At 31.0% G+C, this 72,089-nt stretch overlaps 6 protein-coding genes and 1 pseudogene across 10 annotated transcripts in view; 3 read left to right on the top strand and 4 right to left on the bottom strand.

The window, feature by feature from the left end:
* LOC105163723 (GCN5-related N-acetyltransferase 6, chloroplastic) overlaps window positions 1-310 on the bottom strand; it is a 10,137-nt gene extending 9,827 nt beyond the window's left edge. Inside the window, exon 1 of the mRNA XM_011082166.3 lies at window positions 1-310. This exon is cut by the window's left edge and continues 90 nt beyond it. Within this exon, the coding sequence (XP_011080468.2) occupies window positions 1-20 (20 nt within the window). The 5' untranslated portion in view covers window positions 21-310.
* A 5,080-nt stretch (window positions 311-5,390) lies between these two features.
* Window positions 5,391-13,423, bottom strand: LOC105163722 (L-ascorbate oxidase). Its single transcript, XM_011082165.3, has 5 exons — window positions 12,981-13,423; window positions 12,753-12,845; window positions 11,170-11,382; window positions 9,172-9,369; window positions 5,391-6,517 (listed from the first exon to the last, which is right to left on the bottom strand). Exons 1-5 carry the CDS (start codon window positions 13,266-13,268, stop codon window positions 5,558-5,560), a joined length of 1,752 nt encoding a protein of 583 aa, XP_011080467.1. The 5' UTR covers window positions 13,269-13,423; the 3' UTR covers window positions 5,391-5,557.
* A 4,353-nt stretch (window positions 13,424-17,776) lies between these two features.
* On the bottom strand, window positions 17,777-23,545 carry LOC105163721 (COP9 signalosome complex subunit 2-like; annotated as a pseudogene). The gene is made up of 11 exons (XR_016065710.1): window positions 23,462-23,545; window positions 22,956-23,034; window positions 22,190-22,430; window positions 22,037-22,111; window positions 21,819-21,953; window positions 20,669-20,856; window positions 19,312-19,380; window positions 19,135-19,225; window positions 18,900-19,034; window positions 18,354-18,466; window positions 17,777-18,231 (listed from the first exon to the last, which is right to left on the bottom strand). The product of XR_016065710.1 is annotated as a COP9 signalosome complex subunit 2-like (transcript).
* A 6,501-nt stretch (window positions 23,546-30,046) lies between these two features.
* Window positions 30,047-32,171, top strand: LOC105163960 (transcription factor bHLH25). Its single transcript, XM_011082497.3, has 4 exons — window positions 30,047-30,217; window positions 30,385-30,918; window positions 31,440-31,790; window positions 31,875-32,171. The coding sequence occupies exons 1-4, from the start codon at window positions 30,197-30,199 to the stop codon at window positions 31,956-31,958; spliced, it is 990 nt and encodes a 329-aa protein (XP_011080799.1). The 5' UTR covers window positions 30,047-30,196; the 3' UTR covers window positions 31,959-32,171.
* Window positions 32,172-43,217: 11,046 nt separating this feature from the next.
* On the top strand, window positions 43,218-48,854 carry LOC105163959 (uncharacterized). Its single transcript, XM_011082496.3, has 4 exons — window positions 43,218-43,343; window positions 43,554-44,198; window positions 46,036-46,371; window positions 48,185-48,854. The coding sequence occupies exons 2-4, from the start codon at window positions 43,569-43,571 to the stop codon at window positions 48,278-48,280; spliced, it is 1,062 nt and encodes a 353-aa protein (XP_011080798.1). The 5' UTR covers window positions 43,218-43,343; window positions 43,554-43,568; the 3' UTR covers window positions 48,281-48,854.
* Window positions 48,855-53,668: 4,814 nt separating this feature from the next.
* Window positions 53,669-55,059, bottom strand: LOC105163719 (transcription factor bHLH19-like). Its single transcript, XM_011082164.3, has 3 exons — window positions 54,399-55,059; window positions 53,933-54,283; window positions 53,669-53,848 (listed from the first exon to the last, which is right to left on the bottom strand). Exons 1-3 carry the CDS (start codon window positions 54,966-54,968, stop codon window positions 53,765-53,767), a joined length of 1,005 nt encoding a protein of 334 aa, XP_011080466.2. The 5' UTR covers window positions 54,969-55,059; the 3' UTR covers window positions 53,669-53,764.
* Window positions 55,060-66,905: 11,846 nt separating this feature from the next.
* Window positions 66,906-72,089, top strand: part of LOC105163717 (CBL-interacting serine/threonine-protein kinase 3) — a 6,567-nt gene continuing 1,383 nt past the window's right edge. Inside the window, exons 1-10 of one of the 4 annotated variants that reach the window (XM_011082160.3) lie at window positions 66,906-67,251; window positions 68,387-68,621; window positions 68,791-68,853; window positions 69,140-69,211; window positions 69,418-69,525; window positions 69,645-69,725; window positions 70,927-70,980; window positions 71,073-71,198; window positions 71,287-71,376; window positions 71,939-72,061. In XM_011082160.3, coding sequence (XP_011080462.1) covers window positions 68,451-68,621; window positions 68,791-68,853; window positions 69,140-69,211; window positions 69,418-69,525; window positions 69,645-69,725; window positions 70,927-70,980; window positions 71,073-71,198; window positions 71,287-71,376; window positions 71,939-72,061 — 888 coding nt within the window. In that variant the 5' untranslated portion in view covers window positions 66,906-67,251; window positions 68,387-68,450. Of the gene's footprint in view, window positions 67,252-67,307; window positions 67,686-67,737; window positions 67,982-68,180; window positions 68,200-68,386; window positions 68,622-68,790; window positions 68,854-69,139; window positions 69,212-69,417; window positions 69,526-69,644; window positions 69,726-70,926; window positions 70,981-71,072; window positions 71,199-71,286; window positions 71,377-71,938; window positions 72,062-72,089 lie in introns of those variants that run through there. The other 3 variants (XM_011082161.3, XM_011082159.3, XM_088881797.1) reach the window with 3 other exon arrangements.

A 72,089-nucleotide genomic window follows, 5' to 3' on the forward strand; every position in this document is an offset into this window, starting at 1 on the left:
AAATTTCCCTTCAGCTCCATTGCTTCCACCTTATCTTGTTTCTGAACTTCTTCCTTTTCTCTCTCTCCCTCTCTCTCTTCCTTTTTTTCTTTTCCTTTTCCTGTCGCGTTACATGGGTGACAACCAAACCTGAATTCCGATCGACTCAGATTCTTGTACAGATTGTCATGTTGGCACCCAGAAACGAGAAGGAAAACCGAGGAATTGAATGCGAAAAGCGAGATTTGTTGAGTGAATTATAGGAAAATTTGGATTGCACTTGTGAATAAATACTACTCCCACAAATAGGAAAGATTGAAGGTCAACAACCCAACGGCCGGTTCATGATATATATCCACTCTTCGATAATATGGGTCCACGAATTAAACAACGACTTTGCGTCAAAGAGAGAACGCTGTCGCCTGTCGGCATTTCCTGTACCAAAAGTCGCATTTGTTATTCTTCTTTCTTTCTTTCTTTTTTTTCTTTTTCGTATTTTAAGAAGAAAAAGAAAACATGAACTCATGTAAACTTATACTTCATTTTTACAATAATGGTGGTATGTGAAGATAATTAAATTTATAAAATTATTAAATGTTTTTTCTTATATATCATATGAAAGTTAAAATACGATTATAAATTCCAAATTTAAATATTCGTTGAATATAAAAATACAATACTCAGATTAAAATCTGCATAATAAATTAACTAAGCTTAGTTTTGCGTATTGATAACAGACTGGTAAATAATAGAAAAGTCGAAAAAGGTGACAAAGTTAGAGGATTTGTTGATATAGATTTAGAATTCAGGATTGTGAATTTGTATTTGATTCTGAAATAAAATATTGATATCAACTAGTAGAATTTAACGACTTACAACTCATTTAAACACGTATTACTATTAAATAGTATTGAGAGAACATGAGATAAAAGAGTACGCTTGTATCAATAGAAACTCAGGCTATACAATTTTTGAAGTAGATCTGATGATGATATTTTAAACTGAAAAATAATTAAAATAGCTGCAAAAAAGCATGGCAGAATCTCAAGGATGATTTTTTCCCTGATCGCTCGGTTGCAGCATGTGTAGGGATTGCAACGAGGTGGCTGAGGCAGGTTTGCCAAAATACAGGATCGAGAACCTGCTTTATCCTGGACTCAGGACCCGCTCCGTCTTAGACTGGGGATTCATTAGGTTGGACCCAATTATTATTTTTAAAATATAAAAAAATATATTTTTTAAAGCAAATATTGCCACAATTTTTTTAAACACGACACAATAATATTGTTGACAGTTTTTTTTTGTTAATAAATTTATATGTGCATGGTTTAGGCATCTAGATTAAAACAATTTAAAATATGTGTTACTTATATATACATTAAAACACTTATAAACAATTTGTCTTTATAAAAATATTAAATTTATGTATTATATGTAAGTATAAATAAATTATATATTTTTTATATAAAATTTACAAAAAAAAACTGAAAAACTAAAATATAATCGAGGTGGGTCCGAATCCAAACCACTAAGACTCCTAATCTACCCTGGGACTCACTTATCTGCCCCAATTAGGGCAACACTGAGTTCGGATTATTGTCATCCCTAAGCATGAAAAAACTTTAAAAATGCTAGAGATTTTCATAATAATCCTCCGAACGAATCAACAGTCTTGATTGTACTTATTTTACCATTTTAATCAATTTCATTTTAAATATTGATTATTTTTCTAAATTCGAGTCTAGCTAATTAAAGTGCCATCGATATCGATACACAACTTCAAATTACAATAATTGTATGAAAGTGCCATCAATTAACCTTTACCTCCCTAATAGCAAACCATACAAGAATCAAATTGAAATCATTGCTAATAAAAATCGTACGTACTTTTATTGAATCAAGTTGCAAAGGCTACAAACTGAACAAGTACAACACACACATATATACTTCTTATTAGTGCTAGTCAATCCAAGTGTGGGAATCCAAAACCATCAATCACACTTGTCTTTTGGGAGCACTTGTCTGCCAAAGCAAGACACCACACAGGCAATGTTGCCTGCGCCACACCCTTGGTAGCAGGCGACGCCGCCCAGCCCTCCTCGCCCGCTACTTCCGCAATCTAAGGCGCACGAAATCGCCCTCTGACTGCACCCCAGCATGCACTGCCCGGTCGGCGTTTGCCCTTCCGCGCGTTGGACCAGCTCCACACGGCAACACAATGCAATCAAAGCGACGATAGCTAGCCATCGTGCTCTAGAGGAAACGGAAAACATCATGGTTTACGTGAACGTCTTATTTTGAGATCGTATATATATGGGTCGGACGCAATTTGGCCTTTTTATAGAGGGATTATGGGAATCGTGTGTCTCAATATTTTGCCATGCTGATGTTGATTTTTTTGTTTGAGTTAGGAAAAGGGTTTATTTTCTTTTCCGAAGTTCATGAGAATGGTGTGAAGGTTTGTTAATTAATGTCTTCATATGTGTCTTTTTGTGCATAGTATTGTTGTTATCTGCTTGTTTTCTAACTTTTTGCTAGGGAATGCCGGAATGGTAACGTATACGTGTAGATAAACTCTCTCAAACCCATCCATTCCTTTGTAAATTCATTTAATATTTATTGAATTTAACTTTTTGATATAATATAAAAAATATGAAAAAAAAAATACAGTTTTAGTCCTATAGTTATGGGAAGTGGCAATTTTGGTCCCATTGAAATCAAATTTCATAATTTGGTCTTATAATTTAAAATATTTTATAATTTAGGACAACTCCGATCAATTTTATCGGAATGCTTAATTTAATTGGGCCATGAGGCAAGTCACATGTGATTCTCGATGAAGTTGGTTGGAAGTGTCCTAAAATTGCATATTTTTTTAATTACATGACTAAAATTTTCACTCCTCATAGTTATAAGACCAAAATTACATTTTTTTCCTAAGAGTAAAAGTGCGGAGAAAATATAATTTTAAACCTATAACTATGAGGGGTGGCAATTCTGGTCCAATTGAAATCAAAACTCACAATTTGGTCATGTAATTAAGAAAAAGAAAATGAAATTTTAGGACAAGTCCAACCAATTTGCCGAATTCCCAATTTAATTAGATAATGTGCAGGTTACATGCAATTTTTTGATCAAATTGATGGAAAAAGTCCTATAAATTAAAATATTACAGGACTAAATTGTGAAAATCAATTCATGTAGAATAAAAAATGCCACCCCTATAAATTACAGAACTAAATTGTATTTTTCCCTAAGAATTATTTCATATAATAGTTGCACATACATACATTTTTTTTTAAGAAAATGCACAAATAATTCTAAATCAACCAATATATTATTATTATAATATTTAATACATAATATATCAATATTTCTAAATTAATTAATAAATTCAAAATAAACAAATAAATAACATACTACTGTACCTATGTCCAAAAACTCGATTTTGTTGTTTTTGAATTATTATATATTTAAGTTGCGATTGCAAATAAAATGTGGGGTAAGATAATAGAAATAAAATCTATAATCCGCCGGCCAAGAATGTCAGGCTCAAATGATTTGATTTTACAAGAAAATTATATGTTTATAATTTCTTCTTTTGTCTATCTACATATTTTGTGTAGAAATCAAGTAAAATTTGAGGGATAATTAATTTATTTATATAAATTATTCTTATTTTTTATGTAATTATAAAAATTATTTATAACAGAAAAAAATAGAAATAATTTGTGTAATGTTGCCGACGTTTATAGGGAATATATGCATAATTTTTTAAAAGTATAAATGATTTATATCAATAATATTGATATTTCAGATGGATGTACGTGTAACTTTTTAAAATATGGGAATAATCGATAAATAGACCACAAGTTAATTAAATAATATTTTAATTCCTTCATTATCCCACTTTAAACCTATCGTTCTTTACAATCTTGGGCAGTTCTTGCCAAGCCCATGTTTGGGTTTAGGGCCAATCAAGGCCCCATATGGATTTGGGCAAAGAATTTTATTCCCTTCTCAACCCAACAATTAATCAAGAAAATTTCTCTCCATTTTTTACTATCGTATCAAATCAATCACAGAGTAAGTGTGATAAACTTTTCATATGATTGATCACTTTAATTTTCTAGACAGTATAGGGACCAAATCCGATTTTGTATTAAAATTTTTAGTTTCATTTGTACAATTATAAAGAGAAAAAGGTGCTATAAAAGCGAAGTGGCGGTTTTGACACTGCTGCATCGATTTTTTTGTGATCCCCGAAATATACCTCAACGGATAAGATAACTAATTTATTAGTCAACTTTTCAAATTTTATGTTAATAACTTAACTGTTCAATTAATAAATTTTATTTTTATTTATATTTTAAGACGTAAAAGATTACTTTGTATATGTGCACAAGATGCCATGCGGGGGACGATAGTTCAAATAGGTCCAAATTAAAAATACTACCACACAATAAAAATTAAATAATATAATTAATAAATTACAACATTCACAAAATCTTGACAGGGAAAGAAGTGTATGAATAGTCCTTGAGAGGGTGTGTGTGTGTATATATATATAAATACTTTTATTGATGAATTTTGTTTATTTAATATGATGGGTTTACACCTCCAAGAACCCTAGCTAGTATCCATGATGATAAAAAGCAAGGCCTTCAAAGCATATAAACTTAAACCCCATGCATGGCCATTTGGCTGCAGCCATATCATCACTTATATTTTTCCATGCAATCCTTGATACAACATCGTTCGGTTTTCCCACATTTCTTGCAGCACGGAGTTTGGTCTAGATGCACTGAACAAGCGGAAACACACATCTCCCCATGTTTCGAGCAAGTGAGCAGGCAAAGCGCCAAGCCCGTCCCCTCTACCTCCTCTACCATTGCGCTGCACATCACCAGCACAAGCACCACCACGAACGCACTACTACCGCGTTGTCCCATTCGTTTATGTTTATCTGTGTGTTGATTGATGATCAATGTAATAATAATGAGTATTTGGAGTTGTAGTTTCTATAGCATATGTATATATAGAGGGTGCAAAGTTTGGAAGTTGCTTCTCGATTACCTTTTGCTCCCTTGAATGCCAATGGCATGATTGTTTGTTACAGCTAATTAAGTGAACATGGAATTGTCGTTTGTTTCGTTGAATTTAATTGTTTAATGTGTGTTTTTGTTATGTAGCTTCGTGGGCATGTATGTGTGAGAGAGAACTGTAATTTTAGTCCTGTTGTAAGTTTGGGATTAGCAATTTTAGTCATGTCTTGTGTCGTCTGGCGATATGATTATAGGCCAACGATGAATGTAGACCGACGGCCCTATTCATATTATCGCTGATACTACAACTTTAACCCGTCTCACATAATTGTTCAATTTAGTTATGCAAAAACTACATTTGAGGGATTGCATTCATGTACCTGAACTTGAATTAACAAACATGCACAGATCATAAATAGCAGTAGTTCGGTGGATTTTTCCTCTCAATTAACCGAGCCAACTCTGATCAAGAACACAAGAAAACAACCAAAAAAAGAACGTGGAAAATGCTGAGAACTGATAGCTGATTAGTCTCATTTGTGCACATTGTTCATCAGCAACTTCCCTGTTAAGCCACAGGCAAGAGCCTCATTAGGGATCCTCTTCACGCGTCGAACGCCCTCCGCGAAAACGACTCCCATCCCCATATGCAAATGGGGCTCGATGTGGCAGTGGAACGCCCACACGCCTGGATTATCCGCCACGAACCTCAGTGCAGTCCATCCGTAGGGGAAAATGACGGCCGTGTTCCTGTAGGGAGGGTTCTTCAAGTTGAATTTCGAGACGTCGCTCTCTGTAAACTTCCCTTCTCCGTAGCCAAGAATCCAGAAGTCATGGCCATGTAAATGCCAGGGGTGGATTTCACTCACATTCGCCTTGAGGGCATTTGCATTCTGCAGTATGACATCAACTGTTGTGTTGAATTTCAGCACGTAGACTCCGTTTCCGGATGTTGTGTTCTGATTAGGCGCGGGCTTCATTACATCGTAGTCGTGTTTGAAGTTGTCGGGAGGGCGTTTCTTGTCGAAAGCGTTGCTCAGGCCGAACCTGATGGAGCCTAAGTAAGGGGTGGCAGGGAGGACTAATGACACATTGTTGATAGCCCATTTGGTGTGTCCGTCCATGAAATTTTGAGTGTTTAAGAGGACTATTCTCCTGTCGGATGTAGTTGGGGGCTTAGGCGTGCCGGTGAGGGCAAGAATCTTGTTCGAGAAGGCCTTGCTGGAGCCGTAGTCATCCCATCGTGGTGAGACGGGTGGTGGTGAATTGGGGAGCTTTGAGGCCGATGTCGGGCTGTAGTTGAGTATGGTTAGGCCGGGCGGCGTCTTGGGCTCTCGGCCTCGTACGTTGGTCGATATCCAGTAGTTGTTGGAGGGATCTTGATTGGTTGTAAAGAGGACTGAGTAGCTCTCACCGGAGTATATGTCGATGTTGTCCACTGAAAATGGCCGGAGATAGTTGCCATCGGCTTCCACCACCACCAACTTGTGCTTCTGTTAAGACAACGGGAGTCAATCTCCTTAAATTTATTTGGATAATTCTAAATTTAAAAAATTTCAAATCATTCAATTTTAAATTTGATCTATATTTTATTAAATATTAATAAATTTAAGTTCTTCTAGTGTTAGGTAGAGTGATTTAAAATCCTTCAATTCAAATTCTTTCTCTCCAACGTTAAAATTGGGACATTTCAAAGCTCAAAAGCCTTGGTACCTATGAAATAGCCAAATGTTGCAATAGCTATGATACGTCCTTTTGATGAACCAGCAGAGCAAAAATGGCTATCTTATGCACGTCCACCTCACTTTTCTCCACTTGGACAACACGTTTTTCAATTTCCAGTGGAAGAACGACAAAATGTCATCTTTTATGATTTTTTTTTCAAGTTCTGGAGTTTTCGTAACCTACGCGTCTTTATTTTGACAAGACGACATAAAATCTACGAGTAATATCACCAAAATTTTCAAAATTCCCAATTTTATTTCCTCATGTGGTGTACACAGAAATATCTGTCGACTTTTCAATTATCAAATCAATTTTTCACGAAATTAAAATTATAAAACTTGTAATATACAAGGCGAAAATTATAATTATGCTACGATAAAAAGCCTACCCTAGGGACAAAAAGGTCAAAAACAAGAACATGGGTCAATTTCTGTTTGTGAACACGAGGAAGACTGAAATGAGCAAGACTATCTGGTCCCATACTTCCACTAGCAGAAAAGCATGCATTATCTATATCCTTTTGCGAATATTATTCTTGTAATAATTAATCTAGCTCACACAATATCTTATCTTACCCCACTTGTTCCCGAACAATTACACCTTTTTCTTTTTTTTTCATTTGTATAACTTTTATATATATATATATATATGTATATACTCCCTCTAGAGTATCGACATCGTGGAAAAATAATATTTTTTGTTGTATAATTTAGAGTCTTTTATTTTTGGTCTTATATGTTATGAAAGTTTTATTTTTAGTCCCTTAACTTTTAAAAAATCGTATTTTTAATCTTATAATACTTTTTCGTTACATAATTTAACCAAAAAAGAGCATGTGGTTGTAGGGGTTTTACACTTTTTTTTGTCTCGTTGGATTTCATACTTTTGGTCTTATAAATTTTAAAAAATAGTACTTTTGGTTCTATATACTTAACGGCTATGTGGTATTTTTCGTTAAATATGTGATTGAAAGGTGCCATGGGACTAAAAATACTATGTTTTGAAAATTACGGGATTAAAAGTGAGAATCCTATAATAATAGTACCAATGTGGAAAGATCCTAAATTATGGGACTAAAAATGCTAAGATAATTTACATAAAATAGTATGAAAATAGCATTTTCTGTCCCGTAACTTAGGACTTTTCTACTTTTGGTCCCATTAGTTATGAAATTCTCACTTTTGGTCCTATAATTTTAAAAAAGTAGCACATTTTGGTCCTATAACACCTTTTCATTATATATTAAAGAAAAATATTACGTGATCGTTAAGTGCATGGGACCAAAATTGCTACTTTCAGAAAGCTATACGACCAAAAATACCACTTTTTGAAAGTTATGAGATCAAAAAATAATAATTTTAATAATCAATTGGCCTGAAAGTGTAAAGACCCGTACGTGGCATTTATCATTAAAATATCAAATGGAAAGATATTATAAGACCAAAGTTACTACTTATTTTTCAAAATTACAAGACCAAAAATATATAAAATTTTTATAACTAATGCAATTAACAGTAAAAACACACTATATTACACGTGAAAAAGTGATATTTTCCCTAAAAGCAGTGGATGATATGAAAATTCCTAGTGGATGGCTAAGGTACATTGGAATATGAAAGCAGTGGCTGTGGCTAATACACATCTCTCATATATATTCAGAGTGTTGTTTTCTATGAATTGTCGTTACTCTCCAGAAGGAATCTACTGCCCTGTCTTATCAACATACTAATTCCAATTTTCTGCCTAGAGATTCCAAACAATAAGTCACAAAAACTATGTACTTCATCTGCATCTTCATACTTCACAATATAAAAAATTCTTAAATTATTTTTTGTCCTGTAACTTATGCAGATTGGTGGGTGGGGGTGAGAATTGACTATCTTGTAAGATATACCAACTTATAAGATATTTTAAAATAAGTTTAGAGACGTACTTTAATTTCAGGGGATTTTGGGCCCCGACAATCACCTATAGTTAAAATGAACGATTGTGATTGTTCAAAAATAAAAAATTCGACCCATTTAATAATTAATTAGATAGATTATATAAGAATTAAATGAGAAGCACTGTAAATTAGATTGGTCAATGGTGTGTGTGTAATATATATATATAAATAGATGGGATAAATTAGGGAAAAAATGCAAGTAACCCCCTTGTGATATCGCAAATAAACAAATTACCCCCTTATGAAAAAACAAATAGCGATTTACCTCACTATATTTTTTAAAATACAATAATTTACCTTTCTATGTTTTTAAAATGAAGCAATTTACCTTCCTGTGTAAGGAGGTAAATTGCTTCATTTTAAAAAGTATAGGGGGTTAAGTTGCTATTTCTTTTTTCATAAAGGGTAATATACTCATTTTCAATATCACAAGGAGGTAAATTGCTATTCACCCGATAAATTAATATATGTTGTTACCCCAATGGCCAAGTTGAGGGAAGCCAATGCAGTGGAGCTGGCTATTCTGAGCCTGTAGGTCTTGTTTGGCTGAACACGGAGGATTTGGGGTGCATACTGCTCATTTCCTCTTAACCTGCACTCGTTTGCTGTTGAGGAACTGCTAAAACGCGCCGCTAACGAGCAATTGAACTGCCCTCTCCCATTAATCAGCAACGTCTATCATATTCAAATATATCAGAAAATGGAAAAGTTTTCTATTCATAAGACTATACTTTATGGGTCTCCTACCCCTCCCCCAACATGCTAACATACGCGCACACACACACACAATTACTTAAACTTTTAATATAAACAAGACGTGGGATATATATTTTTACGTTCGACTCGTGAGAATTGTATTGATATATAATTTGTAAATACAATACAAACAACTTACGGTCCGTCACAGTCGAAATCATTTAAATTTTGAAAAAATTACACTGACACGTTCTAAAATCAGGTTAAATTACACAAATACCCCATATATTTTACAAAATTACAGTTACACTTTCTGAGGGGTTTTAGTGTAATATTTTTCAAACTTGTATAAATTTTGCATTCGAAGAGGAGGTATAGTTTTAATTACAACTATAATCTCTAAAAGTGTATCCATCATTTTGTAAAAAAGTCCAAAATATTTATATATTTTAACCTAACGTCAAGGGGTATGAATGTAATTTATCCTTAAACTTTTTGTAATAAAACACAAAAATAAAAGCACGACAAAAGGTTCCTAACTTTTCCTTTGTCAAACTATTTGCTAAAAAGGAACCAATCAATGCACATTGCCTGTTAGTATACCAAAGTTTATCAGTGACAACTTTTTCCATTATTCAAATGCAGACACTCCACATTCAAATGCAAACACTCCATAATCGTGTTCCTCATACAGCTAAAAGATTATAAAGGTGTTAAACACGCTTTCACAATTTCCAATGGGGTTTTGCAATTTTTTTTTTTTTTTCTGTTTTCTGGTAAAGAAAGCTGGCCATTGGTCCTTATATGTATACACATAATGTTATATATTTGGCTTGTTAATAAACTAACCAAATTACAAATTTTAGGTCAAAATTTTAAATTATTTGAAACTTTGATATTTAATAGCTATAGTTGATTTCTTAGTGTGTATATATATACTTGCTCACTTATCCACAATTTTGAGAAAAATAATTGAGAAATATTGTATTTTTCCGTCTCATAGCTTAAGTTTGTATACTTTTAGCCCCATTATTTATGAGAATTCTCAAAATAGTCACATAAACTCAAAATTTTTTATGGGATTTTAGAAAATAGCCCATCGATTTTGAAAAAATAACAGCCACATTACTTGCACGTAATTTTTTTTCGTTAAGTTCTTAATCAAGAAGTTGGCAGGAGGATAGGAAATTAGATTTTGCAAGTTATGGGACTGTTTTCGAGAATCTCGTAAGTAATAAGACTGAAAATTTACTAGGTTTAAATTACCAGACAAAAAATACGATTTTTTCAAAAAATAATGAAAAAGATTTTGAAGAAGTAATTAATGACAACCAACTGTAGAAAACCATCGAGTTCTCTAATAAAATAAATCATCTTATATATATATATATATATATATTGTGACGTCAATTAATTTTAGTCCACATATAGTTCAACCGAAAATTCACGTATTTGGGAATTAAGGAACTAAAAATTCTTACTAAAATTAAATATAACTGAATTGAATGACAAGTATAATTTAGTTGTCATTTGATTGACTATTTTCTTTTTTATCACATAACAAGTATATTATATTTATCATATAATCGATTCAAATATGATTAGATCCAATCAGACTGGATTCTCAAATTTGGAATATCTGCAATAAAATCTTTTGAATAATTATAAATGACATGCACAAACATAGATGCATACATATGTATAAAGAAATCAAGTAAAACAATAGTGTATTTTTTTTTAAAATAAAATTTTAAAAAAAAAGGAAAAGGAAAATATTACCTGTGGCTCACCAATCCAGCGCATGGGGTTAGAGGAGAGATCAACCTCTTGTTCATGGGAGCTCTTATGCCACCAATCACTGAGCAGAATGTTGAACTCCCCATCATAGTGGAACGGCTCCTTCTCTCCTTCCGCCACGTCAACGATTAGGGACCCATACAACCCTGCTGATCTTTGCATCCCGTAGTGCCCATGGTAAAAGTATGTGCCCGCCTACACCATATTACATACACACAGAATCAAAAAACCCTTGCTCTGTAAAGTAGCATATGTTCACCAGCTCAGACAGAGTGCTTTTCTTGATGTGAGTGAACAGTTATAATCAACACCAGGACTACATACACCAGACAACATGTGTCCAATAAAAAAAATCTATCTGTCTTTACTGTGCGTTTCTTTTTGAGAAATGTCTTTTTTTTTTCTAGGATTTCGTGGAAAGGGTAAATATAAACTTCATTTGAATTAATAGATTTTAATTTGAACGAAAAAGAATAATTTGAAAGAAAAATTATATAATTTTTTTTTAAATACTCCATCTAAAACATTTTTAAAATTTAGATCCACAAATTTAAAATTATCCAAATAAATTTAAAAAAATTATTACTAAGAATTCGAAATTTATGAATTCAACTCTATCGATTATCCAAATGTAACATTAAAATTTTAAATTCAAAGTTATCAGCATTACTAATATATTCAATAAAAGGGGTTCTAATAATAAAATTTGATCTAAATTTAGAGTTGTAAAACAAAAAAAACTCTAACCCGACTAGATTTGATCAAATCTGAATAATTTTATACATAAATTTTTCATGTAATTGATGTACAGTTAAAAAAAAATGACAAATTACATAGTTAAATTTAAATTACATTTGCCATGTAATTAATTTAATTTTAGCCAAATTCGACGAAAATTCCCTACGGTCTTGTACACTAAAGTTGAATAAAAATTGCTTCACTAATCGTTCTTCCATTTTTATACTTTATGAAAAATATAAAAAGATAGAAATCGAGAATATTATCTAGAATTAGGTATTCAGTAATGCTTATCAAAATTAAGTTTGGCTGAACAGAACAAGTGTGATATATTTATCATATGATTAGTCACTTTTTTGAACTACACACCAATTAAGTATAATATATTTGTCATATAATCGGTTAGGTCCACTTAAAACTTTATTTTCATTAAAAATTTTCTCTCTCTATATATAGTATATATATATATTACTATATAGGATTAAAGGTAATTTTCATTCACTAATTATAGTTAAATTTTATTTTAATCCTTTAACTTTCTAGAGTTTCAATAAGGTCCTCTAACTTTTGAAATTGTTCAATTTTGGGACACTAGTCTGCAGTTTTTGTCCAAAGTCTTTGGATTTTGAAATGCCCCGTCACGTTCAGGTGTCATTTTTTGGTGACTTTGGACAAAATTTGGTCACTAGTGTTTTAAAATTGAGCAATTTCAAAGGGTAGAAGCCTTTTTAAAATTCTAAAAAGTTAAAGGACTAAATTTTTTTTGACTATAGTCGGTGGACTGAAATTACATTTAATCCTACTATATATATATATATTATACCTACCCTGTCAACTTTAAACCTGTAGACAAACGTTTCTCCAGGATTAGTAGCACACTGTGAGATAGACGCTGTCCCATCTGCCCACGGCGTCCCTTTCTGAAAATTCCATCACCCAAAAATCAAGAAATCAGCTAAAATTATCAAATTGTAATTATAGAAAATCATGAACCCTTCATGCAATAATCATGCAAAAATATTTAAGAAAGAAAAAGAAAAAAATTAGAAAGAAACCTGTCGGATTCCGTGCCAGTGGATGACAACTCCTTCAGTGTGGAGCTTGTTGGTGAGCTCGACGTGCACGGTATCGCCGGCCCGAGCGCGGATGGTCGGGCCTGGAAACTGGCCGTTGATGCCCATAACCACGCTTTCCGGGCCGTCTGGAGACCAGTGCATGTACTCCACCTCCCATTTGAAATGCCTGGTTTTGGCTGCTGCTAATGATGAGGTAGCGAAAATTATTGACAGCATGTAGAAAGAGAAAAGGGCCCGAATCAAGCATGGATCAATCAAGAACCCCATGCTTGATGGTTTGGTTGGTTGCAGACTTGCACTATTTTTTCATATATATATATATATAGAGAGAGAGAGAGACAGAGAGAGAGAAAGGGGTAGAGAGAGAAGGAAATTCTCTCTCTCAGTGTGTGTGTGTGTGTTATATTTTTTATGGGTTTGGTTGAGGGTGTATATATAGTACTTTGATTCAGTCATATATAGTGCGTGGGCGCTTGCTAGTATGCATTCTTCTGAAGTTTATCATGTTCTTTCTGGCCACAAAAACAATTATTACTATGTACTGTCGGTGAATATTTCCTTTTCTTTGTTTTTGTCAAAAATAAGAAATGAATTATTCTCTGTGTGCTGTAAATGATTAAAATCATAAAATTATCACAAATTAATCTATTATTGTAGAACAAACCAAATTGCAATAATCAAAACATTTGTCTAGGTTTAGTTTTATATGGTCAAAACCTTTGTCATTGTCTTTTTTTATGATTAACGTGTTGTCCTTACGAAATACAACAGCCAGCTGTCATTGCATAGCTATAATTAGTTAAGTTTCATAATGATTTTTTATTTTTATTTGTTTTCTCATTATTCAAGTTACCATTTCCAATAGACGAATCATATATTAAATATTATTAATTTTGAAGTATTATTTTTCATGTAGCTTTCAAAAAAGAATCTTTACCTAAAAACTCATTATGTTATCTTTTTTAAAATTTAATATAACTACAAATATACTTTTGTTGTTTAAAAAATTATCAATATTAGTGTTAATGCTCCTAAAATACAATAACTCGATCCAAGAGCCAGAGAAGCTGGTCGTTAAAGCGGTCCCAAGACTCAAGACCTTAGCTAGGGGGAAGGCCCTAGCCCCCCGTTTCGCTTAGGCAGGAGTTAGTTCAATCTCCACATGGTGACAATCCTCACAAGCTAGCTCAGCAAGGGACAATTAGGACATGACCAAGGAAGTTGGGAGACTCTTGTGGAATCTAAAAACCCAACCAACCTGCTAGAAAAGTGGGATGTCTATATGTGCAAGAGAATTATTCTTATCGTTGGAGAGGACATTCACCCTTAAGTAACTACATTATGAAAGAGGGGGATTCGGTCGAGGAGGGAATAATCGTCTCTTGAGTCAAATGGAAGACAGATTCCTCTCAACGACTGTAAAGACGATCTTCGCTCCACTTTGGAGGGTGATAGCATTTTGACACTCACACATGAGAAATCCCATCACACACTCGTATTTGCTCTTATTTCATTATGCATTATTGTTTATGACTTTTTGCAATTATTTTATTATGATTCTTTGCTGACGTATTTTTTTCACAGATTTTCGTTCTAAGGCTTGTAAGATTCTAGGGTAAAATAATTCAAGTTGGACTTGCTTTCGACGAGCAACATTTTGCTCGCTTCACCCCTCTGATTTTAACGTTTGTCAAACAATGAGCCTGTTTGATCGTTAGCCACCATTAGGTTTCTATTCAATTTTGTCGTGAACCAACTAAAATGTCCTTTTAGACTATAAATTATAATTTTATATATTTTACAAGGGTAAATAATCAGATACAGCAGAGAGAGGTGAATGTGACATTACCTACCCTCAATTTTCTTTTATATGTTTTTTAAATATATATTTTTAAAAAATTAGTAAGGGTAAAATAGACATTTCCACCTTACTGTCTAAGGCTACATAATTATTTTATATTTAAAAGGATGCTGGTAAATATTTGTAATTATACCAAATTTCAAAAGAATTTATTGTAATTTATATCCTATAAATAATAAAATGGAATTTTTGAAAATTGATGAAGGGAGGGAGTGTAAATATTAGCATCATATCATGTGTGGATGTGGTAAAATATCTTTTTTGTCAGATAAAATAAGGATGGAATTTTTTTATTGGTGCCATAATTATGGCAGGTGAACTCAAAATCGCATCCTTTTGGTCCAAAAAAAAAAAAATGATTTTGGGCATTTTTAGTCCCAAAATTAAAGTATTTTTTTAGTCCAAACAACGCCTTTTTAGTTTCAAAACCATAATGCACGTGATTTTTTGGGAATAAAAATACGCAATTATGAGTTTTATGAAACTAAAAACGACACCTATAATAATTGTGATATCAAAACAAATTCAGCCTCTATTTTATGGGATTAAAAAAATATTTTCACCTGCAGAGGCTGTGGACCATTTTATTCTTTTCTTTTTTCTTTTTTCCACCAAAGGAGTGATCATTAATTGAGAATGATGATGATCACTCTTATTTTCTTTTTTATGAGAGAAAAGCAGAAGAAATTTCTTAAAAAATATATAAAGCTTTTCCAAGAATCATGAATATATATATATATATATATATAATCAATTAATAAATATAAATATGAACTAATTATACGTTTCTTGAAACCTTCTTTTTTTTCTTTTTGGGGAACAAATTCTTGCAAACTTTTTGACTTGGAAAGTTTAGCATTTCTAGTCAATTAAAGTGTAGACAAATGAGTTTGTCATCCACGACACTCACAAACCCCTTCAAATTTAGTTAATTCTCGAGTCTTCATAATTTAAATTTTCATTATATTCATTTAATTAGATATAATAAAATAAATAATTGATCAGAATAATAAAATCAATTCAATTAACTTTAAATATATATAAATAGAAAAGCTATTTTAATAAAATAAATTAATTAGAAAATAATCATCTGTGGAAAAATAAATATAATTAAGGGTATTTTTTTTAAAAAACTTAAATTTTACGATCATGATACTTAGGATCTCACTTTTAAATAAATAATACAGATAATTAATTATCACAAGATAAATGTATAAACATTGATTCAGTAGATAAATTAAGAGCTGAAAAAAGAACAGTGATTTCGCATTACAGATCTTAAAAATAATAATAATGATGATCTTACCCACAATTATTATATATATATATATAAAAAAAAAAAGTGGCCTAATTGCCCTTTATTTTAGGTGTACTAAACATTTTCCACTATTTTTACTTTTATTTGGCCCCATGTTGTCTTCTACTTTTTATTATTTAAATCAAAGTAATGATCAAATCAAGTCATTATCCAAAATCCACCCAAAATATATAGTAATAAAAGTTAGTAAATATTTTCCTCTTGCATAATTTTATTCATAAAATGATTAAAAAAATTGCTTTTTTTAATATTATATATATGACATCGTAAAGGTAGTAAAATGCCATGTATGCCCCTAACAAGATAACACAATTACCTAAATAGTACTAAACGATTCATGTTTTTTTATAATGGGTTGAATCGGATTAACCTGAAATATGAGTCTTTGAAGAGTGACACGTGGCACCATTTGGGAGCTCCGAGGTGGCTTTCGTATATTGCACACCAACTATAAATAACTCCAAATATAGTATTCAGGTATACTTACACTGTTTTAATTTTTTTTTATTTTTTTGATCTCTAATTTGATTGTCGAAATGTTTCTTTTAATGAGACCTCCAAATGACTTCTTAAACGTTTGTTGTTGGTTTCAGAATTAACTGTGCAGGCACCCAAGGCCTCAATTGACAAGCAATGACCTCGACCAGAATACAGAGTAGAATAAATAAATAAAAAATATATTATTTTCAGGTTGGGGGAATATCAAACTGATAAGCAACGACAAAGAAGATATACCTAGCTTGTAATATGTTAAGATCTACAAGGTTTTTTTTTTTTCTCTTTTTAATGGGAACAATGATTACATAATTATATTAATATTAATGAATTGATAAATATATTAATTGGATTAATAAATTGAAGTTATAATTAACTTACGTCAAGTAAAATAAATATTTATTACAATATTATTAATAAATTTACATTAAATGAGATAAATATCCACGAATGACCCACAATTGATGATTTTGAATGATCAGGTTCTTGTAAATGTTCGATTCTAATTATCTCCACCTTAATAATTACAGCTCAGATATAATTAATATACATATATACACACACATACATAGACATCATACGAAAGATTTCCGAATTTTGTTAACAATTGACCTAATTAATTAAGATCAATTAGGAACAAATATGTATCTTATTTGAGTCCAATCCAACACTTTATTATTTAAATTTGTTTGAATTAATATTAAGTTTGAAAATGATGTTTGAGTTTGAATTAATAGTAACCCTTTATGCTCATCCTTCTCTTAAATTGAATAAAAAATTGTACCCTGTCCAACTTTTGAATATCAATCTTCACACGAATTGCTACGGGTTTTAAACATAAATTTTAAAAAGTGCAATAAGTTAAACATGATTTAAATAAAATTTTAAAAACATATTTCATTTAAATTATTTCACAATATCATTAAAATTAACGATAAGATTTAGATTATCAATTACTGTTTCTAAAACGGAAAATAAAAACATAAACAAACAGCGATTTACATACTTAGACTTATGATGCAATAAGTTGAAAATGATGTGAATATTATTCACATAGCTATATATGAAATGAAATTATTAATTTCAAAATAAGATTCAGACTATCAAATTTCTGCTGATGCAGTAACTATATATATGTTGTGTACAACCCAGAAAACAGCATAACAGATAAATGGGATTGTGGTATTGCCTTCAACAATCAAAACATTGTTGGGATTCCTAGTACAAGTCATAATCAGACCATTGTCATATCAGCTGCATTACCAAAAACCTTACATCTTTGCACCATTTTATTACCAGATCAGCAGCTAAAAACCGAAAACACATATCGGTACGTAGCTATGTACCGCGTTCGTATTCATGTTCATACACCACTCGACGGTGTTTGCTAGGATGACGTTGCGGTCCATGTTTAGACCCGCGATGTAAACAGGAGCATAAATAATGCGTCTATGTATAACCATTCTCAACATACTCGGTTGCTGATGGTTTGGTACAAGGATTTAAGCTGTGTGTTCCACTTGTCAATTGCAGTATACTTGTTCGTTCCCTTTGACCTGCATGCATATTATCCCAATACTGAATATACGATACAACGGAAACAAAAGGGAAGCTGAAAACTCAGGCGGCAAGAGTGAAACTGATAAAGATATAAGTGGAGCTCAGTTGACGAGTCGACCTGTCGCCACACGCTAATAGCCGATTGACTTGATCAATGTGCCCGTGTATTTGATTATCTAAGATGAGGGACACCAACAACTCCTCAACATCTTTCTCTGGAACATTAAGCTCCTGTGGAACAATAAATGCTATTAGCAGATGTACAATTTCTTGATGGGCTATGGCCTAAGAGATAGCATTTCTTCTTTCCAAAGATAACACTACCAAATCAAAGATGCTGAGAATTAACTGTTGGTAGTGTACTGCTCAAACTACTCAGATGATAGGCTTTCGGAGTTTTTGCATTTCCTTCTACTTACCCAATATTTCTATTTTCTCTTGTTCTTGGCTTTGTTCATGAAATTGACCTTATTGGAATGCATATCAATGCAAGCCAGAGGAGCACATAAATATACCAAAAATGGCTAAACCTCGCCTGTGTTTTCTCCTCCTTTAAGGGGAAAATAAGTCGAAAATAGGAAGGAAATAAGGAAAAATATAATATAGAAGAGGGAGAAGAAAATAAGAAGGGTTCCTTGCCCAGAAAAGGATTTTCTGTATTCACCTTTGATATGAATGGGATTCGAATTCTGGTGTAAGGCTTAATCAGCTTAAGCAACACCTGCGTCCTCACATTCTTTAGGAGATCTTCAATGTAGTTTCAAATGAACGGATCATCCATTATTGTCCTTCGATTGCTCTACAAAATTCCCACCTCATGATTACTTCAGAACAACAAAACTTAATAAGATGAGATACATCTCCTAGCAAGCTGACATTAGACATTAAACATTAAAGACCTTCAGAATCTTTTCAAACTCCAAAATCTCATTCCGTTGATATGCTGCTATTAGGTTCGTCATGGCTAGAATCTCAGGATCATTTTTGTATCGGCAAAACAAAAGAAGGGTAGTGAGGGTAACCTCCAGTAAGCTTGAGAGCAGAATACAGAAGCTCAAATCCATGAATCAACTTACGGCTTTGCCTCTTGACCATCGAATGGATTGACCTCTGATTCCATCAGCATATTAGCCAGAACCAAATACCTGAGAGACATGAGGACCCTCAACTAAGTTCAAGTGGAGTTAAAAGGAATGGAGTGGAAAATAACACCAAGGATTCAGGATATTTGATTTAATTTCTTTATAATTCTATAAGCTACATCACTCTATTATTTCCTTTACAAGAATTTCGGTTTAAATGTTGTCATGCAAGAATACACCCAGAAAATACAAATGTCAAACATCAAAACCTTATATGTACAAATTTGAGCAAACCAGCAACCAAGAATGAGAAAATAGAAAATGATTGCCACAGCAGCACCATCTTAAACATTTTATCATCAATATGAGTACTATTCAGGGTGCAGGTCTCTTCTATCTGAAACCTTACAGCCATTTTTTAGTTAGTTTATACATATATATAGATATATATGTGTGTGTGTGTGTGTGTGTGTGTTTATAAAAGCAACTTATCCTATTCACATTTTATACAAGGATAAAATGGAAAAAATTCAAACAAAGTGCCAACCATAGGTCAAATTAATAATACCACACAGTAATGACAGGAAGGCTATATAACAGAGCAGATTAACAAAGAAGCCTAACATCATAGATTGAAAGAAACAAGGAAAAACTAACATAGACGGTTGGCCAGTCCTTAAGTTTGTGCATAAAAGATGTTCCTTTACATGGGACACCAATGAAACTATAGTGCATTACCTACTTTGTTAAACCAATAGCTGATTGAGTTAACTACAGGTTATGAAGAATAAGCAAACAAGCCCACACAAATATCTTACATTTAATTGATCACATGGAATTCACAAGGTTGTCATTCAGGATATAACATAAACTTGTTGAGATTAAAACTGATTCAAGGCTCTGTTTTTCAAGTAAATAGTCACGATTCACAACATATTAATCACAAATGTTATCCTAAACTTAGTTTTCTTTATTCCCCTTTGTCTTTCTAGCACTTTCTTTTAGATGACCTTTCAGTCAGTTACTAATTTAAAATTCATATTTTCTTATGTTGTCAAATCTCAGTATGGGTCACTCGCTTCCAACTCTTCACTCCTCAGTTTACTCTACGTCTAACCAAGTTGTTGAAGTTTAAATCGTAACTGCCATAATTATGGAATAAAACTATATCAAATATACTAGCAAAAAACTTCAGTTTAGCTTTACCCAACAGTATGCACTAAGCACGCAGACATATATGCACAACAAGAAGTAATTAGAAGCAGATGTATAGAAGTAGAAAACCACGAAATCCACACACAACACCAACTCCCTATCAAGACATGCATATAATAAGAAATTCAAAACATACTTTAGGCATTGGATACGCCTCTGGTTCCCAGCTTCATCATAGTTCTTAAAAGCTTCAAAGAAATCAGTAGCTGCCTCAGCCCACTGCCGCTCTGCCATATGCATTTTTCCACCACATTCACGAATTATCCCCATGATTCGTGGATGAGGAATAGCTGATTTGATAGATAATGCTTTTTTATACAGTTCCTGCAATAAATTCAGAATCCGAGTGACTCAATAAATGAATTCGAAGGACAAGAATCAACCTTTACATCCTTAGAAGAGGTTTCATAGCTTCAAAAAGTAGAATGCCGATGAACAGGAAGGAAAACGAAAAAAAAGAAAAAAGAAATTCGGATTAGATAAAGAAAAAGATAAGTAGTGATTCAAAGACACTAAAAACATAATTAAAGAAAGTAAAGAAACAATGAGTTTGATAGAAGAAGCATGCTGGTAGGATTTCTCTCAGTCCACAAATTCTATAACAGTATGACAATGCATGAATTCGCAGTTGCAGGAAAGACATCTTACTTGGCATCCAATTAATTTACAAACACTGATCATTCTTGTGTCCAATGTCAATAACAGAATTCTTTCGTCAGAAAATTGTTCCAAACATAACAAGTAATACGAGTGGAGCTATCCAGCAGGAATTAGAAAGAAATTAGGATAGCAGTAACCATAAAGTTGAAATCAACTTTCTCTTGTAAGCAAGAGGATTAGTACATTTAATAAAAGAAGAAAGGAGGAGGTTTCTCCACACAGAACTCCACATAATCACAAAAAGAAAAGGATAGACAACCCAAAGTCACGAAGAACAAGAAGATGATGAAAGGATAGGACTCTTACACCAAGAAAAAAAGGCGATAAACCAGGGGAGCGAGGGAGCAAGGATTGTGTTGATCATTTCTTGTCACAAAGTAAATTAGCATACCTGAATCCAGACGAGAAAGAAGGAAAGGCCATAAGAGTTGGTATTTCTTATCCTTGTCCAACAAAGGAAATACAAACGTGGCCTTTCCGCTCAATAACAGTAGCAATCGCAATAATAAAACATACTTAGCGGACATTAACAAGACTACTAAGAAAACAACAATGAACAAAAAGCAAACCAATTAGGAGTCAAGGTCGCCCCAGGACACATGTGAGGCCTGTAAAGAACACCCTACCTTCAGTTTTTTGTTGTTCTTTGTCTCAGTGTACATTTGGATCTCAATTGCATACACCTCCAATAACTGTGTGCCTTTCTTCTGATCATCAGTACCATCTTCTTTTTGACAAGACTTGTGAAGCTCCTTCAAGATCTGATGAAGTATGATGACTGACATTCACATCAATCGCCAAGTTGTATAAGAATAATTAATTACCTTAATCATCAAACAGTTACCTTACTCATCCGCCCATATTCACCCATATCAAACCATATTTTGCACAGTTTCAGATTTGTCTTAAACCAGAGTCTCTGGCAAAAAGAAGGACATGAAGTTTTTTACGGTTGACAGAAGAAATCACAAATATCAAATTAAATAGATTTTTTTACCTCATTCTTTGCCTCTTCAAGTGCCTTCAAGGTGGTCTGGTAGAACTCTTGCAACAGACCAAAGTTCTGACTTGCAGATTCAGAAATAAAATCCATAATGTTGTTTATGCATTTCTCACTGTAATTTCGGGTGACTGCAGACTTAATATAAGTCAACATGTCTCTGTAAGCATCCATCATTTCTTTGTACTTCCCAAGCTTATAGTAAAGCTTAACTGTTTGTTTTAAAGCTTTAAATCCCCTGAAGAAAAAACAAGACAACATGCAGTCAAAGACAGTAATTTACTCATGATAAAATCGTGAGAACATAAGCCAACACATATTAATACGGTTAATTTAACATATTTCCAGATTAATATACTTAATAATAACACATTTCCAGAACCCAACCAAATAACCATTAAACATCCTTTCCAAACTTAATACATCAGGGAATAAAACAAAACAACAAAGTGATACTCTTGTCATACAATCTCGGAGTAAGCTTAGTGGACTTGATTACTATGATCGAGTATCACTTGATCTAGTGCTTCATGAAATAAAAGTGAATGAAAATTCAAAATGCACATCAAGTCACATTATGAGAGTGGAAAAAACCAACTGACAAATAAACAAGTAATACACCATAAGAAATAAAGGTACTGGAAGAAGATATGTTTCAGCAAACGGGGAATTCTTCATTAACTGATAAATCTATAACTTCATAGCTCGCAACAAATGCATAAGTAATTATGGCAACGCGTATTGTAAGAACAATAAAACTCACCATTCAGCCTTTTCAGGTTCCATCTGCACCACTTCTGCAAAACCGTCAAGTGCTGCTTCGGGTTCTGTTTCAACCAAACCTACAAAGAAAAGAAAACAAACGGGTTATCGTGTTAAGCTAGAATAAAATAAAAGCACACAAACTACCTCATATCAAAACCAACTGCAATACACTGACCACATCCAAGAAAGAGCCACATATATTTATAAAGCCTAACTAGTGGATCCCCAAATATGCAAGAACCATAGTGTAACAAAGTCCCAAAAATTTTCGAGGACAAGACACTTTGTGAAATCTTCTTAATGCATTTGTCCATGTATACACCACAATGTGCAATCAAACAAACTTCCATTCTTCACAGACACACATAAACATTAATACAAGCACACTTGTGAACAATAAAGATGAGCCAAACGCTGTTCTAAATTCGTAAATTGAATTTCAGAAATTGCAAGAAAAAATAGTTTGCAACAATAAGGGATTGCAATAAAATGAAAAGATCCCACCTTTAGAATTATAATACTGGTTTTCAATATCAACATCCTGTTCCTCCGGTCCTCCTCCGAGTACTCAAATCCATAATCCTCCATGTCAGTATCTGACACCAAATACAACAGTTACATCCACATATCCACACATTACTTATTCTATCAAAACAAGAAAATGAGATCAACAAGAAATAATTAATGAAATGTAGATCATAAACAAACAGAGAAACGATTACCGGAACCCTGATGAATCGGTATTGCTTTTACAGTTTTACTTGGAGTAATTGGCAGCAAGACACAACAATTCAGAACACTCCACTCCGCGATGCTGAGAGAGAGAAGAAAGTGCACAAACTCACTCACTCTGTCGGAGTTGGAATTTTCGGTTTCTTGATTTGGGATTTTGATCCAATGGAAAAAGGGCGCTTGTCCTGAATTGCTTTGATCAATTGTTTGTCTAAGTTTTCTCAAGAAAATAACTTGAGAATATACAAAAGCCCAAAACAACAAAAATTCTTACATCGATAAACGAAATTTGAAAAATAAAATAATAATTCACGTCGAATTATATTCGGAAAGTAATTAACAACTGAATTCAAAATTTGAAAACAAAATATCAAAAGATAATTGCATTATCGCTCCCAAGCCCTTCTAACTCAGGTAATCTGCAGGATACTGTTTCAATTTTTGCTTACAAATTAATACTTGGTGGTTTATGCAAACATAAATTCATTAATTAATAAAACATAAAGTGAAATTTCATACCATCTATTAATATTTTGATACTTAAGTCAGTAAAATATTTTACAAAAAAAAGATAAAAATGAAAGATCGTCGTAATAAAGTATTTTGCAAACGAGGGTGGTGTGTTAAAATTTGTAAGTGAATCACAGTCCAGTTGAAATGCAAATCAAAAGTAAGTTATCTACCTAAATCTTTATATATAAGTACAAGATGAGATAAATGAGAAGACTCATGAGAGTGATTAAGATACTCCAAGATTTCTCGAAATGTCTACTTTTTATCGTGATATGTTTGGTCACGTTGTGTGCCACATCAACCGTCTCGAACACCATAGGGACAAATTTGCCACATCATAAAAAACTAGTTGAAAATAAAGAAAAGTGGTTATATGTCATCTTTATCTAGCAAACTACTGCAATCATATTCATTTGTGTTGATTTCCCTTTGTGGTGGCGTGCCATTTGAGGTGTGGGAATGTGGTTGAAATGTCCGTCGAGCTAGATGGGTCATCAACCCAACGTAGTTGGACATAGACCGATTGTTGTCTCATCAGCACACTGAAGCTGGTGCTGAGTTGGTTGGACTAGTTGTTTCATCAATTGTCGCTCTTGTCTTGATTGGATTTGATTTTTAACTGAATTTGTATTGAAGTTTATCATTAAACTTGAAAAAAGGATACTCCAAATATCAATATCAATGAAAAAGCTAATTTCTCAAAAAAAAATTTATCTTTACTCTAGTATTAAAGTGTTATTAATAAAAAAATTTTGGATACCAACATAAATTTTAGGTAAAATTATATTTTTGGTCCTGTAACTTTAGATCATTAGCACTTTTGATCCTGTAACTTGCTCCATTTACACATTTAGTCCTTTTTTTTGTGAATTTAGTTCTAAACATCTCACATTTGGTCCTTTTTTTTTTTTTAGAAAATTTAGTTATGTATTGACAATTTTGGTTCTGACGACTCAATTACAGGACGAAAAATGAGATTATTACAGTGTGAAAGGGATCAAAATTATCAATACAGCACTAAATTTGCCAAAAGAGGACAAAATGTGATATATTCAGGACTAAATTCATCAAGAAAAAGAGACTAAATATATAAATTGAGTAAGTTATAAGACCAAAATATACTAACAACCTAAAGTTATAGGATCAAAAATATAAATTTGCCTAAATTTTACTTAAAAACTAATTAATAGAATTTAGGCAACCTGCAAATATCCATACCGACCAACACTAGCTAAGTATATATCATCTTGACGCAAGTGCACCTAAACATGCAGCAGGTGCACCACATGATTTGGAATTAATTAAATACTTATTCCACTTCCAAATATCAAATTGAATATTCGTAATTATGACAATGTATATTATATGAATTTTAAAATATGTTTGGCCTCCTCTCGTCAAACTAGTTGAATTTGGGATGATAAATATTCAACATTTAATAATATGTATGGATATATATATTTATATATATGAATTTGTCAAAGTATATATGTGATGGGGATTTTATTGAAACACGGATGTCGCAAGATGTGGCCGTACAGATAGTCGCGGATCAGTGTGGACCGAAGACATTACAGAGGTTGCCAGGTGTGGTCGCTTAGTTGGTCGTTGTCCGCTGTGGATCATGGATATTTCTTTCGAGTCAGGATAATTCGGATCCGACCCATATAGGGACCCAGACAGATGGCATGTTGAGGAGACGCTTAGTCATTGCATGAGCACCCTTTGAGACGACACGCGTCGAAGGATGGGACCCACAAAAGAACCCTATAAATAATCCACTCCGTGGCAATGAGAGGTACTTTTGAGACACTACTTTTTACTCGCATACTTAGATCACTGAATTTTTCTTCGACCCGAAACTTACTTAAGCATCGATGTCGTCGTCGGGACGAACCCAACTAACTTAATTTTCTTGTTTTATCTTCAGATATCAGATTCGGATTGGTGACGTGAAGAGATCATGATCGTTAATCGTTATCAAGCGTGATTTACCCGAATCAATATGAGTAAAAGGAAAAACAATAATTAATCCAAAAAATAAATAGTGTCATTAATTTTCTATATTTGCGCTTGTATTTATTTTTAAAATTATACGAAAATTATAATGTATAGTACTGTATTATTTTTATAATTATTACACAGTCAAAAGATAATTATATAATTAGTACTTTTATAAACTATTATTATTTTTATTTGTGTTTGTAGGACACTACATGAATATTTACAAGTAAGTTTGATATGATGTTGATTTAGTTTTAAATAAATATCATATATAGCCATCTGTTAAATAAAATATCAATTAATTTCTCGTCAATATCAAGTAAATTAAAATATGTGCAATGTGTATATTAAATTTTCATATCACTATCTCGTTAATTAATTCTACATATTTCATAAACTTATAATCAATATACTCTCCAAATATAATAATTAGAGATTTACTGAAAAGAGCTTCATCACTTAATATATTTATAGGGTGAATAGCAATTTATCTCCCTATGATATTGAAAATGAGTATATTACCCCTTTATGAAAAAAATATAGCAATTAACCCCCCTGTACTTTTTAAAATGAAGCAATTTACCTCCTTATATAGGGATAAATTGTTGTATTTTAAAAAATATAGGGAGGTAAATCGTTACTTATTTTTTTATAAGGGAATAATTTGCTCATTTGTAATATTACAAGGGAGTTGCTTGCATTTTTGCCTATATTTATATATATATATATATATATATGTATATATGTCTATCAATAGTTGAGTTCACACCTTATAATATATGCATAGTCAATTGTAATCAATATATCCCTAAAAAGACAAATTAATGATGACAATCATAGTCACTTCACATCATAAATAATGTACAAATTTAAAATTAATATACACCATAAATTATATCTACATCTTCTGAAGTTAGATATAATTGCAAAAATATTCCATTTTCTTTATAAAATTATAAATATATTCACTAAAAGAAATTTAGTATTTATCTATGGTCAATTGCTATGGTTAAAAGTAAATAACCATAATAAAAAAGTATTGACTACGGCTACGTAATAGTTACCGATCGTAGTTTTTGCCCGTATGGCTAAAAGTCATGATAAAAATATTTACTATATATGCCTCGTAACTATAAAAAGAAATAGTAAATTTTATTCTAGTGATCTCTCGCTGCTATAGTTGTAATTATGCTAATTGCATTTTTCATCCTCTAATTATGCTTGTTCGACATTTTATTCCTTTTATTCAAGCATAATTAGAGAACAAAAATATGCAATTAAACAGTTGTAATTACGAGTACACCCCTTATTCAATCAACAAAATTTTACACAAACAATATTACATCTCAGGTATATTACATTAACACCCTCAAAGATGTATCCATAATTTTTCAAAAAATATAAAATACTTATATAATTAAATCTAATTTTGATAGCTGCTAATATAATTTAATATATCCATATCGTCGACTAGTACAACTTCATTTATTAATCATTTCCTTGGGACATTTTTTATTTCGAAAAATGATTTAAATAATATATGAGAATGCATATATAAATATATATATATATATATATATATATATATTAGTTCATCAATTTTGGACAATAGAATATAAGTTGGTCAACATTCTAAATGTAATTAAATTAACACGATTACATTTGATTAGGCGCTAAGACAATAATTAATTAGAATGGTCAGATTCTCGCAATCCACGTCTAATCATTAAGCCACACATAAAAGCAACCTCTATCAATAACATACGAAATAAAATCAGATGGGGCTTAATAAATAAGATCATGCCCTAATTATCGGTCCACACATTGATCCATCTTTCTTTTTTTCTTTTTTTTTTTTCCCTTCTCTTTTTGCTATAATTATTAAATATTTTTTAATAGTTTAAACTTTTAAATGAGAAGATCATTCGGTATATGATATGAGAGTCATATCAAACATGATCATGTCCTGATTCGGATATTCTCATTGCGAATGATTTTATGGAAAAAGAGTTTCATGTGCACTCCAGGGAATATAAAATTTAATAATGGTTGACTGTAACGGTTAAAATAAATAGTCGCAGTAAAAAATTAAATAGTTATTGGTCGCGGCTACGCTATGTGTGCTGATTTTTGTAAGTGTGGTTACAATATTTATCATATTGGATAAGCTAAGTTTTTTCATCACTTATATTTAACCATGATTAATAATAGTAATTTAACTTATTTTTTTACTTTATATTAATTAAAATGTAGGGGATAGTAAATTTTCTTTTAGTGGTGCAAGACTTGACCTAAAAGAAATAAAAAGGATAAATGCTATATTTGGTCCATTTTTAAGTTTTCGTTTAAAATCACTTTCAATCTTATTGACCATTTTACCCTTCAAGAATCAAAATTTGGACACATTTTCGCTGCAAAATGGTAAAAGGGACCAAACTGAAACAAAAATTAAAGCCTAAGGATGCTAAAGTCAAGAATTGAACTTGAGGGACTAAAGTGATTATAAACAAAAACTTAAGGGACCAAATATAACATTTATCCAAAAAAAATACCGTCTATCACTAGAAAAAAAGATAAGATTAATCCCTACACAATAAATCACTATGATTAAAAGTCGTAGTAAATTAATACTATGTACCACAGTTAAACAAAATCTATACGAAAATTTAAGTTTGGATCATGGTTCACCAAAATGCCAGAGTTTTTAGCTGCAATAAATATTTGACCCTCGCTTGCGGAAACAACAAACAATAATTGATTTTTTACTTTCAATATGGTAATTAATTATAGTAACATGTCATATTTTTTTTCCAGTGTATATGTAAGGTCAGAGCACATCAGGAATATTAAATGTTATAAACCAATTATTTAGTAAATATTACTCCATGGCAATAATTACTCAGTAGCAGGTACAATAAGGGTAGCCTCAACAGTAACAAGAATATTATTTTTAAATATATATAGCTTATGTAATAATTTAAATGTGACAATAAACATAAGATGAGATTTGATTAAAAATAAGATCATTTTTAATTATAGTGCATTTATCAACCGGATTTTTTTCAAGAGAAAAAGGAATATTCTGAATAGGGAAGACTGTTGTACGTATAGAGGGCAAGGAATTATTTGAACAATGAATTGAACTAAAAGATCGATGTGAACTACTATATTTATTATATAATTTTGATGAGTGTACTGATCAATCTCATTTAATAAATATAATTCAACGGTTAGCAAATAATATTTGGCAAAATTAATAACTATTTATGTATTTTTTTTAATTATATATCTAATTAATTATAGACTACCAAAATTGTCAATTTCTTAAAAGATATAGGACAAAAGTTGTAATTAAAAATTATAATTTGAAGTACTGTCACATCATCAAATTCACCAAGAACTCAATTTAGATTCTAACATGGCTGATGTCGTGGATTTTTTCGATCAAATTGGCCGAACCTAAAATTGCTATAATTTTTAAAATGACAAGACTAGATTGTAATTTTTTTAATTTAAATAGGACCAAAATTTTCATCCCCTAACTTACGGCACTAAAATTACAATTCATTTGTTATAATATAGGGAAAAATTCATTTTTCTAAATATGCACACACGGGACGCATTATGGGAACAACGGATCCCACCATTCTGTAGTTAATTGCAATTTGATAGTAATATTATCACTAATTATAATAATTAAGAAAAGAATTATAGAACGTGGGTAGCTACTAGGCCGAGTACTTCTCAAGTCCACCCGTACACACTATCGTTCGAAATATGGAATATCCAGCTTCCGACCAGACCTTTAGATCAGGACAAAAATTCTATCCTAATTTCTCATGGCCAGATATAACCTTATATAAATCCATCTTCATCATCCACCCACTTTCCTTTTTTATTCCACCTGTTCTCTGTTTATGCTTTCAACTCATATATCGAGAGAGAGAGAGAGAGAGAGAGAGAGAGATTTTGGTCTTGACCAGGTGATCAATGACAGGAGTACCTTGCAAGGTAATCTATTCAACCCCCACTCTGTCTGTGTGTGTGTGTCTGAATTCAGACCCCAAGTGATTGAGATCTCATTGTGTTTGTGTGTGTGTTAGGATAAAGTTTTAATTTGCCTGATTTTGCCTTTGATCATAGTAATATTAATGGAGCAGTATGTTTTGGTATAGCAGGAGGGCATGGAAATGGAAATGGAAGAGTACTTTGATGAGATGTTTGGTGTTAAGGCTAATAAAAGTAATATCCCTGCTCATCATGAGATCTTCACCTCTCACCCTTTCTCTACTAACACTACCAACCAGTTGGTGGAGTACCCTCCTTCCTGGAATCTTTCTTGTACTACGCAACAAACGACACCCAAGAACGTCCCTTCTTCTTCTGCTTCTGCTTCTGCTTCGGCCTATCAGCTAATTTATGTCGAAAACAAGAACGCGATCCCCAGCCTGGAAGAATCATTAGTTCATGATCAGTTTGTTAGCCCTTATAATGGATTGACTGCTAATTTATCATCCAACACACTACTGAATTTTTCATCCCCAGTACTGATTAACCAGCATGATGATTTATCGAAGAGGGTTAGTTGCAGCAGCTTGCCGGTCAGGAGCACGTTACAGGCCCGAGATCATCTCGTGGCCGAGAGGAAACGCCGAGAGAAGCTAGGCCAGCTTTTCATTACTCTTTCCAAAGTTGTGCCAGGTATTAAGAAGGTAAACATCTCCTCTTCAAAAGCTTGACAGAATAAAAATTTAGAAAGAAATAGGGTTATATTTTAACAGTACTGATCATGTTAATTATCATCTCCAGATTAACAAACCTCGTGATTTTACTGGATTAGGGTGGTTGTTTTTTTCGAAAGAGTGAAGGGAAAAATTGGGAGAAGCTTAGGAAACTAAAATTTTCGTTTTCATGATCTAGCTATAAATTACCATGCTGTTTATGATAATTTATTTTGTAATAATAAGTGTGGATATATAGCTAGGCTGGTTCAGTGATAAATGTTCTGGAAACAATTACTTGAATTTCAAAATTAGGGTTTCTCTCTGGAAATCTCATTATAGAAATATTGAAATTTACAAAGTGTACTTAACCATGGATGGACTACGAGAATCAGTAATGAGGTGTCTCGTGGTTCATAAATAATATATATTACTTGAAAATTTATTATTTTTTCTTCCACTTGTAAATTGTTCGTGAAAATAGTTTGGAGTTAAATGTTAATTGTTTGCAGTTGGACAAGGCTTCTATACTTGAAGATGCTATTGACTACATAAAAATCCTGGAAGAACAGATTCGAGTTCTTGAGATAGAACAGGTGGAGAAACGGTCAGAGGATATCGATAATTCTACCTCTAAAGAGAGCTCCAACATTATTGATGACAGCATGAACGAGCTATCAGCTGCTTCAGCAATCAAGGTCAGAATTTCAGACAGGAATGTGCTCATAAAAATATTGTGCAAGAAACAAAAGGGATTCATGTCAAGAATTCACATGGAAATGGAGAAGATGAATCTGTGTGAGGTAGACGTAAGGGTGATGCCATTTGGGAGGGATGCACTAGACATCACCATTCTCGCCCAGGTATGTATTCGATTACAGATCTGGATTGCTTTTATATACATGAATATTGTCTATTTTATGTTTCACTTTGGTCTATGTATGCAGATGCAAAGCGAATTATGTGTTACAGTAAAGGACATTGTTGATCACCTGGACATGGCTTTCTTCAGTCCACCTCACATGCAATAGTAACTTTTGTTAGTCCCTGGACACATCTTCTGTAATTATCATTATAATTTTTTGCCATCTGCGTCGGACTATTATTACTACACACACACACACACTTCTCGTCATTAAAATAATAATAAATTTGTTCATAAATATGTGTGTGCGCGCTGCGCTTGTTCACTATAATTGTTTTCAACCTCTAATACCACGGCTAGACCAAGATTCTTAGTCTTGGGAGCTCAGGAAAAGTCAATTAGGATGGAATTAATTAGGTTGTGAACTAGTGTTATCTTTTACTATAGTTCTTCTTGGTAATTTCAAAATTATCAAACATTCCCTCAAAATTTATTAGACTAATTACGTACCAATTCATTCCATCAACAGACCAATTGCGATAATGTCCACTCTATACAGGAAAAGAGAAAAAACACTTAATTGCGACTCTCTTTGGTGACGGATCTTTAATAAATCCATTACGACTCAAGTTTTGTGACGGATTTTGAGACAACCATTGCTAGGTCACAGTACACCCCCATTGTAAATGATCTGTGACAGTTTGCGAGGGAACATACAAACCGTTGCAAGTATTTGCAACGGACATTTAATTCCATCGCAATACATGATGGTGTGACGGTTAACAGAACAAACAACTTCTAGCAACGTTTGTGACAAGCTTTGAAACGGATACAATGGTTTCCTATTGTGTCAATTTGGAACAAGATCTGCGATAGTCAACCACTGCAAAACCACAATTTTTATTGAATGGTTTTCAAACGATAGTTTGTGACGATTGCTTGTTCAATTTCAAAAGACCGTCAGTAGGCTTGTGTGCAATGGGATTTTGATTATGTGCATGTTGGATTTGTGATGGTATGACCGTTGTTATATCCGTCACAACTATTAAATTAATTTTTTAAAACTTTTTATTAATTTTATAATAACTTATTAATTACAATAAATTTAATTTTTTAATATATTAAAAAAATTATATTTATTGCAACATTTAATTCAAGAAAATAAAATATCCTAATCTAATCCCCAGGGCTCTTGAGGAGCCAGAGAATTAGGCTCGACAATGAACTGCTAGGTTGCTACGTCGGCCTATAGGCGAAAGGAGTATCATATGATGTTGGGACGTCGTCATTTGATGGAGGGGTGCGGATTCCTATATATAGTCTAGCATCGTTATCGTGATCTTCTGGAGCTAGTCGATTAATCTTTTATTGGTCTGCATATCCTTTTGCTTCGATTCTTGCAAAAGTTGACGTCGCTACTGACGTTCCCTGACGGGTCGGCCTTCGTGCAATGGGTTTTGGAGCCATGTCGAAGATCCAACTCTTCTTCTAGTCCCCTATTTTTGCCGACCACAACTCCTGGGAATATAACACTATGTTTGTTTTCATTTTTAAATTATTTTCGGGATAAGTCAAAACATATCCAATGTTTGTCATCATTTAGAAACACCTTATCTAGGTGTTTTAAACTGTTTTAACATAAATACATACACATATATATACACATACATATACATAAATATATATAAAAAAAGACATGATTTGATAATGAATAGTAATTTTTGTCTCTCAAAACACAACATTAAACACACAATACTTATTTTAAATTATCTCTAAAAATAAATCCAAACATACATACTATCTCTAACACACACTTATTTATCTTTGTTTTTCTCTCTCTATCTCCACAAAACACAACAAAACACTTAGAAAACGAATCCAAACATTATGTAAAGTTTCAAGGGGTTTTTGGGAGGCACACTCCTCCCCGCGCCGTTGCTGCCCTCCGCCTCCATCCACCGCCATTCTCTTCTCTTTTTCTCTCAGTGTATATAAAATATATATGTAATTATAATTACAATTATAATATATTTTGTTAAAATTTATATAAAAATATAATTTTAAATTCAGACAATTGATTTGAATTAAAATAAAATTTGTGTCATTGATCTACTAATTAAATTTAAATATTAGATTCAAATTAAATTTGACGGTTCTTAAATAACATTTACAAATATAAATTTATAATTTAAAATTTAAAAAAATAAAAATTAAAGATAAAGCGTGTGCAGTTCACGAATCGCGTGGGGTATAATTTACTTAACTTTAAAGAACCTTTGGTATATTTTGGTATGTATTTTTCCCCACTCCAGACAATGTTGACCAATCCAACATCACCTACCTGGTTGACTGCGTTCTTGTGCAGCTGAGATGCGCAAGGGGGGTAAATGACTATTTTTCTGTCACTTGGTTTTTTGTTTAGAAGGTTTTTGGGTAAAATTCATTTCAGTCCTCAACATTTTCTATTTTTTTAATTCACTTTAAATTATTCTATAAAAATATTATTTAAAAAATTCAAGAAATTAGCTTCCCGACAATTTTGTTAATATGTCATCGACCAAGTTATTATCTAAATAATTGAACAAAGATAAATTCTTCTATTTTCAAATAATTATATTTTTCTAAATTATGTGTTAGGGACCAAATTACAATTAAAAACTCTAAAGGACTACAATGATTTTTTTGTTAAGAAAAAAAAAGAGAAAGAAACAAATTATAAAGGTAATATATATGGAAAATCACCCATCGAAAGGACTGATTTGAGGTGAATTTGAAATGATAAAAATTATTTTAAAATTAAAATTAAATATCGAGGACTAAAATAAATTTTAGCCAAAAAAAAAAAAAAAAGATCGCCTGTTAATTGCATGGGAAGGCAATTGCATTTAACCCTCCAAGAATTGTGCCCTATGAAAGACCATTTATGTTAATTTTTCATTAACGTTTTTTTAATGGAATTATATATAGAGTTGAGGGCGGACAAATCCAATTATATATATTGTGAATCTATGAGAGAGATATATTTAGGTCAGCATTCTCACCCTCCATTCTGATGATCTATTAAGATATATATATTATAGTAGTTAAGTATAAAAATATAAGAAGATAATTTAAAGAAAACACACACATGTACAGCTCCAGAGTGTATAAGTTCTTGGGATCTCTTGGTGATCTCATACTATGAGTGTTGGATATATTTATTATAAGTTATATAATATATACTTATATTTATATACACAAATATTCATACATGTATATGTATATAACTATATATTAGCAATGGGGATGTATCTAACTCAGCTTCAAAAAGACTATAATACCCCCATGGGACAGGCAGTATACCGTACAAGGTCAAAGATCCGCATCCTTCTCATTCGGGTCGGGTCGAACACTGATCCAATCCAACCCGAGACCCAAAAGGGCCGTCCGATGGCCTTTTACTTGAGAGCCTAGAATGACGACACATGGATCCGTACGAATATGGACATTTGGCTCCTTATAAATACACGTACCCACTTCATATTTTGGTAAATCATTTATTATTACTGAAAAAATTACAATTTTAGTCCTACAACTTAGGAGGAGTGGCATTTTTAGTCCTGTACAAATTGATTTTCGCTTTGTCTTGTAAGTTCATAATTTAGCAATTTTAGTTATTTTCCGACCAATTTGGCCGGATATTGCAATTTACTTGCAATTTTAGTCATGTAAATAAATTTATATTGGATAAAAAATGTCAACTGTCCCAAATTATAGAACTAAAAGTGCCAATGCCCCATAAGTTACAGAACTAAAATTGTAATTTAATTGGGTCTTATGCAAGTCACATACAATTTTTCGGTCAAATTGGCCGAAAAATGATGAAAATTACCAAATTTTTAAAATTACAACTATATTGCAAAAATCAATTCGTATAGGATCAAAAATACCACCCCGCATAAGTTACAGGACTAAAATTGAATTTTTTTTCATTATTACTTTAGCACTAGCTTTGTAAGCTTTCTTTTTTATCTTTCGATTTGATTAAGTATCAGAGAGCCTTTGTCGGGGGCAACCTACCGAGCCTAACGAGCATCTTTTTCTCAATTCTCAAACACCGGATTACAAGGCAAGCAACCATGACCCCTACCCAGATCAATTAGGAACTTTTTTATCATATTGTAAAAGTATACAGAAATAATAACAAAAATATCAGATACTTGTAAGAAACAAGATTTACTTAGCTCAAAATTTTTTCCTACATCTACAGTATGCTCAAGATCGATTTCTATAGCTAGTGTGGTTGTCCGTGAATCACAATAAAACGGTCACTCATCAATTATTTATTAATATACTAGGAGTAAATTATTAGATTTTATAATTTTACCCTCAACAAAAAAAAGTTTCTGAAGATTGAATTATGGTTGTCAAGCCTGGATGTAATATTTGGTCGGACTCCATACTCCAACAATAAATACATACATAGGTATATATATATTTTACATATATATTATTCTTTTTGAGGTTTTTTTAAGATAAGTTGGTGGAGTTGTTTAAATATTAGGTAATTACGGATATATTAAAGATGCAAGATACTTGGACAAAAGCTAATCATAATATATATATATATATATATATATATTAATTGGAAAATCTAATATTTAAGATCTGCTACACGTATAAACATACATATGCCCCCACAAGAGATTGTGATCTCTTCTAGTTAATTATAAATACCCTTATGATCCTATGTAGATTATGTTTAATTATAAGAAATTTCTTGGTTAGAAATATATACTTGTTAATATTCTCGACATCATAATTGTGGTGTTCTTTATTTCTTGCCAGCTTTGGATCACAACTAAGGACAGGATTATATACATATTAATCAAGTGATAATTACGTGGTCCCTCAACCATAGCTATTTATGTACTTTTGGTTTTCAAAATATTTGAGATTGCAGTTTTAGTCGTCAAACTGTACATTTTTGGTCATTTTTATTAGTGGGCTGTTAAAGTTGACGGAATTTTGCACATGCCGCTAGTTAATTTGGAGGCGGAAAAAACAGCCATTTTCCTCTCGTTTTGTGATCAAAGTACCTATTCCTCCCATTTTTTTTGTAAGTTTCGAGAGAGAAACAAACAAAAAAAAAATGAGTTCGAGCAATAAATTTTCTCTATAATCTTAATAAGATTTCTCATAACTAACCCATAATATATCTTCAAATTAAAACATTAAGGGTCCCCCATACTCACTGTTATTTTGTTTTTATTAGTAGTTAAATTAAAATTAAAACAAGAAGGCCAAGAAAACAAAAACCAAAAGATTCCCATCAGATATCATCAAACATAATAAAATCTAGCGTTGCAGATCCGATGAAAGATATAAAAAGCTAATCAAAATCAATGCTTGATCAATAAATAGAACTTCTATTTTTGTTTAAATTGTAGTGTAAGAATGTAGAAATATAAATGAAATTATGTTGCCTATATATATATATATATTGATTTTTTTAGATGGACTTGCGACGGACAATACATGGTCTTGGCAATATAGCCATTAATATTGATTTGCGACTGCAAAATATTATCGTTGCTATTCCAATGCTGGAAACATTCATAGTCGAATTTGTGCCAAAGTCGCTAATGCGCAACTGATTTTTGCACGACTTTGCAATGCACCTTCTCCTTCTGCTAATCCGTCGCAAAATTCATTACATCCTTGTCTCAAGTTTCAGTCGCAGTTTCTGGGGCGCTTATTGGACGGAAGCTATGTTGCAGCATGTTTTGCGGCAGCAACTTCTCCCGCCATATTTCGATGAAACTTGCGATGACAGTACTATCGAAAATTTTTGTCATATTATTGCAGTCGAGTTTTGCGATGGTTTTCTGCACTTGAGTTATACAAAATTAGAATGAACAATACCTCACGTTATAGGACACTGATTGAGTCGAAACTGTGTCAACGGGTCTAGTATGAGATTTTAATTAACTGAGCTCCTTCTTAATTCTCATACTCACTTAAAAAACAAATTATATCCCTACTTTGATGAGTTCAAAACTGATTAAGATGATGGTGCTCCTTGTTTCTCATGCTTCATTACTTAAAAAAAGCAAACTACATCAATCATTAACTTAGTTCACAACATAAATAATTAATGCATAATTGTCCTAATTATTACACACTTAGATGTCAATCATACTCAGTTCACGCTATAAAAAAATGCACAGTTGTAATTAATATAAACATGTCCTCGTCTACTTCATTTCTTAATCTTTCTCATGGGACATTATTTTATTTCCCAAAATTACTATAAATAATAATATATTGATATTTCATCAATTTGCACAATAGAATATTAATAGTTGGTCTAAATTCTAATCTAACTAAATTTGAGTAGCCGCTAAAATTAATTAATTATTTTTTTGATAGTATTTGGTTGATTACTAATTAACTAATTAATTACAAAGGTCAGATTCTTGCGATCCACATTTCGTCATTAGGTCATTTATAAAAGCAACCTCTAACAATAAAATATAGGAAATAAAATAAAAACGGGACTTATTAAATAAGATCATGCCCTAATTTTCGGGTCGGATCGATTTCTATATTATTCTTTTAGGTCGTTTCATTATAACGATATAAGAGAAAGAGAGAGAAAGAGGGGATATTTGTGATAGAATCCCTACAAAATTCATCAAATAAAATAGGGATAATTATATTATTATTTTTTTTGAAATTTGATGTAATTACATGTAAATTTTTACCGTTTGAAAAATTACATCTACCATCTCTGAGATTTGCTTCTATTTAACAAATAAGTCCACCTGTTAGTCAAAATTCACTGAATTTGCTAATATCAGTAAATTCGGTAAATTTGACTAACGAAAGAACTTATTTGTTAGTCGAATGCAAACCTCAAGAATGCTAGATGTAATTTTTCAAACCATGAAAAGGTTACGTGTAATTACACCAAATCTTAGGGGAGGAAAGAGTACTGATCCCAATAAAATATTTACAATGGATTTTGGGACGAAAATTATATGGAGATATATTGGAGTGGACTTCAGTAATCCGTATATAACTTTGGCATGAAATCGAGTAAATTACATTTTTTATCCCTTAAGTGGACCTATTTCTAATTTTAGTCCCACACAATTTGAGGACCAAAGAGGGGCTTCCGTCCAAAACTTAACGCCAACTTGAAGTTTTGGACGGAATCCCCTCTTTTGTCCTCAATTTGAAAAAAAAAAAAAAAAAACCACATATGGGACTAAATGTGCGAATTAACCTGAATTGGAACTAAAATTGAAAAGTAGTTCTATTTGAGACTAGTTTTCAAAAATATATATCTATATATATATTTATTACTTTTTACAGAATCTAAAATTAGCCACATGGTGGCTTTCAGCTACAAGTGCAGCGACTGATTTTTCCATAATTTTAAGCGACGGTAATTTTAGTTATAGTAATAGGGTCTTGGGGCAGATCTCGAGTTTTAGTGTTTTGGATCCAAACCCAAATTGAATTTGGTTCTTTTAATCTTTTATATGTATTTATGTAAAATATATATACACCATATATTAAAATATGTGTATACATTTATTTATACTTATATGTAATAAACAAAATTAATATAATATTTACAAATAAAAATAATAATTAGGAGTGTTCAAAATTTGGTAAATAGATCGAATCGAGTTTTGGTTTGGTTCTGTTTAGCATTAGGTCATTTTTTTAAAAAATCGGTAACTTGGATCGATTTTGGTTTTATGGATATACCAAATCGATTGAATTATCAAATTTTAAATATATATTTGCTTGATGTTTCTAATTAGTAATTTTATAAATATATAAACTATATTATAAGTAATATATACTATTATAATTTTAGTAATTATATATAAAAATAAATATATTATTATATTATAAATACACATATCACTAGATTTTTTTTTTTTTAAATTCGGTTAGTTCAGTTCAAAATTAAATCGAACTAAAAAAAATTCGATTATATTGAACTAAACCATCAATTCTGTACGTCATTTCAGCATATCAAATTTTTAATTAACCAAATTATCTATTCGATTTGATTCAGTTGATCGAATTGCACATTCCTAATTTAATAATATAAGTAATCTATAAATATTTTAATGTATACATATATATAAGTAACACATGTTTGAAAAAAATTAATATTCTTAAAGCTTAAAACATGTACTTATAAACTTATAACAATTTATTTTTAAATAATATCATTGTCTTATATTTATAAGATTGTGATAGTATTACTTCTAAAAAATTTTTTTTTTTAATTTGAAAAATATTAAATCGAGGGTCCATGGGGTCTAGTCCGTTGAATTTCGAGTTTGGCTGGGTCGGATCTCGAGCCCAATAAATTTTTAATGGGTCGGATCTAAGATTTTGTACTTTGTCAAATATGAGGCTTTTTTGTTGATTTTTTTTACTAAAAAAACCACATATTGTGCGTATATAGAAATATCACATATGCACTGCATGTGATTTTTTTTTTTCCAAAAAACTTAATTGATGAATAGTTATAAATGACAAAGTGTAAAATTTTGTAAAATTGATGTGGCAAATTGAAAAAAAAAATTAAATGCCAAAAATATAAAAACAGTTATAATTCAGATAATAAAATATAATTAACCCTTATTTTAATGATTACGGTTGATGTACCATTATCGATACGAAAACTTCGCTCGGAAAGTATATATTTAATTTTTTTTTATTTTATACAAGTTTTTTTTTAAGTTGATTATTTTATTATATTTTTGTAGTTTAATTATTATTAACTTATTTTAATATTATAAAATAAAAAATTATATAAATATAGTACTTAGAAAAAAAAAAGTAACTTTGCTAATAAAGAAGACAATTGATTAAAATGACAAAAAATACCAATTAGGGTAAGCCGAATATCCCAAACCAACAAAGAAGATTCCCAATATGAAGAAATTAATGTATGAAACGCTATAGATCGAGAGGGTCGAGTCCCGTTAATATGCATATAGTAGTTTATTTTAATAATATAATTATTTAATTTATTATAATATTAGTTATATATATTTAAAATTAATAATAGATATATATTTATTATTGATGATTGAAATTTATTATATAGTTATAATTAATTAATTAATAAAAAAAGCGAGAGAAAGATCCCACTTGTTTTTATAATTAGATCCCATTTCATATGATAAAGGATTTGCATATTAATGGATCAAACACGTGACTGAAAAAATATAGTGCTAATATCTTTGACCAGTCCACCATCATATTATTATATATATAGTTTCTAGCTATCAAATCGAGCTTAAATTAAATATGTAATAAATAAAATCTACATAATAGGAAAATTAATGATACTAAATTAATTAATCATATATACACATATAAAATATATTTTTAGTCTCATTAGATAGAAGATTCAACATTTTTAGTTTTTTGTTTTAGATAATTTTTAAATTAGTTTCAAATTAAAAAAACTCGACACATTTAGTTATCTACTTTATGAAACTTTTAGAATGATCCCAAAATTAAAAAAATCCAACACATATAGTTTTCAATTTTTTCGGATTTATGGGACTAAATGTGTCGAGTTTTCTCAATTTTTGAATTATCTTGAAAAGTGCATAAAAAGACGTGCAAATCTTTTCCCACCTATTAATCCTATCTATTTCCATGTATAGGGATGGCAATCAGACCTAATTTTTTGGGGCCCCGCCCCATTTGGTACTCATATTATCAGGTCTGAGCAGATCCGAGTCCTAAAATATTGGACCCAGGCCGGGTTTGGGGCGGGATATGAATTTTATACAGGACCCATCCCGATCAATTTATTTATTTATTTATATGTAATACATTATTAATAAAAAAATATGATATTATAGGTAAATTTTAAATAATTTTTTACATATATCCAACTCTCTTTATAAAATACCAAAAGAAAATAATTGAATGCATTATTTGTATTATATAATTTATTTTAAATTAAAAAAGCTATATTAAACTATCTATATTTACAATGGTATTTAGTATTACTTATACAAAAAATTAATTGAATATGTTATAGGTATTACATAATTCATTTTAGATAAAAAAAAACTATGTTAAATTATTAAATTTAAATTTATATTACTTAATTTAAAAAATAAAAATTTTAAATTGGGTGAGACGGAGCGGGACAATCAGGGATGGGGTGGCGGAATCGGTCCATGTTTCAAGGAGGTGGGACAGATCTCGCGTCCGGACAAACCCACCCCAAAATCATTTCGTTGCTATATAATATTTCATACTTATGGTAAATATTTGACAAAATTGAATAAGTATGTAACTGAATTTGAATAATAAAAACATTTAAATATTTGAAAATATTCATTATATTTAATGTATTTCAAATAATATATAATTTTGTGATTATAAACTTTGTTAATATAAATTCTATTAAAGGTTATTTGTCAAAACTATTACATGGAACCTAAGTTACATAAAACTATATTAGTCCATCATCTAATTCAGTCAGATATACATTTAATTTGTCGGGAAAAAAATTGTCAAGCCTGATGAGGATCAAATTGTTAAAAGATAGAAAAGCCCTTCGATAAGGTATAATGATCATTTTCACTAAGATCCGCGCAGTAGATCACGGGTTGATTCGGAGTTTAAGGATAGCTGGGCACCACATGATTGAAGCTAGGGGCCCCAGATTAAGGCACGTGGACTGATCTACAGTGTCAAATAAGACCCTATAAATACTTCAGATCTGATTCACTTGAGGTAATTAACACTTATTGCATTGACTCTTTAACTTCAAATCGCATATTTCTATCTCGATCACTAATTAACTTGGGCGTCAGAGGGTTTTTATCGGGACGGATCTGACTAGCCTGGCATACCTGTTTCATACCTCAGGACCCATCACAAATCTGGAGAGATTACGTGGCCAAGGTCAAGCTCATTGATCGAGGCCATAACCAAAAATGTAGTTTGAAGGAATAAATTGAATTTTCATATATGGGGTTATTTTTAATTATAACAGCGTTAGCATCTTTAATTTGGTTCGGAAAATGTCAAGTAGTGCGTAAATATTACACAAGATCATACGACCGCAAGGGTGTCAGTATAATTATCCCAAATATAAGGAGTGATTTGCATTATCTATAACTTCAAAAACTGTGATCTAGAAGATGTTAGTATAATTATATGTATATATTGTAATACATATATATATATATATAGAGAGAGAGAGAGAGAGAGTGGGCAGTGGGAACAGGTGAGCGCCTACAATATTTGTAACAATGAAGTAGTCAACACACTATTAGTGAGAATAGGACGTGGGTGGAATACAATATTTTTATTACACACAGCAAAAATTCCATCCTCAATCATCATCACTGCACCAAACCCTTATAAATCCGATCCACCGGCCACACGTAATTAAGGAAAAAAGGGAGACACGGCCACTGAAGTCTTTCTGTCTAGCTAATATATATCTTGACCAACTCATGCTCATCATCAATTAGCTAGCGTCGTTCAATTCCACCACCAGGTAATATATATATATATATATATATATATATACACCTTCCACTGTGTGTCTCTGTGTGTGTGGACTTCAAGCAGGTAATTAGATCATATATAGATCTGGGTGTGATGTGTTTGTGTGAATTATACTGAGTTGTGGGATATATATATATATATATCAATCGGAGAATTTAATGTTGTCTTGATTAATTTGGTCTTAATTGAGGTGCGACAGGAACTGGACATATATATGGAGATGAAAGAAGAGAACTTTGGTGAGATCTTTGGTGTTAATAAGGCTGATGATGATGAGATCTTTACCTCTCACCATAATTTCTCTATTAATACTACCAACCAGCAGCTGCAGTACTCGGAATACCCTCCTGCCTGCTGGAATAATTCTTGCACTATGCAACAAACGATGACGACGACCAACGTCGCATCCTCTTCTGCTTCTACTTCTGCTTCGGCCTGTCAGCTAATTTATGTCGAAAGCAAGAACGTCCCAGTACCCGTCCTGCACGAAGAATCATTAGTATCATCAGTAGATAGAGCTGCCTCCACCTTTCATGATCAGTTTGTTATTAGTCCTAGTTATGGATTAAGTGCTAATAATTTATCATCCAACACAATCCTGAATTTTTCATCACCGGCAGTACTGGTTAAAGATGATTCTATTATCCATAACATTAAAAACCCGCAGTATGAGTATGATTTAGGAACAAATGGGAAACATAGTTGGAATAGGGTTAATAGCGGCAGCGTGGGGGGCCGGAGCAGGTTGCAGGCTCGGGAGCATCTCGTGGCCGAGAGGAAACGCCGGGAGAAGCTTGGCCAACTCTTCATCAATCTTTCCAAGCTTGTGCCAGGTATTAAGAAGGTAAGCTTTGTCTAGCTACGTCTTCAACTGCATGTAATATTTGAGAAAAAAAAGCTGTAAGAAAAGTAGGGTTATAGCTTGCTGGTGACAAACATATATATATGTCTCGTATTGCAATTATTATAGTAATCTCTGATAAGTTCTAGCTCGGACCCAATTTGGTCCATGATTCACAGTATTGGCCGATACATAATCAGACTTGCCAATGTTTTGATACAAGAAAATTATCTGAATTCGATATATTATCATTAATAATAGCTGATATTATTGTCTGAACTCGATATTGTCAGAGTAAATATGACACAATTGGTTGATATGTGTAAGTAAATAAAATAGAGTTTTTTTTTCATGCATGTGAAGTCTTTGGCTTGTGTATATATAGTATATATGTGTGTAAGAAAAAACTTGAACTTGAATAGTGCATGGGTATGATGATAACTAGCTTTATTGTGTCCCATTATGGGATAGGTATGTTTCAGGAATTCAATAACATGGTTCAGGAATGAAAAAGTTGGAAGAGGAGTTGGGCAAAACATGGAGCATGCATTTGCTTATAATGTATCCTATGAATAATCTTGCTTAAATATTATATAAACAATTGTTTAATAGTATTTTCATTACAAGAAAATAGTTTGATAGCAAACGAAAAAAAAAATTAGCATTAACAAGTAAAGTTTTCGTTGCTAATCATATTATAATACAAGAATTTACTTGCTAATATTTAGTAACGAAAATTTACTTGTTAATAAATTTAGCAATGAATTATTTACAATATATATTAAATAGTGTAGATTAACAATGAAAATTTTATGTGCGAATTACCTCGACGCTAATTCACTTAGCATCAAATATTTTCTTAGCTATTTTAGCTGTTTTCTTGTAGTATTTCTGACATGTCTATATATTTTTGTAGTAATTTATTAAATGCTTCTATGATTAATTTTATCGATACTTAATATGATAAAAGTTTTGGTTTACAATACTATGCAGAAATTTGTGATCTACTTAGCCTTTTTTGAATTTTATTTATTTTCAAAAAATTTCTAAGTGTTGTATAATATATTTATTTTTCGTATCGTCAAAAAATATATATCCCGCATGCCACGACCAATGTGGAAGCATAGCTACAAATATTATTGACGATACAACGACTTTGAACCATGATTTGGTCAGATATGAAACAATCACATGATAACTAGTATATATATTACACTTGCTATATAATTGATTCGATTCAACAAATCTGGTCCGATTATGTAAGAATTTTTTGTAATCACAAAGTGTAATTCAAACCCAATTTTCCTGGATTTATGATTTTTTCTGATAGTTCATGAGTCGGGTGAAACGAAGATAAGAAGAATGATGCATGTATATCATGTCATGGACTGTTGTTGTAGTAAGAGTATATATATACATATATATAAATATATATATATATATATGCATGCTATTGTTTAGTAATGTCCAAGTAATAATTTTGAAATAGGTGGTTAGGGTTTTTCCTTGAAAAAGTATTGAGGACGAAGAAAGTAATTAAAAGGAAAATGGACACATATTTATATGATCAACCTCACAAATTATCATAACCCTCCTTATATATAGTAAATAATTAATAAAAACATGTATATATATATAGTAATTAATTAATTACAGGCATGTTATATTGGAATTTTTGAAAGTCTAGTTATCAAGATTTTATTCCTCCTAAGGGGATATTTATGATAAAGATTGGAATTATATATGTTCGACATATGTATGTATATATATATAAATTACACCAATTAATTATTTGTTAAAAATACATAGTTATAAATATATTGTTAATAATTGTTTGCAGTTGGACAAGGCTTCTATACTTGAAGATGCTATTGACTACATAAAAATCCTGGAAGAACGGATTCAATCCCTGGAGAAAGAAGAGGCGACAAAATGCTGGGAAGTAGATCGTCTCGACAGAGAGAGCTCTTACATGGATGGAAGCACGAACGAGCTCTCGTCAGCAATCAAGGTCAAAATTATGAACAGGAGTGTGCTCATAAAAATGCTGTGCAAGAAACACAAGGGGTTCATGTCAAGAATTCACATGGAAATGGAGAAGATGAATTTATGTGAGGAAGACATAAGGGTGCTGCCATTTGGGAACAATGCACTAGACATCACCATTCTTGCCCAGGTACCTACTTATACTTCACTCATGCATCAAAACATACATGTATATGTACGTCTTTTTCAGGACTTTAGGTTAAGGTTATTTGCATTTTCTTGTTATGAATTGAAAGATAAAAACTACCCAAAATGAGAGAAAATTGCAATTATGGGTCCGAAATATCGGATGATTTACAATATTAATAATGTACTTTTTGAAATAATCAACACTAGTCCCACACTTAGGAAAAAATTGTAAAGTTAATCCCATCGTAAAAAATTGCGCAAAGACCACCTGCATTGCACTTGACCGTTAGTTTACCAGCTGAATGAGTTGCGACAACTTGCTTGGACGATTTTCAGGGCTAATATTATAAACTATCCTATATTTTGGAACTAATTATTGCAAACCACCCTATATTTTAAAATCAAAATTGTAATTTTCTCATAATTATATATATGTGTCGAAAGAAGGAAAATAAATTCTTGGGGTCGAAGAGTTGTACGTATGACTCGGTAGAAATGTTGACAAAATGCTATATATAACCCCAATTGTTATGCTGGTCGTTCTTTTTCTTAATTATAATAGAGATTTTCACTATTTTTCTGTCATTTAAAAAAAAATACGTCTTCTATTGATTAAGAAGCTTCAATCAAGTCAGTTAATCATGATTAAGGAGCTTTAACTTTATGATTTGACTCATTTCATCTTCCTCCTCCATGCATTCTTCTTCTGTTCTTGATAAGGATACTTAATTTATGTCTACTGCTTTCATTATTATACCCCGCTTTCCCCTATTCATATAATTATGAGAAATTTGCAATTTTGGTCCTAAGATATAGGGTGGTTTGCAATACTAATTCCCAAATAAGTAGGCTATCACAATTCATTCAGCCAATAAACTAACACCACATACAATGGCGTGCCTTTCCATCAATATTTTGACGGTAGGACTAATTTTGTAATATTTTTCAAAAGTGTGAAACTAATATTGACTATTTCAAAAAGTAAAAAACTAATCTTTCAAGTCATCCTATATTTTTGGAATTTACAATTTTCTCAAAATGAAATATGCTAGATATAATTGTGTCCAGTTAGCTGCATACCTTTAATGTCTGTGTTGGTTATATACTTCCAAGTAAAAAAACACCACCAAACGTAATTATCGAATGAGATGATCACAATAATATTAAGCTTATATAAAAGTATTTTTTGTCTTGTAACTTGAGCAATTTAATGTTTTTATCTTTTAACTTTTTAGGATAGTCTTTTGGTCTTGTATCTTTCTAACTTTCGCAATTTCCGTCATTTTTTTGCCTAAATTCACCTTTCTCACCAATGGAGGTGAACTCCGGTAAAAAAAAAAATTTGATTGAAGTCGTAAAAATTAAAAAGATGTAAGATCAAAATACTCTCCCATAAAGTTAAAACATAAAAAAGCCAAATAACCTAATGACGGGATCAAAAATGTTTTAATCATAATATTATTAATTGAAGAGTACTAACCCTAGAAACTTTAAATGTGATGATAAAAAATAATGTGTTTTTACTTTGTTTTAAAAAGTGGAGAAACTCTAATTCAAATCGGGTCTAGCCAAATTATCTGAATTAATTGTGTGGATAAAGTGTAATATACTTTCGATGTACTTCTTGGTGCACGTACAGTTCAATGAGAGTCGCAAATCACATGACAAATGTATCATACTTGCTGATTTTTTTATAGTGAGTTAGCATTAATCCCAATAGCAATCAAATTTCTGACATTATCATTTTCAGTGTTTTGGTTTATATACATAATTTATGTTAATTTCACTTAGGTCTATACTATTTATACGTGCAGATGCAAAGTGAATGCTCATGTAATACAGTGGACATTGTTGAGCAGCTGGAGAGGGCATTCTTGAATCGACCTCATCATGACATGCAAGATAATTAGCTTATATATATATATATATATATATATATATATGTGTGTGTGTGTGTGTGTGTCATATGAGTCCCACAGGCACAGAGCTCTTTGTAAATTGATATTGCTGCTGTGTTCATCAACCCTTAATTATTAGTACATGTAATTGTAAGGTAAAATTATATTTTTAGTCCTATAAATACGGGTTCAACATTTTTAGTCCTATCTCTCATTTGATAGGATTCGACATATTTAGTCTTTCGCTTTACAGGATTTTCAAAATAATTCATAAATTGAAAAAATTCAACACATTTAATTCTATGCTTTATGGGATTAATGGGATCATTTTGAAAATTTCGTAAAGTATAGGACTAAATGTATCGAGTTTTACCAATTTTAGAATCATTTTAAAAATCTCTTAAAATAGAGGACTAAAAGTGTTGAATTCATATCCTATGGGACTAAAAGTATAATTTTACCTAATTGTAGTAGACGTTTCCACAAGATCAATTAGGATATCTGTCCTTGATGTTTTCAACTATATATATAACTAGAGATGCACTTAATCATATATATATATATATATATATATATATATATATTATATATAGTACCTGGTTGTTGGATTTCAAGAGGTGATATCTTGAATTGTGTTGTTTGTTTTTTAGAAAAGTTTAATTTTAGTCCTCTAATTGAAGGGTTGACAATTTTAATCCTATTTAAATTAAATTTTGTAATTTGATTTTATAAGTGAAGGGATTTGTAATTTGGTCATGTAATTTTAAAAATTATGATAATTTTAATCTTTTTTCGGCTAATATGGCCTGAAAATTCTATATCATCGAGCATGCTAATACCTAAATTGAACTTCCAATGAATTTTTATGATTTGGCAATCCATTGTGTTTTTTTTTCCCTTCATTTTTTAGGAAATGACAAAAAAAAATTACTACTTGATAATATGGCAAGTTTTTCCCAGATGTAATTTTCTTTTTGCCAAGTCATTTCCTAAAAAATAAAATTTGGATGTCATATTATCAAATTCATCGAAAGCCCCTTTAGGTGTTGATATAACTGATGGCGCAGAATTTTTTCAATCAAATTGGTTGGAAAGATTAAAATTGTCATAATTTTCAAAGTTATAAGACCAAATTACGAATTGTAATTCATGAAAGATTTTTTTTTCACCTATTTTTATTATTAAATAAATTATATATTTGTCGATGAATGGATGTTATTCTATTCATGCCATTGTTTATAATAATTATTTATGTACCCTAAATTTACTCTTACCTCCAAATACGTTTTGTCGGATTTTATCCATATTATATCCAAAAAAATCGACTAGATTATACATCTTATGAGTTCTGCGTCATAATAGATTCTAAAAAAGAATATTTTTCAAAATTTAAATTTAACTCAAAACTCAAACAAAATTTTCTACATTCTTTTATCGGCTAATTCCCTGCTGGTCTACAAGGTTGTGTTCATGTTTGATTGGGACACAGATGATTTGACGTATAACAACATCTCAAAATATTTAGAGATATATAACCACCATCAACGAATAGCCCTCCTATAAACATGGGTCTAGTGGGTAAAGGGAGCTAGGTAACTTGATATTTCAACTTTACTTTGAATCCGACGTACGAATTTCAACTCATCAACACTCGTTTCTCTGCAATGTCAATCATTACACGCATATTCCATACAATTTCTATACATTCGGCCGTCAAAAATATTATAATTTACGTCCCACAGTTTACCCTCTTTTCGATTTTGATCACATTGTTTTAGCACATCAAATTTAGTCGTCTCATAAATCACAAAAATTTATAATTTAACCCCACCATAAATTTATTAAATATTTAACGAAGCATGTGTAAATCACGTATTCCTTATATTAATTATTCTCATTTTTTTACTAAAATATAATACCTCAAAAGTAGGACAATAATAAAGAATCATCCACTAGCTCTATACGACCTTTTGCATCTGCTCCAAGCGCGTTTTTTTAAAATGGAGAAAGGCCTAATGGATCCTTCTTGGCGTTTTATATATCAAGGTCTGACCACTCACATCCAAGCAGCTGGGTGGAGAAATTCAATATCAAAAGTTCAGGCTGGACGAATCCAATTATATATCTTGTGAATCTATATAATCATGGATAAAATACATCAAAATTACACTTTTTTAATATATAAAAATAATAATTACATGATTACATCAATATCTTAATAAATTAAGTAACACATTGGTTCGATATACAAGGGATTTTTGGTCCCCATAAGTTATGCTCGTTTCACTTTTGATCTCATTCATTACGGAATTAGCATTTTTAGTCCTGTAATTAACTTACAAAAACAACACTTTTGATATTCATCCACTTTTTTGTCTATAATTTAATGATGTAGCGCACGTGTCTAGTATGTCATCATTAAGTATTTTTTGTTGGAGAGAAAATAGATTTTTTTTCCAACTTGGAAAATATATAATTACATTTGAGTTGGAAAAATAATTTTGAAGGAAATTAGTGCAAAAAATATAGTTATCTCTCTTCTCTCACAAAAATTAAATCCTATCATTCCCATATTTTTATAAGCTGAAGTCAAGTAGAAGCAATACAAAGAATCATGTCTTTCACAAGTGAATTAAGTAGGTCAAATGAAGCACTCATATGCTACTATTAAAAAGAAATAGTGAATTTTTCCTCTATCCTAAAGTACTTAATAGCAATGTGCTAGTGTGACCTACATCATTAAATTATAAATGGCAAAATATATGATGACCAAAAGTGCTAATTTTGTAAGTTATGGGACTGAAAATGCTAATCCCATAATGAATTACACCAAAAGTGACATGGGCCTAACTTATGGGACTAAAAATGCTATTTTCCCTGATATACTTCAATATAACTAATTAAGAACAATGAGTTAAATTAGGAAAAATTGCATTTTTTGTCTCATATATTAGGATTTTTTTAGATTTAGTCTTATTTATTATGATTTTTTTATATTGCATCCCATAAGTTGTAAAATTTTTCAATTTTAGTCCCAAGTGCATTTTTCGTTAATAAAGTTATGAAGCCCTTAGCATTTTCGTATATTTTGAGTTAATTATTGGATGAAAAATACACGTGAAGACAAACATTGAAAAAAATTTCAACTTATGGAATGCAACGTAAAAAGATCATAACAAATGGGACTAAATAAAAAAAAAAAAAAAAACCTTAAATATGATGATTTTCCCAATAAATTACAATAATGAGTTCCATAAAATGAGACAAGTACCCCTACTTTGAATTTTATTTTACAATTAAAGGCAATATTTTAAAAAGAGTAGCACAGTTGGTCCAATTCGTTCCAAGAAATACCCGCGGGTTGTCACATTCTAACACGTCCCTTTTTCCGTCAAAATTGGCATTTTTTGCTAGAACTTGAATCAAATGTGCTGCTTTTAATAATTATTATCCCTAATTATAAAATTAAAATCAAAATGAATAAAAAATTACCACAACTACACAATTATAGGACCAAATATATATTTTTTCCTATACTTATATCGGCACTTCAGTTCTTGTACGTCTCATTCAGGAGACATTTTTTTTTAATTTTCCAGACACTTTAAATAATATATGAATTAGCAGTTCATCTGTTTCATCAGAATATATAAAATAGAATATAAGTTGGTCTACGTTGTATAAGTATAATGTAATTAAAGTAATACAACTATATTTAAATATTAGTCGATTAATTACAATTGATCAGATCCACATTGCATCATCAGGGCATCGTAAAACCAACCTCTTAACAATAAATTAGAAAATAAAATCAGAAAGATGCATAATAAATAAGATCATGCCCCTAATTTCCGTCGACGTGGGTCAATCTCTCCCCTTTTCTTTTTTCAATTTTATTTTATTAGTCGTTTTTATTATATTATTGGGAAAAAAAAAAAGAAACCAAAAAAAACACCTATAATGGATCCACTGTGACTTCATAAAAAAATTTGCGATAAAAGGCAAAAAGACGCATCGCGAGAGCTACGGGCGAACGATAATTAGTGCTCCATCTATGATTTCTATAGATTATGAATATTCAAGATTAACCTTATTTTTAGATTAAAAAAAATATGTGACTTGTTTAAGATAAGAACATATATACTCCTAGACACATACATATAGGTAATAAGTTGGGATTTTGCATTTTGTCAAAATACTTCCAAGTATTGGTAAAATAGTTCATGCAAAGAAAACTTTGTGACGGACACATGATTGTCGCTACCTGCACGAAAGTTGTGACGGATTTAATTGCGACAGCCAACCCCAGCGAGCACAATTTATTAAAAAATCCATTGCAGAGTGACGATGAATGTTTGCCAGAAGTGTTTGTCATGAATTTCATTGGTTAATTTGACTGGAATTTGGCTGAAATAAGGTGATTTGTCGCAAATGATATTCCAAATTTGCGAAAAAAAAAAATTATTGCAAATCCGCACCAATCCTTGCTACAAAAACTTTTTATCACAATTTTACGACAAATTTGAACCATATATATTTTTGTAAATTAACACCATAGCTGTAAAGTTGTCGTAAAATGGCAACAACATTTCCAACATACATGTCATGTGTTGCAGGTATTCATTATTAAGTTGATTTCAATTATCGCCACCAAACTTATACAACAACCTTTGCGACAATATTGACTTTGTCGCAGAAATTAGGAGACTCGCGGTCATTTCCAATAGAAATGATGGTCGATGCAAAGACTATCCAAGTGAACTGAGTACAATTTTTATTTGATATATACTACACTGCACATTACATGTTCGTAGCAAAAATTGTTCTAAGTTTTGGCCTCTAACGGCTATTTTCCTTCGGTCGTTGCTAATTTGTAGCTAGCAGTCGTCGTCATAAATGTAACGCTTATATTTTTAAACGTCATAGGCCCATAACAAAGTACATCGCTAATGTGATGCGGACAGATACATATATTTATTCATCGCGAAATCCGTTGCAAGCAACTTGCTATATATAGGCAACACTCATTTTTGGATGAATCTAATTATATGGAGTTAAAGTTGTGTGAGTCTAGTTTCAAGTCCATTGAAAATTTTTGCAGAGTGTTCTGACTGTTTTACAGAGAACTCCAAAAAATTAGTATCGTGGGAATTAGCAAGTAAAATTTAATTGAGTTACGGAATTATGGAATTAATTAGGTTGTAAAAAATAACACTGTTTCACAACCTGATTAATTCCATCTTAATTGACTTACCCTGAGCTCCCATATATATGAATCAAATTCTCCCTCCCAAGACTAAGAATCTTGGTCTAATTAGAGGTTGAAAAGAATTATAGTAAAACAAGCGCGGCGCGCCACACATATATATGAACAAATTTATTATTATTTGAATGATGAGAAGTGTGTATACACATATACCAATAATAGACCGACGCAGATGGCAAAAAGTTATAATGATAATTACAGAAGATGTGTCCAGGGACTAACAAAAGTTACTATTGCATGTGAGGTGGATTCAAGAAAGCCATGTCCAGTTGATCAACAATGTCCTTTACTGTAACACATAATTCGCTTTGCATCTGCATACGTAGACCAAAGTGAAACATAAAATAGACAATATTCATGTATATAAAAGCAATCCAGATCTGTAATCGAACACATACCTGGGCGAGAATGGTGATGTCTAGTGCATCCCTCCCAAATGGCATCACCCTTACGTCTACCGCACATAGATTCATCTTCTCCATTTCCATGTGAATTCTTGACATGAATCCCTTTTGTTTCTTGCACAATATATTTATGAGCACATTGTTGTCTGAAATTCTGACCTTGATTGGTGAAGCAGCTGAGAGCTCGTTCGTGCTGTCATCAATAATGTTGGAGCTCTCTTTAGAGGTAGAATTATCGATATCCTCTGACCGTTTCTCCACCTGTTCTACCTCAAGAACTCGAATCTGTTCTTCGAGGATTTTTATGTAGTCAATAGCATCTTCAAGTATAGAAGCCTTGTCCAACTGTAAACAATTAACATTTAACTCCAAACTATAATTCATTCCTTTTCAGTCTGATTCGATATACGATCATATAAATCAACAAATACGTTCAAACGGGACCAAAAAACAATACTACCTTCTTAATACCCGGCACAAGCTTGGAAAGAGCGACGAAAAGTTGCCCTATCTTCTCCCGGCGTTTCCTCTCAGCCGCGAGATGCTCCCGGGCCTGCAATGGATTCCGGACCGGCACGCCGCTGCGCTGATCCCTCTTCGGGCTAATTCTCCAGAGTGCTAAATCGTCGTATTGGTTGACGTTATCGACAGAATCATCCTTGATCAGTAGTGGAGATGAAAAACTCAGGATAGTGGATGACAAATTTGCAGTCCCATTAGGACTAAACTCAAAATTAGGTGTTTTAAAATCTGATTCTTGCATCAGCAGGACAGATGATGTCGGGTTCTTGTTTTCGAAATAAATTGCCTGTCGGGGAAAAGCAGAAGAGTACGAGGACGAAGACGAAGCCGAAGAAGAAGAAGAAGGGTCTGTTGTGATCATTGTTTGTCGAGAAACCATGAGCTGATCCATACAGTAAGGCCGAGAGCGAGAGGTGTAAATCTCATGAGGAATATCAGCAGCCTCAACACCAAACATGTCATCACAATTTCCTTCCATCTCAGGCAACAATCTCTTCCCTGCACGCATTCAACACAGATGTTTTGAAGTTCAAACAAACACACACACTGACACACACACGTCTAATTCAATTTTCTATTTCGAATCCTATGATATATCTCTTATGCAAAGACTACTATGCTATTAATTTTATTTAAGGTTGAGATTTTAACAGGCAAACAAGTGCATATGGTAAATAAACTAAAATAAAAAATGATAGAATTTGAGACATAAAATTAATCCAATCGTCGTCCGATCTTGGAGTTTAAAAAAAAAGGCAAAATTGTACTTTTGTTCTGAACTATAGATCGTTAGCATTTTTTTGTCCTATAACTTATACTATTTACACATTTAATTTTCTTTTTTTACCAATTTAGTTCTGAACATTTCACATTTGGTCCTGTTCTTTGGCAAATTTAAACTTGTGTTGATAATTTTAACGGTAACGATCTATAATTACAGAACAAAAACTAAGATGACCAAAACTATCAATACCCAACTAAAATTTTCCAAAAAAATGACCAAATATGAATATCCAGGATTAAATTCATAAAAAAAGTTAACTAAATATTTAAATAGTAAAAATTATAGAATTAAAAGTGCCAACCACCTACAGTTATAGAAACAAAAATATAATGTTGCTCAAAATAAATTACCTGAAAAGTCCTGTTTGCCAGTAAAGGAAGAAAAACTTCAAAAAAAAAAAAAAAAATCCCTCTTTGATATGAGTAGAAATTACTTAGTACCAACAGAGAACAGCATGTAAGGAAAATGATGAAGATTGATTTATATATAAAGTATTATTGATAATAGCCTCATGACAACTTAGGATGAATTAATATTTGATTATTGTCCTCATCTAACGGTGGGAATTAATTAAGGTGAATTAACTATCTTATATTTGAAATTAAATAGCAGATATGAAAAGCACTATCCTCCCACATTCTATTTTTTTAATTATTTATAATTAAAGATGTAGGCGCTCCGCTGTTCCCACTTCCCATGTGTTTACTTTTATATTAAGAAATTAAAATATTATTAATCAATAAATTATCGTTTCAACGTTAAACGAACTGAATTCCAAGACAGGTTCTTGTCTATTTACAGACATTTAAAAAGATAAACTCGTACTGTTTTAGAGACGTTTAACTCTTTTGTCCTCGGCCCATCGAATAGGTCTAGTCTAATCTTAATGTGTAATGATACCAGTTGTAATGAGAATAATAAATAAGTGTTGATATATTTATTATATGATTACTTGTATTTATTTATTTTTATTTAAGTGCAGGTTATTTAAATAATGAATATGGATAATTTGTTTAGGGCAAAATATTTTTTTTAGTCCCATAAAATAACTACAGAATTTTTTTTGTACCACAACTATAATAGGTGACGCTTTTAATCCCATAAAACTCAAAATCACGTCTTTTTAGTTCTGAAAATTATGATTTTGGGCCTTTTAGTCCCAAAATTATAATGTCTTTTTAAACTCAAAACCACAACGCACGTGACTTGTTGAAACTAAAAATACGTAATTGTGAGTTTTATGGGACTAAAAGCCATACTTACCATAATTGTGGTATCGGAACAAATTCTATTTTTTTTCTTATTTTATGAGATTAAAAAAATATTTTGCGCTTTATTTAGTACGTGATTAATTTGAATTTGAATCATAGAATTTATAATATAGTAGTGGTGAAATTAAGGTATGAGAAGAGGGTGAGGGCGGAGCACGTGTATGGTTTGAATGGCTTATTAAAATTCATTTAATTTTTTTAAAGATGTTGTCCTAAGAAGTGGGATGGGAGCTCTATCTCTTCTCTCTCTGGTTTCGGACATGCCTGCCTGTGGTTTCAGACATTAGTTTCTTCCGGAGTGAGAATCTTCCTTATTCGGTTGGAAGATTCGGCACATAATTTGATTAGTGGGATAATTGCGTTGTAAAAAAATTAGTAAAAAATTCATCAAATTTTGCTGATATTAATAAAAAAAGTTAGAAAAAAATTATATTTACTCGACTAACTTATTACTGATTTATAGTAGGTCAAACAAATCTTTTTGTAACCAAATTACTCCTATATATTTTCACACGTTAATACATGTGATGAGGTATATTTTCACCGTTATAAAAATAGTTTCGTCTAAAAATAATTTGTAAGTTGTAAAGTAGAGTAAAGCAGCCACGTGACTTGTAAGTTGTTTTTTGCGTCAATTTCTTGAAGGAGATGATCGGAGAACTAAAAGTGAGAGTTCTAATTAAATTAATTATGTGACTATCTCCGTGCAACCCATAAGTAATATGATTGAAAATATATTGCGTCTAAATTATGGAACGAAAAATGCAATTTCTCGTCATATATGCTAATTAACTTAAGAAAGAATTAAGGGGTCTTTGTTGCACCAATCAACTTGTAGTAGTACTATTAATTAGAATAATAATTCTTTAAATTTAAGATGTAAGCAGATATTATTATATTTTTTCGAGAAAAAATTAATCTCAAATTAATAATTATGTATCTAATTGTAATTAGTTGGCAAGGAATAATTAAGAACGTCATAAAGGGATGACGTGCTACCCAAACATCATATTGTATAATTACCATATATGGAAACAAGCATATGAATTAAATCAGCAAATTTCTCATTATAGAAACATATAAAAAAAATTATTACAAAAAATCATATAATATTACGTATGAGAACGACAAATTTATCAATAAATATATATAGTATTGATTTTTTGAATTTAAATTGAATAATATAATAAAATGATATCTTATTTTTTAAAAAAATACGATCTCGTGTGGGGCATATATATATACAATCAAGTGTGCATGTCTGTATATATTTTAATAAGTGCACTAACTTATCCAATACAAGAAAATGATAATGAAACAGAAAAGTATTCCGACTTCTCGTACGTACCCGAAAGATTCAACTGGCAGAATTATGCGGTAATTAGTATTATACGTACATATATACGTATACGCTATATATTTTTTGAGATTATAGTTTTACTAAGTTTAATAAAATAATAATTTATTTATTAAAAAGATATTTTAATAAAAGGGTGGTTAGGGTGGGCATGGCGGGTGTAGCTGGGGAAGAAGGAATAATTTTTTTAAAATAAATAATTTAATAATTTAAAATATTTTTTAAATAAACAAATTATTTATTTTATTAATTGTATATAATTTATATAAACTACATAAATTATTTTCAATTTTAGTAAAGTTTAGTTATAAATAAAAATAATCTTTTAATTTTAATAATTTTCCTAATTTATATATAGATTAAATAATTTAATACTTTAATTATTAAAAGGTTCAATTTTATAGAGATTCAATAAAAAAATATAATAATTTATATTTAAATTAAAAAGTAGTATAAATAATAAAAAAATATATGGGGTCATATTACACATTTTAAAAAAAAAAATACTTTGACACCCATTCTACCTTTTGATAATTACATAAACACCTCTAAGGGCATTTTTATCCTTGAAAAACTATTTTAAAGGTTGACATAGTCAATAGGGACATTTTTTTATTTTAAAAGCTGTAAAGAATGGATTCTGTAATTTTTCAAAAGGTACGGTGGTTTGTGTAAAAAGATAACAAGTGAAGGGGTGTAAATATAATTATCCCAATAAATAAAGAGTAACCAACTTATTTAAATTTAATGATGTTAATTACAAAATCATCATTACTAATATTTTATAAAATTTATAACATTATTTCATTGAAATAGTTTAAGAGCCTATTTTTAAAACAAGACTTAATATTTTGAAAGTTCTAAAAAATTCTTATAAGATGAAGATAATAATAAAAAAAAAGTATTTTTTTAATAAACTTATTTCAATATATAAATTTATTTTTTATTTTTATTTTTTTTTTAGGGGGGGGGGGGAGGGGGGGGGGATAAATTAGTGGTCTGATGTTGATGGATCTTGCATACGTTGAAGTGGAATGAGGCCTATATCTCGTGAACCCTTCAAGAATTAGTCTCCCAAGATCAAGATCAATCCTGCAACCCAATTATGATCAAGTTATTTACGATTAAATTGGGCTAAGTTCATTGATGACCCATAATTTTCCTTATACGACTTCAAATAAACCTAATTAATGACTTGAGAAAAGTTATATAGTTGTAAAAAACAGCCAAATAAATTGGGACAGCTAAATAATATTACAGCCACCCCCTCATACTTTCTTATTGCTCATAAAATTAAAAATACTTCTTTTATTTTAAGATCAGTTTAACAACGCCTAATTTTATTAGCCTCCATCTGATTTTCATCTATTGCTTATGGTAAAATAAGCAATTTGCTCTTTTAAATTTATATATTTTTTAAAAATTCTTTAAAATATTTTTAAGGTAAATTGCAACGATCTCCCTTGAAATTTGGCATAATCACGAATGCTCTCTCGTTGTTTGAAAATTACCAATATCCCCTGATTTTAACAGCCATCTAACAATTAGTCCAATCCATTATATTTTCATTCATTTTATGGTGAACTGATAAAAATGCCCTTATGGATTAAAAATTATAATTTTATTTATTTTTTTAAAAAAATATTTTTTTTATGGTCTAAGTGGATATTTTTTTATAATTTTTAAAAAAATTTCGTTCATCCCATTTGATTTTTTTATAAGTTTTTAATCTTTCACAAAAAAACTAAAAAAATATAAAACGGACAAAGTTGACAATTTCATAACCCCATCCAAGGTTATATAATTTCATCAAATATCGGAGGGCATTTGTAACTTTTCAAATGATGAGGGGGTACTTGTAATTATACCACACCTCAGGGGAGTCATTGTAATTTATCCATATTTTAATGCACTACCACGCTCTATGAACTATTTACTTTACTCTCTTTAGATTTTTTTTTTACATTTAATCATAATTTTTTTTATAAAAAAATATTTAATAAGGGTAAAGTAGTAATTTTTATCTCATCATTTAGAAACGATATAATTTTTTTATTTAAAAAATATATTTATAATTTTTCGAACAATAATAAGGTGTTCACAATTATACTCCATTTTGGGGAAGATAGTTGTAGTTTAAGCAATACAAATATACTCACCATGACAAAAATGTGGCCATTATGTAAGATTCATGAGTTGTTCTTTGGCACTTATTCATGCTAATATTAATAATTTTTATACACAATTCTAGGGGCGCTCGTTGCTTGTCATGGGCCTCAGTTTCGCTAACTGAGCTAAGTCTCATTAGCAGATCTTGATTTTTTTGAGAGAGTGTAATTTTTCAATAAGTATGAGCGGTTTGTGTAAATAGTATCGATGTTTCTCGTATGTGTATGTGTAATTTTTCAAAAAACAGTAATAATCTGTATAAATAAACCATAAGTCAAGAAGTGTCACTAGAAAAAAAAAATTACTATTGGCTACAATATTAACGGCTATGGCTAAAAAATATGATGTACAATTATTATTAACCACAGTTAAATAAAATCGATACAAACAAATTATTCGTCATAGCTAAGAGCCATAGTAAAATCATTAGTCATGACAAATATTTTAACCACCTTTGCAAATAAAGACACATGACAACAAAAAAGTACGAGTTAGAATGTGTCCTTATCCCAAAAACAACCGTCTTCCCAAAGATCAAGAGGCGGCCCACCTGCAAAATTTCAATTATTCATGATCACACATAAAAAATATATACGGCTGAATAATTAAACTCATAATTAATAAATCATTTGATTAAGTTTCTAGTAATACTTTAGTATCTTTACTCAACTTACAAAATTTGTCTGATTGAAACACTAAAAAAACAAACAAATATTAGGAGAAACATCCTAGTTAGGCTTAAAGGGACTTGAGCTACGTCATATTCCCAATAATTAAGGAGGTCGATTCGTCACATCCATAATCACTTCGGTATTATTAGTGAGGTGAGATGACACATCACGACTAAATTATAACTTGTTTTCTCATGGTTAATTGCTTTTGATTATATTATTTGAAAAATTATAAATATTTTTTTATAATTAATTATTGTTAATTTATTAAGTACTTTTTATAATGAACTGTCACGAATGAATATTTATTATACGGCCATTAATTTCAAAAGGTATTTATAAATTTTTCAAATAATAAGAAATATTTGGGTTAAATTCAGTTTGCACTCATGAAGTATGTTACCTTCATCAATTACGTCCCTAAACTATATAAACCTTCATTTACCCTCTCTATCTTTGAATAATTCTTTAAATTAAATAAAAATGAACCAAAAATACCCTTAATTACTAATAATATGATATATTTGTATTAATGCCCTCTATTATTAAATATAACAATCAATTTGAAAGTTTATTAAACGACAATGTTTACAAATTAATACTAAATTTGTATAAATTAACTAAGTACAAAATAATTATTTCAATGTTGAGTGTATACATAGTCGTATTGATAATTAGCAAAAGTTTATGAATTTACTGATTTTTAATTTAACGAATAAAGAAGTATTTTTGCATATTAAAATTTAGCTACCTGTATTTTAAAGTGTGGGCTCTACCCAAATCAAGAAAATTAATACCATATATATGTGTCTAAGTTTGGATCTAATGTAAAAATATTAGGTAAGGATATGGGTCATAACAATCAAAATGGATCTGAGTTTGGATTTAGGTATTGCACACTAATTAACAGACATAATGTCTTGGACCTAAAGTTAGATCAAGGAGTGAAATAGTTATTACATGAAAATACAAAAAAATAGATTAAAATTACCTTATTAACTCCAAATACCTCACTTGTCATTTGGGTGCCAAAACAATATGCTCGACGATCACTTGCAATATTTTTGTCTTTAAAATTATATTTAGTGTAACGTACAAATATAAGTTTATAAATTTATTTTAATTTAAAAGTACTAATATTGATCTTTTCAATATGCGACTAATCCAATATTGATTTATTAACATCATAAATGAATAGAAATTCAAATCAAATCGATTGATGTATTTAACGGAAAAAAGCAATTAGCCCCATGTGATATTACAAATGTGCAAATTACCCTTCTATGAAAAGAATTTAGCAATTTACCCCCTTTATTTTTGGGGGTATAATTTTTCAAAAAGTATGAATGACTTATGTGAATGATACGAGATTTTGACAGGTATATATATAATTTTTTTAAAAAAGTATGGATAATTCGTGTAAATAGATTATAAATTTAGGAATGTAGATATAATTATTCCTCTTCTTTGTGGTTATAAATAGAAAGAAAATATGTTCATAAAAACATATTGGATTATTAAATAATGATGAGGCGGTGTGTTATTTCTTTTTTGCTGGATAATAAGTATATGTAACTCGAGCAATTTAGAAACTCAAGCGAGACTTGATTTTTGAGTCAGGGGAGGTCATTGTAATTTACCCTAAAATATAAAAAAATAAAATAAAGGTGTAAATGAGCCGAGTTCGGCTCGAGCTCGAGGTCGAATTTCTTTTACATGGCTCGAGAGCTCAAGCTCGTCAGCTCATTTTACATGGCTTGAGCTAAACTCGAATTTTTCATCAAATTTTATTATTATAAATAAATAATATTAAATATTATTATATTATAAAAATATTAAACAGATGGTACAATATTTTATTTATTGTTATAAATATAAACTACTAATCAGTTAAGTAGTAATATAATTAGTAAAAGTATAATATATATATACATCAAATTATTAAAATACTTGCACATAATTTTGTATAATTATTTAATATTAATAAAAGAAATAAACATAAGTTATTTTTTAAAATTGATTGATCTCGTTATTTATAAAAAAATTAAAAGAATAAACTTTTTAAACCTTAGTACAAAAATAGTAATTGATCTCATAATATATATATATATATAATAGCAATAAAAATAATTAAAATTATTCAACTATTATTATTATTGTTGTTGTCCTTGATTAGAATCATCAAATTTTGACATAAGATTATAAATAATAAAATAAGTTACATACTATGTATTTTGGTATAAATATATACTCACAAATAGATATAAAAAATTATAAGTTAATTGTTCGGACTTATTAATCTAAAAAAAGTATAAAATGTTACAAATCAATATTAAAATCTAAAATAAAATTTATATGCATGCGCCATATTAAACAATTATTTAAAAAAATATTATAATTTTACTAAATTATTAATTAAGCTTGTCTGTACAGAAATTAAATTATATAAATAAAGGTACCATAATGTATTATTATCTAAAATTAAAAAATATAATATTGATTGATAATTATAACATATTGTTAATTTTTCATATAAAGTCGCTATAATATTGAATATGAACTTAACTATATAAAAATTTTAAAATAAAAAAATATATAAAATATTAAAAAAAAACACTCACGATTGTTCTTGCAGGCTATTTGATCTCAGGTGATGTGATGGATTCTTGAAGTCTGCGCTTAGAGAACTAACACTAAGTAGACCGTAATTATAGTTTTTTTATGTTTAAACTAGATAGATTTATCAAAAAATAATAAGTAGTGCAATAAATACAACTGATAATGTATAGCTCGTGACATCTGGAGAATTGATATTTAGAGTTGAGGGACACTTTCTCCAGTCTCATAAATTTTACATGAACATTTAGTATCATCAATTGTAAGAAGATTGGACGGTCTTCATAGATGATGACCTTATCGGGTCGATCTAGTCCACGTAAAAGTTACATATTTCTAGACTGTTTAGTAATTTTTGCAAAGTTTGCAAGTTATTTTTGTTATTTCAAAAGCGAATATGTGGTCTCAACACATGACACGAACCAAATATTGTGTCGTATTGTTGGTATTTGTAGGAATATTTCAAATTACAGATGTACGTCCTACGAGAGTGTTAATGTAATGTAATTCAAGAGGTATGTAGAAATTATAAACGTACCCCTGAGAGAGTACTAATGTAATGTACCTCAAGAATTATTTGTATAAAATTGCGCAACCAACTCATAATTACAACTACGATATTAAAAAATACACTTTTAATTTTACGAAGGACAAAAATTTCTTTATAATTTGATGTAACTTTATGGGGTGTAAATGTCAATTTAGGTCCACCACCAAAAACTCATGTAAAATTCATTGTACATTAATTAGTATGATTGTCGCAATGTGTTGATTTTTATGATTCCTTAAAAACCATCACATGGGACGGCTCCAAATTGCCTCCCATTATTCTTATTTTAAATATGATTCGATTTATTACAACATTATTTATTATATTTTAATTTAAATATTAATTTTATATATTGGAACGATTAAATCAACAAATATATCTAAAGTAAACAAACAACAAAACAAAAAATGATAAAAGTAAATAAAGAAATAAATTGCATGTCTATTTATTTTCATAAAACTCGAACTCACAATTTTTTAATCGTCGTGCATTCTGAACCTAACATTTAGGTATAATATTGCATGGTGGAGTCGATGTATGGAATAGCTCACAACATCATCACAAGACAGTGTCCTCACAACCACTCGTTTTGACCCCAACAAGGACATCCCATTGTACAAGATGTGGCCATCAGGTCCGTGTTCCAGTGGTCCATCGCAAATTTTGATTGTATTTAAAATTGGGTGGATAGCAATTTATCCTCTAATATTGAAAATGAGCACATTACCTCTTATGAAAAAAATATAGTAATTTACCCTTTTGTATATTTTAAAATGAAGCAATTTATCTCCTTATACAGGGAAGTAAATGAAGTTAAAAATCATAGGGGGGTAAATTATTGTATTTTTAAAAAATATAGGGAGGTAAAATCGTTATTTATTTTTTCATAAGGGGGTAATTTACTCATTTGCGATATCACAAGGGGTTGCTTGCATTTTTTCCATTTAAAATTAGATAGCATTTGATAAAATCAAATCGAATTGAATTAAAATTTTGATAAATCAAAAATATTGATACGTTATATATTGAGTCGAAGTAATTGGTTTGATTTCAACAATTATTTATTTATTTTTTATTGGCATTTCAATTCTGTGCTTGATGAATCGAATATTTTGTAATACAAAAAAAATGATAATTATATATATATATATATATATATATTTAACTTTTGATAAGCTTGCCAATGAATATATAAAAATTAAATGTTTTATATATAAAAAAAAATTAAGTATTAAATATTATTATGCATATTTGTGTGTGCATTTTTGTGACTTTTACTAATATTTAATAGTCTACTAGGGGTACTTCTTTTTTATAATTATTAGTATTCGTTATAATTATAGATATATCCCTAATAAATTAAAAATTTCTTAGGAGGAAAATTGCAAAAGGACAATTATACATTCATTATTTTTGGCAAAAAAAAAAAGAATTAAAAAAATAAAAAATAAACAAAAACGCCCTTTCATATTTATACTCCTTCGAGTTTGTCACAATTATAAATATATTAATAATAGACTAAAAATTACTAATGCTTTCTCCTAACTCCATCCGATATGGTTCCGACAAATTTTTCATGTGATAGTTCAAAATTACCCATCATAAAGTTGACTATAATTTGATTATTTTTCTTATGAAAATATCCTTTTTAAATTGTAATATTTAAAATACTGAAGGGCCCCAAATGTCATGATTTAATACATTTTTGTGGTTAAATATGATATTTTAGTTATTTTCATAAACTAGTCATTTATATATGTAGTAGTCCAATTGTATGCTATATGAAATAATTCTAATTGTAATTTTCATATTCTAATAAAATAATTGTAATTTTTAATTAAATAAAAATACTTTTTTAATAACGACAAATATAAGAAAAATGCCAATGTAATTTACCCCCAATTTAAATATTTTACTTATGAAATAATTATATGTACACTCTCTAATCAATTGTCTATTTACACAAATCACTTATATCTTTTGAGAAATTATATGCAAGTCCACCTAAGATATCAACACTATTTACATAAATCATCTTTATGTTTTCAAAAATTAGACGTACACACTCCAAAAATATCAACACGTCGCACAAAGTACCCTTGCTTTGTTATTATCGGAATTAATTTTTATAATTACACAAAAAAATATAAAGGATTATGTAAACAAATCATAGATAAGATATCGTAAATATAATTATCCTCTTAGCACTCATATACTCCACACGTAAATAGATGTTTTTTTTTTTTTTGGAGTAAGAACGATGAACTATTATTAATTGAGATAAATTTATTACAATCATTCTTGTTGGATATCAATATCTAACAAAGATTATTACAATAATTATACTATGATCAATAATATTTAATAAACTAAATCTAACCAACACCTACGAATGAAACGACACACCTACTATTCAGTAGATACAACATTCCACGAATAAGGTGGCCTTCCCCATGATCTCTAAAATCATGGGACCATTGAATAGATATTTCTTATTTTTACTCTTTTTTTTATAATTATAATTAGTTATTATCTCACGCGGTTCCCGCGAGCATATAAAAAGAACTTTAGTATTATAAGATGATAAAAGCAAAACTATGAAAAGGACAAATTATAATTATAAATTGCAATAAATATGAAAAAGTAAGGTGAGACAGAAATATGGAGTAGTGAGTAATTAAGAAGTATATATTTATATATTTGCGAGATTACTAAAAAATATTAAAATTGAATTAATTTTTTTAAAAGGAAAAAATTAAATAAATGATAAAATTTGATTATTCAAAAATTAATACGATATTTTATTTTAATATTAATATAGATTACGTGAGTGATAGATCTCTTTATTCTCAGACATACATAAACGGATGTGAGATATGGATAAGAGCAGTAGTTGTCACTACATACGTATTATGCCATACCTTCTACTGACTCAAGAACATGCACTTGCCTTTGTACTGTACATGTGATGTCCCACCCCACCCCATCCCACCGTGTGAAATACGTGTATCAGATTCACCTGTATGCCATTATTGAGTTACAAATTGAATGCTCCCAACAAACATTACCATCACCAACATCTTCTTGGAACCTTCCACTTAATAATTCTGAAAATTTATTCCCAACTCTCAATTATTCATGGTTTAATATTAAAGGGGAGTGGTGATTCTTGAATTCTTGAATTTCTTTTTGCTTTTTTGTTTGTCCATCTTCTGTGCTTAGCCGATCTGTCTTGAGGGCCACTTGTTCTTCAATCATAAGTTTTGAAAATATTGGAGCTGCTTTGACTCATTCAGACTCTCAAGAGCCGGTTTGAATTTCTGAATTGTGTCGATCTTTGAGCTGCTTGTCCACACAAACTCCAAGTATTGAAGTATATCCTCTTTCTTTTCTCTCTTATCTTCCAGTTGTACTTTTATTATACTACTTTTTTCGATTCCAGCACACAATTGCACTTATATGTATATATACTTATTTGAAGTGATTGGGATGTGGAAACTTGACAGTTCTGTTGTGGGGTTTGCTTACTAGTTCTGAATTTTGGTCTAGTTATCTTCAAATGTTCTCATGTACTGAGGAATTTTGTCTTTTGTTTGGGTTTTGGGTTTCTTGAGGGACTTCTGAAAGTGGGTCTAGGGATTCTTGAGTTTGATTGGATTTTGGAGTGAGTTGGGTTGGAAAAGTTGAGTGCTTTTTACTGCTGATTAGGGTTTAGGGGAGAATTAAGTTGAATTTGGATTCTTTTAGAGTAGATGCTGGTTTTGTGCTTGTGATTTATTGCTGGATTTGCTGTCTTTTTTAGTAGAGGTAGTTGGATCTCTCTCCCCCCCCCCCCCCCCCCTCGTGGTCATGATTAGTTGTTTATTATGGTGTTTCTTATTCTATTGTTCTCTGATCTCTTTATTTAGTCAATAATAGAATATACTCCCAGAAAATCATTTATTAAGTACATTCAGCTTTCTATAATAACTCTTAATTTTTTACTATAATTAGGACTTGTCACTGCCTTGACTCATACGCACACACAGATACACTCTTCTTCTGTCGAATTTGTTTAGAAGTTTATGAATTGATTTTCTTTCTCAGGGCTTGCACTGTATGGGGTAAGCCTCAACCTCTCCCAACCCCATCCTCACATTTTGATTTTCGTGCTCCTGCTCGTCTTCTTGATTCTTTCTTGGAACCACCTTCTTGATTTTGAATGTCTATGTAGTTCCTTGCTTGTTGCACTTGATTACTTTTGGCTGCAACTGCATTGTCCAAGATTAAAACATGAAGAAATCTTGTTGGGTTCTAGCTGTTGGTATCTTAAACAATATAAGTATGTTATACATCTATGTTATACTTCACGATCCTTGATTAAGACAAAGTTTAGTGGATATGTGTTAAAGCGTGAGTACTTCTGTAAAACGAGGCTTTATAAGTATGGGAGTAGTAACTTTGTTAATGGAAGGGAATAGCTTTTTCTTGTATCTGAAAGGCCTTAATGTAGTTAAACTGCCTTGCAGGAAATTCTTATTGAAGACTGGGATTGCTGAAAGCAAGTTGAACACAGAAGATAACCAGTCGCGAATGAGTCAACCCAAAATTAAGCGCAGAATAGGGAAGTATGAGGTCGGAAGGACGATTGGTGAGGGAACATTTGCAAAGGTTAAATTTGCTAGAAATTCTGAGACTGGAGAAGCTGTGGCTGTCAAGATTCTTGACAAAGATAAGGTCCTAAAGCACAAAATGGCTGAACAGGTTAATTTTTCTTTAGCACCTCCCTAATCCTTGATTTCGTTGACCTTATAGTATCTGATTCATTTTTTTATGCTTCTGCTTCTTTTCACCCTGTCACCCATGATTGCTGACATAAACATCTTCGTCTGTTTGGATGAAGTTTAACATATCCTGTGCACAAATGTGGCAGATAAAGCGGGAGATAGCAACAATGAAATTGATCAAACATCCTAATGTTGTTCGCATATACGAGGTCTCTTTCTCCACCACTTTGTTTATGTATATGTGTGCATAGCTGTGTCTATTTACGAGTGAGTTTCTATACATTTCTGCTATCCATGTTTATCCATAAGGTTCCAGTTCTTTTTAGTCCAGTCAAGCGAGATGTTTCTTCTTAGTCCGCCGAAGATATAATATCTGCAAAAGCGCTCAAGATGAATGTGTCATTATTCCATTATCAGTAACTAGGGTGCCAATCCTTGTTTCTGTTATGGGAATCTTTTCTTTTCCATATTCTTAGTGATCTGTGCTTTTTTCAGGTGATGGCGAGCAAGACCAAGATATTTATTATTTTGGAGTTCATCACTGGGGGAGAGCTATTTGATAAAATTGTAAGATGATAACTTTTTGTCCTTGCAAATACTATCTTACATGATATAAATCATGATTCTGAGACTCTAATGTTTCTAACATCTGTAAAGTGCTGGTTTTAAATACGGGACCATGTCAACACTAACCTGCTGATATCTTACAGTTTAACCATCTGGTTTTAGCTTCTTAACTCTGTGGTCTGAATGTATGATATCTGACCATGAAGGTAAATCATGGAAGGATGAAAGAAGATGAAGCAAGAAAATACTTTCAGCAACTCATTAATGCTGTTGATTATTGCCATAGTAGAGGGGTCTTCCATAGAGATCTGAAGGTAGTTTCCTTTTCTTTTAAATAGTCCCATCGGAATTTACCTGGAACGGAATATTCAGGTTCAACTTCACAAGACAGAATGCCCAGCTTATGTTTTTTACTGTCTTTTTAACGGTGCAGCCGGAAAACCTACTGCTGGATGCTGCTGGAAACCTCAAAGTTTCTGATTTTGGATTAAGTGCTTTGTCCCAGCAAGTCAGGGTAAATAATTCTGAGTAAAGGAATCTGTCAGCAATTACGATCATGCTTTTCTTTGTTCATGGGCTTTGGTACTTGTAAGCGTTTTTGTGAGATTTATGGTTTGCAGATGAAATTGGAGGTCCTTGCTACGTGAAGTGGGTGATGGGAATAAATGATTATACTTTTCAAGTCTTCGCATAATAAATTAAAGTTTGGCAACCTTAATTTTGTATTGTAATCATATAACATTCTTGAATGATGCATTTTAACAGAAACCTTGGCAATGTTTAATGTTTTCTTTTGGGTCTGGATGAGAATTGTTTTGGAGAAGTTGGTCTGGAGGGTGGCTTTCCAGAGTGTGATATATGTCGGAATACGCAATTCTTTTTGGGGTGTGTGTGTGTTCTGGAAGAAACTTTTTTGTTTTTATCTTTCTCATCATAGTCACCATTATGATCATCATATGCCAGTGATTGCACATCAATGGTTAACTTTGGATTATATGTTATATATATCTGTATATATATGTAATAATTAGAAGATGTATATGTGTGTAATTATTGGTGGTTGTGGATGGAATATATATATATATGCATACATGTAATAATTGGTGGTTATATGAATAAATGAATATGCCTGCGTGTGTAATGATTGGATGGTATAACTGTACATGCTTGGTAATGACTCTACTCTTGTCACTTTCACAGACCAATATTGTTTATTGTTGAGTTTGAAATTTGAAGTGATAAATTACTTGGACATATTACATCTTCTCTTGAACAGCAACAAAACACTGAGAATTTTCTCCCACCAATACCTGAAGGCTAGAGATACAATACTATACATATACATACATATATGTATATCTGGGCTCTGAACTTTGGTTGAAACTTCAACAGTTTAAGTCTGAGTATAGGTGGTGAAATTTATGAAAAATCGGGTCTGCCCTATGATTTCTTGGTTTTGATTTTTATTGTTCCAAGAGTTCTTTATAAATGACTACCTACCATGCAACACTTGCATCTCTCCCCTCGTATTTCTTGTACATTTATAACTAGATAATCGTCTTCCATCCTTTCCTTAGATTCGAAGAATATACTTATTCAAACTTTAGACAGACTATACTGAATGCTCTATTCACGAGCAATATTGCAATTTGCAACGTCAACTTTTATTTCCTTTAATGAAATCAAATACAAAATTTAAAATATTAGTTTGACAGGATGACGGTTTGCTGCATACAACCTGTGGAACTCCGAACTATGTAGCTCCTGAGGTACTGTGACTAAATATAGAAGTTCTCCTCATATTTGTGCACCTCTGCTTTTCTCTTCTATGATCTGATTGGCGACATTGAAATGTGCATAGGTCCTCAATGATCGAGGCTACCATGGAGCGACTGCCGACTTGTGGTCATGTGGAGTCATACTCTTTGTATTGCTTGCAGGTTACTTGCCTTTCGATGATTCTAATCTTATGAACCTATATAAAAAAGTGAGCATTTTGCTTTAGTGCACTCTTTACCAGTTATCACTCTTAAAACACTGAAGTAATTTCACCACTTCTGATGTAAAATGTCCAGATATCAAATGCTGAGTTCACATGCCCTCCTTGGATTTCGTTTGGTGCCATGAAATTGATTACTCGAATCCTGGAACCCAATCCCGAGAAAGTAAGAATCTAAATACTTCTGATAAGCTTCTTGATTCTTAGCTGATGCTTTACTTTTTCTTCTTGTACATACAGGCCATGTATCTGTGTAATGTTTATATAGTCTTGAATTGTTTCTTTATTTTGTATCACTCATAGTAGCTTTTCCGATAAAGACATGATTACATTTTAAATTATAGGTAATTTACGTTAGGATTCTTTGATTGTAAGCCTATAAATACGTAGGCCCCTTGAATCATCGAATGAGATTTTCTCTACTATATTCTTAGTCTTTAGCTAAGTTAGTTTAATTTCTAGTGTACTTGACCTACATCATTTCATCAATTTTTCAAGAAACAGAACACTATCTCTGAACATCCCAACAATGACATAGGACCTTTAAATTGCCAACAGAGTTGTTCACAGGAAGCGGTAGAGAGGCTTAGAATTCATATTTGTACCTTAGAGCAATTCCGTTTCAAGTTCTGCTATTGCGTGTGTGTGTGTGTGTGTGCGTGCACGTGCATATAAGTTGTACATAAAAGACTACATCATGAAATTACATGACTTTCGGATTTGTACAGCGTATTACTGTCCCTGAAATATTGGAGGATGAGTGGTTTAAGAAGGATTACAAACCTCCAGTATTTGATGAGAGAGAAGACATAAATTTGGATGATGTGGAAGCTGTATTCAAGGATTCTGAGGTGCGTTTCACGAGTATATGGAGTTATT

This window comes from Sesamum indicum, linkage group LG6 (genome assembly GCF_026168435.1).
Source record: "Sesamum indicum cultivar Baizhima isolate 11 linkage group LG6, ASM2616843v1, whole genome shotgun sequence".
Classification (NCBI taxonomy): Eukaryota; Viridiplantae; Streptophyta; class Magnoliopsida; order Lamiales; family Pedaliaceae; genus Sesamum; species Sesamum indicum.

Bases quoted from the DNA above. Each gene is read 5' to 3' on its own strand.
- LOC105163722 (XM_011082165.3), bottom strand. From the start codon at position 13,268: ATGGGGTTCTTGATTGATCCATGCTTGATTCGGGCCCTTTTCTCTTTC. The intron at 12,846-12,980 runs GTTTCTTTCTAA...TGGAATTTTCAG, and splicing joins ACTGGCACGGAATCCGACAG to AAAGGGACGCCGTGGGCAGA. The intron at 9,370-11,169 runs GTAATATTTTCC...TGAATATGATAG, and splicing joins GCTGGATTGGTGAGCCACAG to ACGTTGCTGATTAATGGGAG.
- LOC105163960 (XM_011082497.3), top strand. From the start codon at position 30,197: ATGACAGGAGTACCTTGCAAG. The intron at 30,218-30,384 runs GTAATCTATTCA...TTGGTATAGCAG, and splicing joins TGACAGGAGTACCTTGCAAG to GAGGGCATGGAAATGGAAAT. The intron at 31,791-31,874 runs GTATGTATTCGA...CTATGTATGCAG, and splicing joins ACATCACCATTCTCGCCCAG to ATGCAAAGCGAATTATGTGT.
- LOC105163959 (XM_011082496.3), top strand. From the start codon at position 43,569: ATGGAGATGAAAGAAGAGAACTTTGGTGAGATCTTTGGTGTTAATAAG. The intron at 44,199-46,035 runs GTAAGCTTTGTC...AATTGTTTGCAG, and splicing joins TTGTGCCAGGTATTAAGAAG to TTGGACAAGGCTTCTATACT. The intron at 46,372-48,184 runs GTACCTACTTAT...TTATACGTGCAG, and splicing joins ACATCACCATTCTTGCCCAG to ATGCAAAGTGAATGCTCATG.
- LOC105163719 (XM_011082164.3), bottom strand. From the start codon at position 54,968: ATGCGTGCAGGGAAGAGATTGTTGCCTGAGATGGAAGGAAATTGTGAT. The intron at 54,284-54,398 runs GTAGTATTGTTT...AATTGTTTACAG, and splicing joins TTGTGCCGGGTATTAAGAAG to TTGGACAAGGCTTCTATACT. The intron at 53,849-53,932 runs GTATGTGTTCGA...CTACGTATGCAG, and splicing joins ACATCACCATTCTCGCCCAG to ATGCAAAGCGAATTATGTGT.